This window comes from Crotalus tigris, unplaced genomic scaffold, assembly GCF_016545835.1.
Source record: "Crotalus tigris isolate CLP2741 ecotype Arizona unplaced genomic scaffold, ASM1654583v1 scf7180000024376.1991246, whole genome shotgun sequence".
Taxonomy (NCBI): Eukaryota; Metazoa; Chordata; class Lepidosauria; order Squamata; family Viperidae; genus Crotalus; species Crotalus tigris.
Window position 1 is genome coordinate 12,583 of NW_024100546.1, and position 72,089 is coordinate 84,671.

The 72,089-nt window shown below is 36.2% G+C and overlaps 2 protein-coding genes and 1 pseudogene across 2 annotated transcripts in view; all 3 read left to right on the forward strand.

Moving 5' to 3' along the window:
* The first annotated feature begins 5,983 nt into the window (after positions 1-5,983).
* Positions 5,984-13,578, forward strand: LOC120301314 (annotated as a pseudogene).
* Positions 13,579-27,683: 14,105 nt separating this feature from the next.
* On the forward strand, positions 27,684-35,952 carry LOC120301323 (vomeronasal type-2 receptor 26-like). Its single transcript, XM_039328432.1, has 4 exons — positions 27,684-28,526; positions 30,747-30,968; positions 31,413-31,539; positions 35,054-35,952. The coding sequence occupies exons 1-4, from the start codon at positions 27,684-27,686 to the stop codon at positions 35,950-35,952; spliced, it is 2,091 nt and encodes a 696-aa protein (XP_039184366.1).
* A 26,617-nt stretch (positions 35,953-62,569) lies between these two features.
* LOC120301324 (vomeronasal type-2 receptor 26-like) overlaps positions 62,570-72,089 on the forward strand; it is a 15,262-nt gene continuing 5,742 nt past the window's right edge. Inside the window, exons 1-4 of the mRNA XM_039328433.1 lie at positions 62,570-62,698; positions 64,701-65,526; positions 66,125-66,378; positions 72,084-72,089. The exon at positions 72,084-72,089 is cut by the window's right edge and continues 121 nt beyond it. Of these exons, the coding sequence (XP_039184367.1) occupies positions 64,725-65,526; positions 66,125-66,378; positions 72,084-72,089 (1,062 nt within the window). The 5' untranslated portion in view covers positions 62,570-62,698; positions 64,701-64,724. The remainder of the gene's footprint in view (positions 62,699-64,700; positions 65,527-66,124; positions 66,379-72,083) is intronic.

Consider the following 72,089-nt stretch of genomic DNA (forward strand, 5'->3'; position numbering starts at 1 on the left):
GTGACAAAAAGAAGAGCCCCACTGAGCAATAATCCATCCCAGAATGTATAACAATATTCTAAACTTTGAGGATTACATATAAATGCTCTATGGTTTTATAATTAGAGGGATTACCATTACATTGGGATAGAATGGAAAGGGCAAGTGCTACCTCCTGAGAAATGTCTCAAAAATTTCATTAAAAGAGAACACTGCATGCATGTCTGGAAGACTTTCCAAGAAATTAATTTAGGATAATCCAAATCTCACTTTCTTGATTTCTGCAAAGCATGTGTGAAATCAGAGAGCTCCTGTGATAAAATGCATTAATTTTCAGCTGCAAATCCAAATCTTAATATAGGTAGTCCTAGACATATGATCACAGATGAGCCCAACATTTATGTTGCTAAGTGAAACATTTGTTAAGTGAGTTTTACCTCATTTTACGACTTTTCTTGCCGCTGTTGTTAAATAAATCACTGCAATTGTTAAGTTAGTAACACGATTGTGAAGTGAATCTGGCTTCTCCATTGATTTTGTTTATCAGAAGGTCACAAAAGCTGATCACATGACCACGGGACCCTGCAACCATCATAAATATGAACCAGTTGCCAAGCATTTGATTTTTGATCACGTGACCATAGGGATGCTTCAACGGTTGTAAATGTGAAAAATGCTCATTAAGCGATTTTTTTCAGTGCTATTGTAACTTTGAACAGTCACTAAATGAACTGTTTTAAGTTGAGGACTACTTGTATTTTTATTTCTTTTGTTTATTTTTGGATCATTAATGGAAAAAATGGCTTCTTTCTCAAGAGGATATAATAAAAAAATTGTTCAGACATGACAAACATGTTTTCTTTAGCAATTCTATAAGGAATTCTGGCTTTGAAATGGTAGCAATTCCATTCTTCATATAATATGTTTGCAATTAACTGATCTGGCATTGCAGTGTATTATCAGTCATGAACAGCAATTAGTGGATTATTTCATCAGTAAATTATGGCATAAACACAATGTCTATTTTAGTATTTGAAAGAGGGATAAGGATAAAAGACAGGCATTCGTGTATTAATATGGTCCCTAATATTATAGTATTTAGAGATTTAAATTGATCAGAGGATTTTGGAAACATCTACAATAGTTCACAAAGTATTCCAGTGACCATGGCTAGATAGAGAAAGGAAAATTTGCATGAAGAAATTTTCCTAATTTAAGCTTAGAATGTCAGTAATAGGAATACTGCTGTTAACTTTTTTGTCATATATGCTGCATGGAGCTTCCACTGTGAAATGCAATGTCCAATATCCGGAGCACCCAGTTCACACATATCATCAGGCTGGGGACCTCATCATTGGCGGCATAGCCTCTCATGGGGTTTTTTTCTCTTATGCTAAAGATTTCAGAACAAAACCTCCACCCACAATGCGTGAAGAGTTTATGTAAGAAATCCATTTTCATGTGTTACTCTAACTAGGCTAGCCTTGAAGTGAACTCTGGTGTTCTATCTTATACTGCAGAAACAATGCTAGTGTAATAATGAAATTCAGGGGTCTTTATGTAGAATTGTTAACTTGTATACATAGCATTGACTGCAGCTTTTGCCTAGTGGAAACACTATATTTAATTTTTCTAAATATAATTTTAAGAAATGTTACTTCTCTAGCATTTTTTATTAGGCAAAAGGAGTCTGTAATTAGCTTGTGGTATCATTTATAGATATTTAAAATATATTCAAATAATATTTTACACAAAGTACTAATTTTATTAAAGAGGATTGCCCATTGTAGATAAGATTTTTGATTACTAGGAAATTCCCTTATGATACTTTTGCAGCTTCTTGTTTTATTCATTTTGCTATCATTTTCAGTTGCTCTTATTTCAAACAGATCTGTTGTTTTCCTACATAGATGGTAGAATATATTAGATTCAGTCAGTTTATTTCATTTTACTACTCTCCTCACTAAATCTATAACTGCATCCGAGAGATTTTCTTAAAGTGAAGAGTTTTTTCATTCTTTCATCTTTTTTCCATACTTAAATCTTATTTAAAATGTGTCTGCTAGAAAAGTAATTATAAATAATTATCTCCAGTAAAATTATAGGTATATGGTACTTTATGCTAAAGGTTGTACCTAAAAAAAAAGATGTAGTAAGTATTGTAAAATACTATAATATAAATATGATGTAGTAAATCATAATCTAAAATAAATATTGACAATGTATGAATTATTCCTTTGATGCACAATACAATATTCATTACAGAATGCTTCCGAAACATTATCAACATATCCTGGCTTTGGCCTTTGCAGTAAAGAAGATTAATGACAATCCTCAAATACTTCCCAATATCACTTTGGGATTCGAAATTTTTGACAATTACTATAGTGGAAAATGGACCTATCATTCCACCATGCTGCTTATATATACATTGGAGATTTTTTTTCCAAACTATAGTTGCAACATGGAGAAGAAGCTGATTGCAGTGATTGGTGGATTGGATTCCCTAACTTCTCTTGGTATGAGGATTCTCCTGGAGATCTACAAGATTCCCCAGGTAGGAAATGCTTCTGAGGGTTCACATTTCTTCACCTTTTCTCTATTCCGCTGGATACAACTTTGCAGTCTGAGTTCATTTATTAATATACTGTTTATGAGATTAGATAAAGTGATCTTTAAGATAAGGAAAGATTCTTTAGTTTCTCACTTGGAGTATATCAATAAGTGTTTGATTTACCAAAGGTTTTCTTTGCATTTTCATCTTCTCAGAATTCCCGCCTTCATGCTAAATATTCATTTTATGTGTGTGTGTGTGTGTGTGTGTGTGTGTGTGTGTGTATACCACACACATTTGTTTTCTGAGGTTTTCGCGGGTGTTTGTATGTAGGTCTTTGGTTGTTCGGGTTTTCTCCCGCGTAAAATTGGAAGTGTCTTGGCGACGTTTCGACGAAGTCCCATTCGTCATCTTCAGGCTGGTGTTTTCAGCTTCGTGCTTCGAGGAGCAATGTGTGGTCTTAGCTGTTTCTTCCTTTTAACTGCCAGTGGGGTATGAACTGATTGGGTGGGAGCTTGGCTGTGTTCTGATTGGGTGGAGGTATGTTCTGAATGGTTAGGGGCTTGGCTGTGCTCTGATTGGCTGGGGGAGTGTTCTGTTTGGTTGTGCTCAGGTTAGTCTGAGTTGCAGAGGGGTTTAAGATTTTGGGCTGCCTTGCTATTTTTTGGCTTCGCGTTCGTGGTTGTGCCTCCTCTTCATGGAGGGTGTCAGTTTGCTTCATGTATGGATTGGAGGGTTTAAAGTGGCTAATGATGCAGCTGTGGTCTGGCTTCTGGTTTGTGGTCATGCCTTGTCATCGGTGTGGCTTTGGGTTTGTTTTTTGCGTGGATGTGTGGTGGTGACATCCTGTGTGGTTTTTGTGAGTGTGGGTCTGGTATCATTTTTTGTGTTAGGGACTCGTTTGTCAATAAGGGCGGCTTTCCAAATGGCTGGTAGGCGGGAGGAATGAGTTTTTTACATGTGAGGTGATGGATTCTGCATAGGGCTGTACTTGTTTGGCGAGAAATTTGGCTAGGTTTTGTAGAGGTAGAAAAAACCACCAGATCCAAAATAAAAGCCTCCCCCATTAGCGAAGAGATCCAGCAAAGAATCATTCCTAGAGAGAAATCATCCAGATGCCCCAAACTCTATGGTCTCCCCAAGATACACAAAGAAGGAACCCCACTCTGACCTACAGTCAGCTCCATAGGCTCACCTCTACAAAACCTAGCCAAATTTCTCACCAAATAACTACAGCCCTATGCAGAATCCATCACCTCACACGTAAAAAACTCATTCCAGTTTATAGAGATCATAAAGAAACAAAACTTACAGCCCAGTGACCTACTAGTGAGCTTCGATGTCATATCCCTCTTCACCCAAGTGCCTATCAAAGAAGCCTTGACAGCTATTCAAAACAAATATAACCCCCCCCAAACACATCTTAGATCTGACCAACCACTGCCTATCCAACACATACTTCATCTATAATGGACAAAAATACAAACAAACAGAAGGAGCACCCATGGGATCACCCCTCTCACCTGTCATTGCCAACCTCTACATGGAACACTTTGAAACCCAAGCTCTAGAAAAATCAGATCACAAACCCAAACTCTGGCTCAGATACGTAGACGACACCTTCATAATCTGGCCACATGGGAAAGAAAAACTGGACAACTTCCTCACACACCTCAACAGCCTACACCCCAAAATACAGTTCACCATGGAAACAGAAACTAACAACCAACTTCCCTTCCTGGATGTCTTAGTCTACAAGAAATCCAATGGCTCCCTAGGACACACCATCTACCAGAAGAAAACACACACAAACCGCTATCTGCACGCTCTCTCACACCACCACCCAGCACAGATCAACTCTGTAGCCAAGACACTCATCTCCAGAACAAAACGCTTAGCTGACGAACAACACCTAAAACCCGAACTACACACTCTCACCAATGTACTAACATCCAATGGATTCCATAGAAATAAGATTACAAACCTAATCCAAAAAGAAACCCCCACTAAAATCCAAGACAAAGAACAAGAAAACGGCAAAGCCCTCCTCCCATACATAAAAGGCACCACAGACAGAATCAGTAAGATCCTCCATAAACACAACATCAAAACAGCATTCTGCACAAACAGAAAAATATCCACCATCCTTAGAAACCCCAAAGATAAAATTGAATTAGAAAATCAAGGAGTATACGAAATCCCATGCACCACTTGTCCCACCACATACATCGGACAAACCAACAGAAGAATAAGTGCACGCATTGAAGAACATAAGAACTCAGTCAAAAAAGAGGAACCAACATCTTCCCTGGTCCAACACCTTAAAGCCACAGGACATGAAATTGACTTTAAAAATACCAGAACCATTGCCAAAAGTGAACATTTTAATAACAGAATAATCAGAGAAGCCATCGAGATAGAAAAACGCCCACACAGCATGAACAAGCGAGATGATACCTCCCGCCTACCAGCCATTTGGAAACCCGCCCTTATTGACAAACGACTCCCTAACACAAAAAATGATACCAGACTCACACTCACAAAAACCACACAGGATGTCACCACCACACATCCACGCAAAAAACAAACCCAAAGCCACACCGATGACGAGGCACGACCACAAACCAGAAGCCAGACCACAGCTGCATCATTAGCCACTTTAAACCCCTCCAATCCATACATGAAGCAAACTGACACCCTCCATGAAGAGGAGGCACGACCACGAACGCAAAGCCAAAAAATAGCAAGGCAGCCCAAAATCTTAATCCCCTCTGCAACTCAGACTAACCTGAGCACAACCAAACAGAACACTCCCCCAGCCAATCAGAACACAGCCAAGCCCCTAACCATTCAGAACACACCTCCACCTAATCAGAACACAGCCAAGCTCCCACCCAATCAGTTCATACCCCCACTGGCAGTTAAAAGGAAGAAACAGCTAAGACCACACATTGCTGCTCAAAGCACGAAGCTGAAAACACCAGCCTGAATATGACGAATGGGACTTCGTCGAAACGTCGCCAAGACACTTCCAATTTTACGCGGGAGAAAACCCGAACAACCAAAGACCTACATATATATATATATATATATATATATATATATATATATATATATATATATATATATATATATATTCAAAATCCACCAAAGAAATTCAGAAATAGGCATCCAAATCTTTTAGTTTAGATTCAGCCTGAAGCTGACGATGACACCCTCACTAAATCTGCAGACTTTAAAAATTGAAGTGTGTTGCCAGTAACCAGATTATATTTAGTTTTCCCCTAAGCAGTAAAAATATTATCAACATATCCTGGCTTTGGCCTTTGCAGTAAAGAAGATTAATGATAATCCTCAAATACTTCCTAATATCACTTTGGGATTCCAAATTTTTGATAAAAAAATGCTGAAGAAGTTGGAGAATTTTTTTTTGTAAACTATAGTTGCAACATGGAGAAGAAGCTGATTGCAGTGATTGGTGGATTGGATTCCCTAACTTCTCTTGGTATGAGGATTCTCCTGGAGCTCTACAAGATTCCCCAGGTAGGAAATGCTTCTGAGGGTTCCTATTTCTTCACTTTTTCTCAGTTCTCTGTTCCTTTGGATACAACTTTAGAGTCTGAGTAACTGTTCACCAAATTAGATGAAGGTCATCTCCAAGATAAGGAAAAAAAATTTTGGCTTCTTTCTTGGAGTATATCAATAAATGATTCATTTATTGAAAGTTTTCCTTGCATTTTCATCATCTTGAAATTCCTACCATCATGCTAAATATTCATTCTTATTGATCAGTTTTTCTTATATGATGTATATATTTATTTAGTACAATCAGAATCCAACAAAAGAATTCTCAGCAATAGGAGTTCTTAAACTTGTATGTTAGTTCAGATATTGCAAAATTCCAGACATGTAAGAGGAAATGGAATTTTGAAAGTAGTGAGTAGTAAGTAGTACACCCATCTCTTGTAGTAAAGATTCAGCCTGACATTGGAGATTACACCCTCACAAAATCTATGGACTTTAAAATTGAAGTGTGTTGATTGTATTTAGTATCCTCCACAGTTGTGAAAGGTTTCTTTTCCTAAAAACATTAGAGTTATCAAATTTTGATTTTGACTTGGAAAAAACTAGTCAGGAGATAGACAGAAGATATTTTATATTAAATATTATTCTATTGGATAATTAAATTTGTGCATGAAAAACATCCCAAGTCAACATTTGGAAAATACTTTTGTTGGGACCTACAAAAATGATTCAAGTTACTGTTTAATTTTTTTATATTTTTCAAATCATTTAATTATTGCTAGTTTTTATATTTGGTCACCCATCATAATTGAGAGCCAGTTTGGTGAAATGGTTAAGGAATCAAATTAGAAATTGGGAGACCCTGAATTCTAGTCCTGGGCCCGTTACTCTCTCTCAGCTCTAGGAAAGACAATGGCAACCCACTTGAAATCTTGCTACAGAATCTTCAGGGATTTGTTTAACTTGTTTGTAACTGAATACAAAATTGCAAATCCTATAGGTTTCCTTTTCATGAGTTGACTCAAAGTAGTTATGTACATGGTACAGTGGTAAAAGGTAAACCCCTCACACAAGTCCATCATTTCTAATTTAAAAAAATCCCCCTTACTTTTCATTCTCCCAACATTGGTTTGATATTCCTTGAAACATTTAAGACAATTTAGCCAGTATCATATAGCATCAATATTTAATAAAAATATCTTTTAAATTATAACACAATGTAAACTTAATACTAGTTTGCTACATTTTCTCCTACATGCACATATTCATATCATTTGTATCTATTTCAAATTCAGCTTTCTTCTTCTCAATTCTAATGTCCGTTTGTCCATATTAAACCTGTATTTCATCTTATTAAAAGAAAACTATTGGAAGGAAAATCCTTCGGTTGCTAATTGCTCTCTTCATCTTCATTTCTCGCTTCTCTTGTATTAATAAGTCTTCATGTTTCTCTTTGATAAAACACTTCTTGTAAGAATATCAGTAATAATATCTTTGCACATAGCTTTGATTTATAAATATTCCATATTCTTAACAACATGTTTCTTAAAATCTACATTCATGTTCACTTTGTCATATCATAAGAAATCATGCCACCCAAAACTCAGACTGTGAACATTGAGATCTAAAATTTGATTATTTCTTAACAATATCCATTACTTCATCCATATAAAACAACATATAGCAAAGTACAATTTGTGATTAGATACCTCTAATCTACTTTTTTTTTTTTTGGTATCCTGTAAAATCTTATATTTGCCTTTTGGTTTTTTCTCCCCTCTTTTGATAAAACTTTTTGCCATTGTTTGATAGGTACATCATTTTTCATTATTGGCATAGTCTGGAGTAAAAATACTGGGGTTATTCTTTGATAAATTTCTACTTTATGGATCTCTTTAGCTCACCTATAGTCCCACTCCAATGATGAAAGATAAATCTCCTGGTTTTCCCTTCTATCAGATGGTTCCTAAAGAAGAGCTTCAATATAAGGGGATTCTGTCTCTGCTTCTCCACTTTGGATGGATATGGATTGGAGTGATGGTTATGGATAATGAGAGTGGAGAAAGATTTGTGGAAATTGTGTTTCCCATGTTTACTCAGAAGGGCGTCTGTCTTGCATTCATACAAAAAATTCCTGTTGTAACGTTTATTAGTGATTTGTTTGAGATGCTGCATAAAGGGGAGAAGATTTATGATATTGTGATCGGGAGTAGGGTTACAGTAATACTTGTCTACGGTGAATCTCATTCCCTGGGATTGTTTAGGTTTGCATCTTATTTATCAAATGAAGAAGTAGACAGTAAACCTAGGAAACCCCTAGGAAAGCTATGGATTGTCACAGCCCAAATGGAGATTGCTTCCTTTGGATTTCAAAAGTATTGGGATTTAGGAATTTTCCATGGAGCTTTAGGCTTTGCATTTCACTCCAATGATGTGTCTGGATTTCAGCAGTTTATTGAGAGTCGAAGCCCTTCCACCACAAAAGGAGATGGTTTTTTCAAAGGCTTTTGGGAGCAGGTCTTCAACTGCCGATTTTTAGGTATGTTTATCAATAAAGAAGAGGAGAATATTTGCACTGGGCAGGAGAAACTGGAGACAATCCCTGCCCTTTTCTTTGAAATGTCCATGTCTGGCTACAGCTACAGTATCTACAATGCTGTCTATATGGTTGCCCATGCTTTACATGCCATGTTTGTATCTGGACTCAAATATAGAGCAATGATGGATGGTGGATTACAGATTCATAACCAGACATTTTGGCAGGTAATGTAACATATAAGCCCTTGAGTCAACTGAAAAAATCTGACAGTTACCTGCTTTTATTTTCTATCTCATGAAATTATTTCAATTTAATGCAGTCTTGCAGTTCCCACTACTGGTCTCTGTGCTTCCTTTTTGTTCTTACTATAAAGAACTAGTAGTAGCAGCTCTATTAGCAAGTATTGGGAAACTATGAAATTAATTTAAGTAATAAATATATTTTGAATGATTAATTAAATACATCTACTTTAAAGAGCCCAGAAAACTTTGATTTACTGAAGCCTTTTTATATGCAGCATTTATAATATATTTCGCTTTTCATTCCATTGTAGCTTCCTAATTTTTTGAGACATTCAACATTTAATGACAGTATTGGAGAAAAGATGACATTTGATGAAGATGGGAATTTAGTAGCTGGATTTGATGTAATCAACATTATTTTTTCTGAAAACCAGACAATAATGAAAATAGGAAAGATAGATCCACATTCTTCTCCAGACAAAATGTTAATCATCAAGAGGGATGCCATAATATGGAATAGCTGGTTTAATCAGGTGGGTCCCAGGAACTGACTACTTGGGAAATCTTTGTTCCATATGTGATCACTGAATCTTAGCCATTATTTTAAATCTTGTTGAATTATGAAAGAGATGCAAGATATCTTGCTCTGGATCTTTGGTCTTATTCATTAATAAAATTTATTGTAACTGATCTCTAGTAAATGTATTAAGTTTATTATTAAGTAGAGTGATATAATTAAAAGTCACAGTAAGCTAAAAATCACATTTACCTAAACAATAAGCTGAAATGTACAAATATGGACAAAATAGGCATTATTTCAAAGCCAACAATATATAATTTTCTTGCAGAATATACAGGATTAACAATTAATAATATCAGGGGTGAACACTATCAGGAATATGAATGTATTATCCAAATCTTTAGAGAAAAAAAACTAGAGTAGTTTGGTTCCTCTGATTTACCTGATTAAGCAAGCAGGGAAAGAAAGAATTTATTTTATTCATTAGTTTCAAAATGTAAAAAAAAAACCCAGAACCAATAATAAATAGATAAAGAAATATTAAAGAAATAGAACTGGGAGGATTTTTTTTTTTTTTGCACAATGATTTTCATTTTTAGTTTTAAAAAGTTAAAATTCAAAGCTGAAAAAAGAAAGAAAAAAGAACATTGACAGGGAGAAACAAAAAAAAGAAACAAAATATTTAAAAAGTGCATTAAAAAAACTACAAACACACCTACACATATTATCCCTCCTAGCTGAGTACTGATAAATATATTACAGCAATATTAGTTTCCCACTCTTGCAAAACAGGCTCCAAAAGTTTTCAAACTTCTAATTCTGTTTACAAATTATTAATCTGTCATCTATCTACTATATTAATGACCAAATAGTTAACAGATAGAACAACAAAAAAGGCAAAAGTAAAATATCAAAGCCCTCTGTTATCAAACTATTCAATTAGCATTCAGCTGGTAGGAAGTTTACCATGGCTTCTTATCAATCTGATTTGCCTTGGATCAAATATCTTATCAATTATTGTCTAGTTAAATATAGTAGATCCAGTTTCCAAAGTCAATCTATCTTCCCCAAAAAGTCCAACTGAAGTTGTTTTCGAGTTGAGTATGATAAATTCATTCTCCAATCCCTTCATTTGACCAGTCAGTTTTCTGCTGTTATAAGAAAATGCAAACCTCAGCTTCAGAAGGCACATAAAACATCTATATCTTTTTCAATCTCCTTCATTGAATCTACCATTTTCAAATCCAATTCCTTTTGTGAATCTAATCTAACTTCAAGTACTTGCACTTGAATGTTTTTTTGCAAGCATTATTATTTTATCAAACTGTTCAAAAGTTTTCAACTTGGATTTACCAACCACAGTTTGTTGCTTGTAATCTGATACATTGTTGCTCTGGTGTAACTTGGCAATGGAGAAATAACCCTTCTCAGAGACAGGGAGGATATTTCTCAAAATAAAGAGGCAGCAAGAACATTTTTAGATGTTTCAATCCAGGATAAAAAATATTTTTGAAAACATAATCTCCAAAGTGTAGTGAAAGTCCAGTATAGATGTATATCAAGTCCAAACCCTTCCATTACTACAGGACATGCTTTTCTTTACAGGAAATAAATGATGTTCAAAAAAGCCAAAAAGATCAAAAGAAAAGAAAAAGAAAGAAAGAAAAAATCAGCATTCAACCAGCCAGTCAACATTTAGTGATAAAAAGCAAAGCAAAACAGAAGCTTTGGAAAAATGTAGTTAATACCGATGCATGCTTAGAAAATGTTCTGCCAAAAGGAAAAAGATGAATGACCAGGTTTTCTGACACGAGGAATTGTAATCTTCAAGATTCCTCATCCTGGGTGGGTCCACAGATATTCAAAAATGATCTTAGGTCATTCCTAAGTGGTCTCATTCAAAACCAGGGAGCAGGACTGCTAAGAACCATCTCTGGCAGCAAAAATTGGCAGTTTGTCAGCAGGAGAAAAAAAACTCCCTCCTATTCAGCAGCCAGCATGAAGAAGAGTCTCAGAACTGGGAGGGTTCTTGAATGTTGCCAGTTGTGCAACCTGTATTCTATTCATCTTCCTCTGCCCATTTGTTAATGTGCTTCTTAAAATGTCATTACTCAACCAATCACAGGATATAATCAAATCAGAATAAAATGGGAGGATTGTTTTCTGTTATCTGAATGTTGAGTATCTCTTGATGTAGGCAAGAGAAAAATAGTATTTCTGTTTTCTTTATGCAGACACAATTGTCCTGCTGACTCTGGGTCCACTTGTGAATACTATAGTAGCTTTACTATAACATGCCCTTAAAAAGAAATCTTTTCTTAAACATATTCACATATATTATTGAAGTTGAGATATCTATTTTTTGCTTTTTTAACTGTAATGTTTCCTGAAAATTTAAATTGAGCAATGAATATATGATATAGTTTGTTCTGGACTGGTATTACTGTATGTAACCTTATAAAATATTTGGAAATCTAATCCATGGAATTTAAGTGGCAGTTCAATATTTCAATAAGAAAATGTCATTATTATTGGAAATATATCCTGAAGACATGGATGTATTGCAGACATATTACACAGAAGGAAAAGCCCCAGGAAAAGCAATGCTTCTAAGGACATCAATTTTAAGACCATAATTTATATTATTGTTTTGTTTCTTTACAAGCTAGACACAGCCTGTTTCTCTCTGTACACCAAGCTGTTCTCCAGGTTCTAGTAAACAAGTCATAGAGGGTAAGCCATTCTGCTGCTACTCTTGTAACCTATGTCCAGAAGGGAAAATTACAGAAATAGAGGGTAAGGATAGAATATCATTTGTCATACTGTCGCTTCTAGAAAGATATATTACTTAAATATTATTTAGACATGAATGTATGTATGTATGCATGTAGATATACATAGATACATGTACTATATATATTCTGTTTATCAATTTGTAAAGCCTTCTTCTCCTCCTTCTCCTTTTATAAACTTTATTTGTTTAAGCATAAAGGCTAGACTGGAAAAAAAAATCTTGAGCCCTGCTATAATGCATTGGTAAAATATATAAAAGACATGATTCTATTCCCTAAAATAATTTATATAAGAAATGACCAATATTTTTATATGGTACTTTCAAATAGGAGTATAATGATGATGTTATTGTAATTGTTCATATAAGTGATGCAGATCTGATTTCATAGACCTGGTCACAACTAAGACATTTATTTCCTACTTGGAGTACAGTATAATGTAATATTTAAGCCTATATGATGTTATCAAGGTTATAAAGATTTACAAATCCATATCAGTTTGATGATACATCCTTTTCATTTCAGATATGAATGACTGTTATGATTGCACAGATGAAAAATATCCCAACAAAAGGCAGGATTCATGTATTCCCAAAGATATCAGTTTCTTGTCATATAAAGAACCTTTGGGGATCACTTTAGCCTGTTTTTCTTTTTTCTGTTCCACAATCACAGTTCTGGTACTAAGGACATTTTTAATGCATCACAACACTCCCATTGTCAAAGCCAGCAATCGGGATCTCACTTATATTCTCCTCATCACCCTCCTGCTTTGCTTCCTTTGTATATTACTATTCATCGGTCAGCCCAATAAGGTGTCATGTGTTCTCCGTCAAACCGGTTTCAGTATCATCTTCTCTGTGGCTATTTCTTGTGTGCTGGCCAAAACTCTGACTGTGGTCCTGGCTTTCATGGCAATTAAGCCAGGAAGCAGGATGAGCCAATGGGTGGGGAAAAGATTAGGCTATGCTTTTGTTTTATCTGGCTTCTTAATTCAGACTGGGATTTGCAGTCTATGGTTATCCATCTCTCCTCCTGTCCCAGATGCTGACCTGCACTCAGAACCTGGAAAAATTATCCTACAGTGTAAGGAAGGGTCGTTAATTTTGTTTTACTTTGCAAGGTGTTATATGGGCTTCTTGGCAATGACCAGTTTCATAGTTGCTTTCTTTGCCAGGAAATTACCAGATACTTTTAATGAAGCTAAGTTCATCACTTTCAGCATGTTGGTCTTCTGCAGTGTTTGGCTCTCCTTTGTTCCAACCTACCTGAGCACCAAGGGGAAATATATGGTGGCTGTGGAGATCTTCTCAATGTTAGCATCAAGTGCTGGGCTGCTGATCTGTATCTTTCTCCCCAAATGCTACATTATTTTTCTGAGACCAGCCCTGAACAAAAAGGAACTAAGAATAAAAAGAAATTGCTGAATGTATTCAAGCATTTTGCTTTGATCTGTGCTATTATACATATAGCAAAATTACCATAGAACAGGGATGTCAAACTGCTGGGGCACGTCATCCAGAAGCCACGCCCACCCCAGCAATGGTAAAACTGTCCCAATACGTCTCACAATGTCACATGATATCGCGAGTTTGACATGTCTGCCATAGAATATTGGACTACAATTTAAATGGAAAAAGTAGTTAGAAAGCTATTTTTTTCCATTGTTTACACTTTTACTTTTCCAAAGCTCAAGTGTATGAACATGCCCATTACTGTAACTTCTTATTTAGCTAATGACTTTGACAGATGGTGTTTATTTTCTTTAGAATATCTTGGCTTAAAATGTCTTTCACTACAGTAGTTTTCTTACCTTTTCTATGGATCAGGAACTAATCAAGAATAAGCATGTGGGAACACACGTAATTTCTGTTTCCAGTCTGTATTCTCCGGATATAAAATTTATGTTGACACCATATTATATCTCAGCATTTAAAATAAATTTAAAATATAGTCAACTAAAATGACATGTTTCTTTCTTTGACTCTTAATTTGTGATAGATGAACTTCTCAAGATGTAAACTTTAAAGGAAAGAACATTGGGTATGGTATAACTCATAAATCTCCAGATATTGTAATTTGAAAAGAATACTGATAAATTAAAAAAGATTCCCCCCAAAGTATGATAATTTAAAAAGTTGTACTATTTAAAAGTAAGTTATACTCCACTTTCCAAAATGATGTATACAATAATCCACATTTTACTTTAGGATCATTCTATGGTTGCTTTTTGGTTTTCTTGATGTTTTTATATTTCTCTTGTCTTTGGAAATGAACAGTGAATGAGTGGATACACAATATTATTTTCAGTATTTAGGAAAAGTTGGTGTCAATAGATGTAAGGCAAAATACAAATTACATATATTTAACAATGAATTACAATAGTCATATATTTATTACAATAGTCATCACCTAAAGGTGATTCAAAGATATAACAACACTGAACAAATAGTGGTTAATGCAGGACAAAGTGTCCCACAAAGTCATTACAGACTGCAGGCAGATACATAGGTGCTACGGTCAGATACTATATGTAGAACAGTAAATTCCAACTTCCTGTCAGCTTCTCCATTGATTTTGCTTGTGGGAAATCAGCCAGGAACATTGAACTTTCTGATCATATAACTGCAGTTCACTGCAGTTTTATAATTGTAAGCTGGGCAATGAATTAGGACTATGGAGATTCTACATTGACAGGAAGTCCAAAAACCATTGATAAGTCACCCTGGTTTAGAGCCATCATAACTTTGAACAATCACTGAATGACTGGACATAAACCAAAGACTACCTGTTATGAAAGAAGAAAATAAATGTTATTTAGACCACGATCATATTTATTGCTTGGTTCATTAGAAGAGGTGTGAAAATTAAAGCAATTGGGGATATTTATTTCTGTATAAGATTTATATGGCTTCCCATCTGAAGCAACTCAGAAGAGCTCACAGTAATCATAAAGGAATAAATAATCATAAAAACAATAAAACAAAAGAACCTGTTTTTTATATATATATAATTCTAGCCACTCAGTAAAACACCAGGTGTTAACAACCTTCCAAAAGGCTAGAAGGGTGAAGGCCTGCCAACTTGTCAAAGGGAATGTGTTCCAAAAAAGTATAGGTAGCTACAGGAAAAACATGTTTCCCAAATTACATTAAAGCATGACTGGCTGAGGAATTCTGGGAGTTGAAGTCCACAAGTCATAAAAAGGCCAAGTTTGAAGACCCTTGCACTAGATGGTGATATTTCAGGTAAAGAACCTGGAGGATGCTTGCCCCATCTGATCTAGTGGATATTCTGAGGCAAAGGTTGTCCCTCAAATAACCAGGTCTTATGTCGTGTAGGAATTTACAGATAATAATGAGCACCTTGAATTTTACCTGGAATAAAACTGAAAACTAGTACAGTTTGCACAATAAATATATAACATGGGTAAACCTATGGACATCTATTACTATGTGCTCTGCTATATTCTGGACCAGTTCCAATTCTGAGTGGTCTTCAAGGGAAACTTAATTTAAAGCACAGTATAACAATCTAGATGAAAAGTTACTAAGGCCACGAGGAAGGCACATTGGTCCAGGAAACAGCATAATTGTCACATAAGATGGATTTGTGCAAACCCTCTTCCCCCCAATCATGATTGCCACTTATTCTTCAAATAGGAGCTAGGAATCCAGGAGGACCCCCCCCCAAATTGTGCATCAGCTTAGTCCAGGGGAATGCAAATTTGTCCAGAGTGAAAGATGACAAATCCACAGATCCTGCTGGGACAAAAATCCAGAGTCATTCTACTTTCCAGGTTTATCCTCATCCAAACTTTTAGAATATCCAGGCACACAGGCAACACCACATGTCTGCCCCTGAATAGAGATGTGTAACTGGGTATCATTAGCATACTGATAAAATTGTATCCTGTGATATTAAATGATCTCACCCAGTAGTTTTGTGTAGATTTTAAGAAGATAGTGGAGAGATCCAATCTCTGAGGGATTGCAAACTGCAGGGACCTAGGGCTTGGCCTCTCGTTCCCCACAAACATCAAATTGAACTGATCATGGAGAAAGGATCATGCAAAACATGCCTCCCAATCCCAATCCTTGGAGTCGGTCCAGAGGAATTCCATGGGTGATGTATCAGAAGCCACTGAATGATCCAGAAGAGCCAAGAGGGGTACACTACCACAAACTTGGGTCCTCCGAAGATCATCCCCAAGTACAACTGATGCCATCTTAGCGCTAGATACTCCAACTTAAATCCAGACTAAAAGGGGCCATTTGGGTAGGAAGCATGTAGAACTGAGAGTATACTCAACAATATCTTCAAAGTAGGGAGGGCAAATGGGGGACAGTACCACAATTTTTTTTTATAAAGATTTTATTGGTTGTTTTTTTTTCATCAACATATGTTAATTTTTCCAATCAACAAATTGTCTGGAGTTTGCTATGCTAATACATGTTCAATTTCTAATCCTTCATTCTTTCCTCTAGCCAAGAATAAAATAGTTTCCAAATTTGATAGTAGTCTGCATCTTCTTTATCTTTCAACCTCATAGTTAATCTGTCCATCTCTGCACATTCCAATATTTTCCTGATTATTTCTTCTTCTGATGGCAATCCTTCATTCTTTCAGTATTATGCAAAAATTATTCTTGCTGCTATAGTGATGTGTAAATATAATTTCTGCTTATTAGTCTTTAATGTCTAGTGAAAAAAATTCAGATTTAAAATCCATTTATTCACCCAATATTTTTTCTAACCACATATGTATCTTTCTCCAATATGCCTTTGCCTTACTACATGTCCACCAAATGTGATAATATGTGCCTATGTTATGTTTATATTTCCAACATCTATCTGACGTATTTTTAAACATTTTTGCTAATCTTGCTGGCGGCAGGTGCCATCTATAAAACATTTTATACAGATTTTTTTTTGTATGAAGTTGACATTGTTAATTTGCAGTTTCTCTCCCATAACATTTGCCATTTTTCTAATTCTATATTATAGCCAAAAAAATTTGCCCATCTTGTCATTGTTTCTTTAACTTGTTCATTTTCCGTATCCAAAATTAACAAAAAATTATACATTTTCTTAATTTCTCATCTGAGGTTAACTAAATATTATCACAAAATGTTGAGGCATACAGCCACAGGGAAAAAAAAACAAAAAAAAACCAAAAACAATACCGAAGTCCCTCCAGTTTTATTAAGATAGAATAAAAAGGAAAATCTGGAATCTCTCTCTCTTTTTAAATGCTCCAGTTTCTGCAAAGAAACCTAGTGTTACTTACCTCTGTAATGAAAATTTTACAAAAATATGTCTGAAAGTGTTTTCAAGAGCTAATTTATTCCAAGTGCTGATACTCATTCCTTTTGTTTCTGCCAAATATGCTGAAAAGCTGATTATATCTATGATGAAGTGCACGAATATCATATCTAATGCAATCTTAACTTTTGTTATCTCTCTTCCCAATTCTCAATTTCTAACAAATGACAAATGTGTTTTCTGTAGAAATTCCAAACAAAACTTAATAATGTCTTACTCAAGCGGATGCATGAAAAAATATTTTTTCAAAAAGGACAAATGTGTTTTCTGTAGAAATTCTACAAATAATTCCAGTTCCGAATAAATAACAATTCCCTATTCACTGAATTGGTGAAGGAGCATAATTAAATTAGCAGGTGTGAAACTGCTGCTATTCCCACTAATCAGTACAGTAACATACTCAGTTTATTATGGCATAAATATGATCTCAAGCAGTTGGGAATGGAGGTAAGGAGCAGGTGTGTGTCAATATGGTCATCCATATTTAACACTTAGAACTCTAAGTCTGTCAGGGAATTGTCCTTGTATACAAGTGACTTTTATAAAAATAACAACTGTGATGACCATGAATAGATAGAAAAAGAATCTACAGAAGGAACTGTTTTATTTGTCTTCAACATGTTAATAGCAATCATAGTCCTGTTAACACTACTTCAATACATGGCATACAAACCACTTACTGTGAAATGCAGTGTCAAGTATCCAGGACAACCACTTCACAAATATCACCAGAATGGAGACTTCATCCTTGGAGGAATTGCATCTCATGGACTTTTCTTGTCATATGCTAAAGATTTCAGAAAAAACCCTCTACCATCCTTGCCAGAAGAGCTTATGTAAGCAATTTGTTTTTGCACATCATTCTAGTTTATGTTTTTCTAGTAGTGTTTTTTTCATCCTCAAACTATAGAAAAATATCAATGCAACTAAAAGAATTTTCAATAGATAAGCAGCTTTGACTTGGATATTTAAACATAACTTTGACTGTAGAGTTTGCTAAAGTGCAAAAGGAAAGTATTTAATTTTTCTAAATCTTATTTTAGAGAAATATTTGTTCACCACCATGTTTTTTTTTTTGAGTCAAAGAGACCTTTCCAGGTCCAATGGCTTAACTTTTAAGCTTTTGGAAAAAAATATTTTCAAATAATACTTTAAGAAAAATCTTGAAATATGAATTTGATAAAATTAAATCAATCCTCTTACAAACTCTTGTATCACAGCAAGTTCTTTTAGTCGTCTGACTTAGGTTTCAATGCATCTTTCTAGCCTATTCAAGTTATTTTCAGTTTAACTGTTCTGTGAGATACATATGTCAATTGTCTATATCAGTGATGGTGAACCTTTTAGAGACCGAGTGCCCAAACTGTAATTCAAAATCCACTTATGCATCGTTGGGGGCTGGATGGGTGTGGCCCATTGGCTGGGTATGGCCCACTGGCTGAGTGTGGCCCATTGGGTGGGCATAGCTGCATTGGTAACGGCAGACTGGGTGGGACTAAAAAGTTCAATCAATCAATTTCAACTTTGCAAGATTTTTTTTCCCGCGAGAAGTTGAAATTGATTGATAAATGGAAACTTTTTTTTTTGCACATGGCGGCAGAGGCTTAAAGCAAAAAGATTTTATAAAACTCAGCTGAAGGCCTAGGACTGGGACAATGTCGTGCATGTCCACAGAGGCGGCTCTGGCACCCATGCCATAGGTTCACCACTACTGGTCTATATATTTAACAGTTTTTCCCCAGTTAAATTTATTGTCCAGCTTCATAAGTCTTAACATTTGTTGAAAATATCTTTTTCATGAGGTTGATTAAAAACAGTGATTATGTACAATCAAATTTAGAAAAAAATATGTTATGCTAACATTCAATATGTTTAGTATTACACAGAAGAAAAAATAGTAAACAGTAATAAATATGACAATAATGCATTAACTTTTGGACATGTGGAGGATTTCACTGACATACAGCCCAATTCTTCTTTGTAGAATACTTCCTATGAATTACCAGCATATCCTGGCCTTGGCCTTTGCAGTAAAGGAAATCAATAAAAATCCTCAGATATTACCAAATATAACATTGGGATTCCATATTTATGACAATTACTACAATGCAAAAATGACATTTCATTCCACAATGCTACTTACATATACACTAGAAAGATTTTTCCCAAATTATGACTGTAATATGCAGAAGAAGCTCCTTGCAGTGATTGGTGGACTAGATTCTCTTACTTCTCTTGATATGGCAATAGTCCTGGAAATCTACAAGATTCCTCAGGTAGTACATATGAAAAAATGTGATGTTTCTTTTAGTTGTCCTCACTTAATGTATCTGAATCAGAATACATATATTTTATGTACAGTATAATAATATCTAATGTAAGAGTGTAGAACAATTGTTCAATTTTTAACTTGGACTTTATATATGATACTTGATTTAACATTTATTTGTCTTAAATTTGGGAAAATCTTAATTAAGAATCATATCATTAATCTTCCAATTTTTAATAAAATATATAGTTGAATCAAACTGTTAAAATGAATTTTCCAACTTCTGAGTTTTCCACAGTACAGTATATTCATCAATTCATCAATCTACATCTTTAAAAATCTCAGAGAACTGAATAGAATTAGGAATATATATTGTAGACACAGATTTTGCAGTAGTATAGAAAGAGGATGAAAATAGTGACTCAACTCCCCACACAAAAATACAGATAAAATGAAATAGATGTTGCAGAGAGTACATTTCTCTTAGCATCCACCGAAATATATGTTCTTAGGGAGAAACTGTTATCTTCTGGAACAATGATAAAATTACCAAATCCTGATTATGTCACAGATTATGAACCTTTTCCTGCAAAGTTACAACTAAAATGTTGGGATTTGATTTCGTAAATAGAATGCATAAAAAACTATGCATGCAACTAAAATAATAATAATAGTATTATTAAAGATGAATAAAGAGATCCAGAAATACAAAAATTAAAAGGCAGTGAACTGGTGTTTACAATTATGTTGTGCTATCTTAAGAAGACAGAAAGTAAATTGAAACAGAGACATAGGAAAATTCTAGAGAAGAGCAAGAAAAGACAAAGAGGCATATCTAAATGAGTAATACAAAGAAATTGTGTAAAAATAAATGGGAAGGAAAGAGATCTATTAAAAATGATGTACTTTTTCCCAAAATTTAATTTCAATATCAGTTTATAAACCTTAGCAATAATATGTTCACCATTACCACACAATAGAGTTTTCAATTATTTTTTGCAAAGTCCATAACTTTTTAAATCTAATTAAAATTTTTATTTCAATTGTAAATATGGAATCCAGTGATACATCCTTCTGATTCCAACTCTTTAGATTTGAGGATAGGTTTACCTTTTATTATTTGACCATAGGTCCACCAGTCTGGCCTTACCATTTTGATATTTATGCCTATTTTTTTCATCCTGTCTAATAGACCTATTCAAAATTTTCAACACTAATGTAAACAATAAAGGAGATAAGAGGTATTCTTGTCTCATGCCCTTTTGAATTTAACATACTTTAATTAAGTCTTCATTAAACTTTGTTTGCTGTGAGGTTGAAGGGATTTTTATTGTGCTTATGATTTTAATATGTTTAAGTTTGATATTAGCATTTATTTTATATATAGTAACCATTTTATATTGATACATATAGTGTTATCATGTAATCATTGTTTTGTTATTTTGTAATCATTATTTTGTAGTTAATTGCTTGATCAGATGCTTTATATATATATTGGAAAAGTAAGGGCTTTATGCTTTAGGCATAGGTGATTGCTTATATGAAAAGAGCACAGTAAGGGGAGGGGGAAAGGAGTTACGGATGGAGCCTGGGTTGCTGTGTATGAGTCATCATCCAGGAATTATTTTTTTGTGCCATCTTATGCCTAGTACCAAGACCTGATCTTTGTTCTGAAAAGGTATAAAAGGTGGAAGACATCTTTTCTGGTTGTTGCCTTCATCTCTCTACCAGCCACGAAGAGAGATGGGGTCACCCAACTCTGTTTTGATCAAAATAAAAGTTGTTTGCTTGCTGAAAAAAAAAAGGATGTAAGGTTTTCCACTTAACCTCACAATTGCCCCAGCATTACTCAGGAATTTAAAAGAGCCAAAGAAACTCCTGAGCCGAGGTTTCAGCAAGCAAACAACTTTTATTTTGATCGAAACAGAGTTGGGTGACCCCATCTCTCTGCGTGGCTGGTAGAGAGATGAAGGCAACAACCAGAAAAGATGTCTTCCACCTTTTATACCTTTTCAGAACAAAGATCAGGTCTTGGTACTAGGCATAAGATGGCACAAAAAAATAATTCCTGGATGATGACTCATACACAGCAACCCAGGTTCCATCCGTAACTCCTTTCCCCCTCCCCTTACTGTGCTCTTTTCATATAAGCAATCACCTATGCCTAAAGCATAAAGCCCTTACTTTTCCAATATATATATAAAGCATCTGATCAAGCAATTAACTACAAAATAATGATTACAAAATAACAAAACAATGATTACATGATAACACTATATGTATCAATATAAAATGGTTACTATATATAAAATAAATGCTAATATCAAACTTAAACATACTAAAATCATAAGCACAATAAAATCCCTTCAAGGTAGAAATCTCTTTAACCCTAGAATAAATTTCCCCCAAAGTCCATACCTTCCAGGACTTTGAACATAAAAACCCAATTTAAATTTCAATTGTTTTTCTATATCTAGGAATATTAAAGCTGCTTGTTTCTCATTGTGGTATTGAAAGAATTCAATAATATTCAAATCAGTTCTTATATCATCTCTTAACTAGGTTTTTTTGGGGGGGATAAAGTCTGATCTTCATGGATATATGACTCTATATATTTCTTCAATCTTTCTGCCAATATTGTAATAAAAAGTTTATATCACTGTTTAGTAATGAAATTGGTTTAATGTAATGAGATTTTTTAATCATCAGGGCATGTTGATCCTCCTGTGATAGTAGTGCAATGTTGGCTTCTTTCCATATTTGAGACATCTTTGCTCCCTGCAGTGCACCATTCATTATATCTTTTAATTACTGTAGTAGTTGGTTCTCAAAACATTTGTACTATCGTGTTTCCATGAAAATAAGACCCATCTTTTTTTTGCCTCCAAAAGAGGCACCAGATCTTTTTTTTGGAGGGTGGGGTGTCTTTTCCACTCACCTCATGGTGACATCACTGACAGCCCTGCCCAGTCGGCCTACTTCTTCTGCAGCCGAAGGAGCGCTTCATTCTGCCACTGAGAATGGAATTTGGGCCTGCATTTCACAGTGAGAGGCCTTTCCCGAAGGCCTGTGTAGCCGAGGACAAGCTGTGGATTGAATCCATAGCTCAGTTCTTGGTTGCACATGCCTTCTGGAAAGGCCTCTGATGGCAAAATGTAGGCCCAAGCTCCAGTTTCAGCTGCAGAATGAAGCTGCTCCTTTGGCTGCAGAAGAAGTGGGCCGGTGAGACAAGTGTCAACCCAGGGGAGACCTGGCTGCAGTGGTAAGCTCCAACCCCACCCTAGCTTGATTTTTAGGTATGTGCCTCACCCCAAAACTATGGCTTATTTTGGGAGTAGGAGTTATATTAAGCCCACCCCCAAAATCAAGCTAGGGCTTATTTTTGGGATAGGTCAGAGGTAGGCAACCTTGGCTCTTTTATGACTCTGGAATTCAATTCCCAGAATTCCTGAGCCAGCCATGCTGAGGGGAAAGGGAGAGGTTTCCAAGCTCAGCCATGCTGGCTCAGGAATTCTGGGAGTTGAGGGGAGTTCCAGTAGTGGGAGCGTGTCTGCAGACATTGGGGACAGTGCCAGTGGTCCAGCGCCTCAGTGGCTCAACAAGGGGAGTCCCTGTGGAGGTTTGAGAGGGAGGCTCCCCGCAGACGATGGTGCAGGACATGGAGAGTTGCAGTGCTGCAGGAGGTGGCAGAACAGGGGGAGAGGTTAACCTGCTTCCTAACTAGCCGGACTCTGGAAGCCTGCCTGTGAGCCAGCCAGGACGTGGAAAGGAGGCAACGTCCCGATTGGCTGCTTTTGACCTCCACATGCCGTATGGGGTGGGGGTAGGGCTTGCACACAAAGAGGCTATATAAAGCGCTGGGAGCTGTTCACTCCCAGCACTAACCTTTTCCTGCACGGATTAAACAGCCGTTTGTCAACCGAACTTGCTGGCTGGCTCTTTCCTGGGCACTGAGGAGGACGTCTTGAAACTTATATAAAGTAATCCCTCTGCTAGTCTTTTATTTATTAGATATTTCTTGTCTTGTGTCTTAATATGTTTCTTGCAAACAAATTATATAGACTGACATTCAGTGAAATATTTTTTCTGCTTGTATGGGACATTTGTCCCATGAATATTCCATGTTATATACTTTTTTTTTTTTTTTTTTTTTTTTGGCCAACCGGCATCCTTTATTTATTGAAAATTTTTACATTTTACAAAAACAAATCCCCTTCCCATACCCCCCCCTACCTCACCCCCCCCCTTCCCAACCTCCCAAACCCTCCCCTGGACTTCCCAGAGCTGAGTACAGGCTTAATTAAAAAAAAAAAAAAAACTTAAAACACTTTTAAAACCTAAACAAATTTAAATACAATCATCATTCTATATAAGCTCCCTCCAAAAACACAAATTTAAACATTACTTTCTTTGAATATCTATATCTATAATATAAAATCTAATTTCTCCCTCTTTCTTTATCCTAAAACGAAAAAATAAACATACAAATCTTTGTTATACCATTAAAGCTAAATACTCTTAAAGAACTTAAAGTAAGTACATATTTCCTTCAATCTTCATAATCTTCTCTCCTATCCAAAAAGAAAAAAAAAAAAACAAAAAACAAAAACTTAAAAAACCTATAAGTCCTAAACAAATCTAAGCACATTTAATTAAACAAATTATTTTGTCTTAAAAATATTAATAATAATATTTAAAAACTAAAAACACTTTTAAATCCTAAACAAATCTAAATACAATCATCACTCTATATAAACTCCCTCCAAAAAGAATCCACTCACTAAAATAAGCAAATTATAATCCCTTCAAAACACAAATTTAAACAATATTATCATTAAAGGTTCAAAACTTAAAACAACAAAGTTAATAAACACATTAAACATTTCAATCTTCACCAATAACTAATTCCATCCGTAAAAAACTACATCCTTATCAATCTCAATTATATTAGTATTATTAATTATTCACATTCCAGTTTTTTCCATTCTCCATTCTTCCATTCTTCCATTTCCCTTCTCCATTCTTGTATCAAACTCGTAAGAAATGCTGCAAGTTCTGCCTTAGGAGACTGCTCCAAAATTCCTGAATCTCCCATCGACTCCGAAGCCAATAAGGGTTCCTTAAATTCCTCCTTGTATTGATCTTTACAATTGTAAGTTGTACAAGTTATCCTCTGCCCGTTCCTCTCTTGTTGATGCCCCTCAGACTGAGATTTCCCAGTTTCCATTTCAGGCAACAATTCCACCCTTAAAGATTGCTCCAAAGACTTTGTAGGTCTAACATCTCCCAGAGATTCAGAAACCACTAAATATGAAACTTCCTTAACCTTCTTCTGTTGCTGCTTTTCTTTGGGATTATATACTGCACAAGTTGTCTTCTGCTCCTCAACCTGGACTTGTTGAGGCCTCTCACACAAAGATTCTCCAGTTTTCATAAATATAGGCTCTTCAAACTGTGATTCTACATTCTTTTCTTCCAAAGCTTTAAACTTAATTGATGGCGATGCACATACCCCCAGGACCGAAGTATAAAAATCTTTTGCTTGAGAAACAGTATTAAGTCTATAACATGTCCCCAGGTAATTCACCACCATTCCAATCGGAACATCCCATCTGAATGAAATTTTTCTCTTTTTAAGTTCATTTGCTAAAAAAGCAAACTCCTTTCTTCTTCTTAAAATTTTAGATGGGATCTCTTTAAAAATTATAACATCTTGTGAAGCAATTTGAAATCTCTTCTTATAATAGGCTTGCACAATTTCATTGCGTAAAGATCTTTTACCAAAGTAAATTACCACATCTCTTGGCAGATTCTTCTGTGCTGCCACCACAGAGTTAACCCTAAATAATTTTTCAATTTCATTAAGTATTCCCTCTTTTTCTTTATTCAAAATCAATGCAAAGTCCTTTGCAACCATCTCCTTCAGATCTCCTTGCAAAGACTCTCCCAGGCCTCTAATTCTTAAGGCATATTCCATTTGTCCATATTGAAGCATAAGAATCTCATTTTCCATTTCTTTTTCCATACTTTCAATTTTCCCCTCCATTATGTCCACTTTTTCAGCTACCTCTTCCACATGGGAGTTCACCTTTTCAAGAACAGAAGCAACACCTTCTAAAGCCAAAACAAAATCTTGTCTCAAGATCTTATTGTTTTCCTCTAAAATCTTTTTCATTTCTGCCCTAATTTGAATTATAACATCTCCCATCATGTCTTGCAAGTCCTTCATAGTTATTATATTATATATTATATTATATTACAGTCTTCACCTGTAGACAATGTAGCAAGTTCCTGTGCAATCTTCCTGTTTTTCGGTATTTGGTATTTCAGGTTGATCTGCCTCCCATTGTTATCTATATCCATTTCTTCTGCTGTCCCAAAATTTATGTTTAGTTTTTCTATAGAATTCAATCTGAACCTTTGTTTATGTTTAATTTTTCTATAGAATTCAATCTGAGCCTTTGTTCTCAATAAGTAAATATCACTCCTTCAATTTTGTTCAAGTTAAATGGTTTTCTTCTTTTTCAGAATGTCTGTTAAGAAGGTATAAGCTTTTTTCTTTCTCAAAATTCTCAGAGGAATTTCTTTCAAGACAATTATATCAACATTTCCTCCTTTTTAAATTTAGACTCAATGGGCAAAGAATTTTGGATATAATATAATGCTTGGAAAATGGGAAATATGTGGACAAAGGGCTTAAAAATTGCAGTAAATTATAATTTAAAAGATTTTTTTTTAAATAAAATGATGTACTGGTATTTAACACTGAATAAATTGTCAAAAATGTATAAAGGTATTTCAAATATATGTTGGAAATGTAAATGTAAAGAAGGAACTTTTTATCATCTATGGTGGACCTGTGGCAAAGCAAAGAAATATAGTTTGATTCCCACAAGCTAGCAGAGATGGCTAAATTAACTGCTTTAATAAAGAAAATAATACAGCTAACTTTATTTCCACTTGAAAACCACTACTGAACATTTTGCTTGAGGTGGGAAAAAAATGAAACTTTGACTTTGGATTTTGGTAATTAGATAGGTTGTTATAAAATGGCTAAAAAGTGGAGGCTGCATGTTATTATCAGATTCTACTGTGCTACAAAGAATGGGAGGTCAATGCTTTTTTTTCTGTCTCCTTAACCCTACATTTTTTTCTTCTTCCCTTTTCCCCCCTTTACTTTCTCATTATTTTCCTTTTTTGTATTTTATATTTTAATAAATTAAAAATTTTAAATGAAAGAAGGATATTGATGCAATGTGAATAAAATAAAGAAAGCAGAGATCTACAAGCGAAAGAAGATACAAAAAGAGATTATGCAAATGTAAAGAATTATATATTTGCTAAGGATTTGTTTTGGCATGTTTTAGCATGCATTTGTTTAGGAATTTAAATAGTCTCTGACAGATTGCATGACATATACAGGATCCTTCCTTCCTTCCTTCCTTCCTTCCTTCCTTCCTTCCTTCCTTCCTTCCTTCCTTCCTTCCTTCCTTCCTTCCTTCCCTCCCTCCCTCCCTCCTATTCAAAGCCAGATTGAATTATATGCCTTCAAAGTTATTTGAAGATGGAACATCTTTTCTGCCAGCATAATTTGATCAAAATGATGGTTAAAATCACATTGCTTTTATATATTAATTCAACTGCAGTTATCATTTCATAAGCTCAAACAAGAGCTGAATTAGATATGCCTAATGACCATATATTATTATAAGAAGTTTCTTCCTGGAAAACCACATTTCTCCTTAGATATCAGTATAAGTACTTTTTCCACGTTCTTCACTAATTAATGCAGCACATAATGAAAGGATAGAAATACTAAGTAGAAAGAAGTTATATTTCATGTTTGAAACAGTTTGGCATATTTATGGCTACTATACTTTTTCTTTTTCTATCCTTTATACATGGATCTCTTTAGCTCACCTATAGTCCCGCTCCAGTGATGAAGGATAAATTTCCTGGTCTTCCCTTCTACCAGATGGTTCCTAAGGAAGACCTTCAATATGAGGGGATTCTTTTTTTGCTTCTGTACTTCACATGGATATGGATTGGGATGGTGGTTATGGATACTGAGAATGGAGAAAGATTTGTTCAAACAGTGACACCCATGTTTTCTCAGAAGGGTGTTTGCTTTGCATTCATACAAAAGATCCCCATTCCAACCTTTATAATGAATATTGAATGGATGCTGAATCAGGGGAACATAATATATGACACACTGAGAGACAATAATAAGGTTAAGGTAATACTAGCCTACAGTGAATCACATTCTTTGGGATTTTTTAGATTTATATCATATTTTTCAGATGAAGAAACAGAATGTAAGCAGAAGAAACCTCTAGGCAAAGTATGGATCACCACTGCCCAAATGGAGCTGACTTCCTTTGGATTTCAAAGAGATTGGGATTTAGATGTTTTCCATGGAGCTATAGCCTTCACCTTTCATTCCAATCACGTACCTGGCTTTCATGAGTTTATGGAGAATCAAATACCATCTGGTGCAACAGGAGATGGTTTTATCAAAACCTTTTGGGAGAAAACTTTTGGTTGTATATTTCCAGGTAGAGGTGTAAATGAAATAAATGTGAAACATTGCACAGGGGCAGAGAAATTGAAGAGCCTCTCTCCCCCCAATTTTGAAATGGATATGACTGGTCACAGCTACAGCATCTACAATGCTGTTTATGCCATAGCCCATGCTTTCCAGGATATGATTACATCTGGATTCAAATATAAAGCAATGGTGGATAGTGGACTACAGCTTCACAAACAATCATTTTGGCAGGTAATGTTTTCATCATTCTCTTGAATCCTGATTCTCCAGCAGAGAAACACAATAACTCAATTTTTCTTTTCATCCTTAGAATCATCCTAATTGAAATGAGTCTTGCCTTGCCTCTTTTACAATTTTGGAATCACGTAAAAGAGATAAATCATCCTATTATCCTTTTTAGTTCAAAAACAATTTCAATTTGCTGATAGTATCAGTTTCAATCTGAGAAAGTGTTCCAGGCATTTTATCAGTTTTCCATAATAAAATAACAGAATAAAGACTGGGAAAGAACCTTGGAGATTTTCCAGTCCAACCCACTGCTCAAGTAGACAACCTTATACCATTCAGGACAAATGGCTGTCTAATCTCTTCTTAAAAACCTCCAGTGATGGTGCACCCACAACTTTTGAAAGCAATTCATTCCACTGTTTAATTGTTCTCATTGTCAGAAATTTCATCTTAGTTCTAGGTTGGATTTCTCCTTCTTTCCATTTCTTGTCTTCCCCACAAGTGCTTTGGCAAATAGGTTTGACCCTCTCTTCTCTGTGACAGCCCTCAAATATTGAAAAACTGAAATCATGTTACCCCTAGTCTAGGGGTAGGCAACCCAAAACACTCAAAGAGCCACTTGGACCCATTTCCCACCGAAAACAAAACACCGGGAGCCGCAAAACCCTTTTGATATCTAAAATGAAGATAACACTGCATATATCCTTTTTAACCTTTATTATAGGTGTGTGTGTGTGTGTGTAAAATATACATACACACACAGGTAAAAAAGGATATATGCAGTGTTATCTTAGATGTCAAAAGGGTCTCTCTCTGTCTCTCTCTCTCCCTCCCTCTCTCTCTACTTGCCCTTGGTCTGCCAGTCCTCTTCTCCCACTCTCTTTCTCTCTCTCTCTCTCCCTTTCCTCTCTCTTTCTCTCCCTCCCTCTCTCTCTCTCTCTTTCTCTCCCCCCCTCTCTCCCTCTCTCCTATCTGCTGCTCATCTGGCAAGCTGGCTTCAAGCTGTTCTCCAACAAGCTCAGGGGTAGGCAACCTCGGCTCTTCTATGACTCATGGACTTCAACTCCCAGAATTCCTGAGTCAGCATAGCTGGGTTAGCTAGCTCTCTCCTGCCCTTCCTGCTTCCTGCAGAGACACACAGAGAGAGGAGGGGGCTGGGAGCCACTGAGGAAGGCTCAAAGAGCCGCAGGTTGCCGACCTGTGCCCTAGTCCTTCTCTTCATTATACTAGATATACTCAGTTCTTGCAACCATTCATCATATATTTTAGCATCCAGCCCTTTAATTATCTTTGTTGGTTTTCTCTGCACTCTTTCTAGCATCTCAGTGTCTTTTTTGGATCATGGTGACTGAAACAGGATGCAATATTCCAAGTGTGGCCTTACTAAAGTAGTATATAGTGGTACTAATATTTTCATTTATTATTTATTTGTTAAATTTATTTTCTACCCATCTTGACTGGGGCTAGTCAAAGGACTACCCTGGGCAGCTTACAATAATAAAATGGAAAAAATGATAAAAAAATAAACATAGCAATAACAAAGGAATAAAACAATAAAAATGAACCAATCTAAAACTAAGGAGAAATTTCTTGACAGTTAGAACAATTAATCAGTGGAACGACCTGCCTTCAGAAATTGTGAGTGTTTTTAAGACACTGGAAGGTTTAAAGAAGTGATTGGTTGTAGAGGGTTTCCTTCTTGAACAGGGGGTTAGACTAGAAGACCTCCAACATCTCTTCCAACTCTGTTATTCTGTTAAATTATAAAATATAGCTGAAAGGGGAGCAAGCACAGGGGTGAGGTGGGGGTCAGATAATTAGTCCAGTAGCCACTTCCAATTACATACTCTCCTTGATCCTAATTCTTGTCGATGCAGCCTAAGACTTGATCTTGATAAATGGATACCATCACATGCATACCATCATCACATACAAAAGCTGTCATTTTATGTAATTAATGCTATCATAAAACAAATATTTTTGGGGCTATATTCAGAAGTGCTTTAAGAGACAGAATTTTACTGCCCTTCAAAATATTAACAAGAAAAGTAAAGAGAATGGGAAGAGAACCCCCAAAACTAATGAAAGTAAGAAATGCAAATTACCTTGAATGAATAAATAAATATTTAAATGAATGAAAGCAGAATGGAAGGGGAGTTCTAATTACATATAATTTTAGTCTACAACTTTTCTCTCAACATTTGTCCTTTCTTTGTAATTTAGCTCCATCACTTTTTGAGGCAGGTCACATTTAATAACAGTGTTGGGTACAAGATATCCTTTGACCAAGAAGTAAAGTTAATAGCTGGATTTGATATCATCAATTTTATTCTTTCTAAAAAGATGACAAAAGTGAAAATTGGAAGGATAGACCCTCTGTCTCCAACAGATCAATCATTTTTCATTGAGGAAGATGCCATAACATGGAACAGCTGGTTTAATCAGGTAAGTCACAGGAATAGGGAATCTGATATTAACACTGAATCTCAGTGATGCTCAGTAAAACTAACAATACCAGTTAAGGTTGTTCTGGGGATGCTTTTCAAGTTATAATACATTCTAATTTAATCTGAAAGTCTGTATTGTCTCTATAGGGTTTTTTTTAGGAAGTATTCTGAATTGGAAATATTAAATGGATTTTTAGGTATAGAAATAAAACCACAATTAGCCATGAAATTTTAAAACATTAAATTGATTGATCAATCTAAACTTTTAATTTTTATTGTTGTTTCTGTTATATCTAAGCATAAAAATGATGTTCAAGTTAGTATTGAACATTTTAATTTATTTAAAGTATTTTTTAAATTTATGACAGCCATGCTACAGATAATAAATAAAAGTTCAGTACTTACCACTGTTTTTTGTTGTTATTTTTGATTTATAAGTTAGACACGTCCTGTTTCCATATGTACACCAAGCTGTTATCCAGGGTCCAGGAAGCAAGTCATGGATGGGGAGCCATTTTGCTGTTACTCTTGCATGTCATGTCCAGAAGGAAAGATTTCAGAAAAGGAGGGTAAGAATATTTTATTAATTGTGTCTAACTCCTTATAAAGTGAAAGACATTATTTAATAGAGATTGTCTAATTGTTTTTTTGACTTCTTATACAGTTATATTATTATCAACAATGGTAGTATATAACTACCTTGAATTTTTTCAGCTATTTTTCTATTGTTTTCATTATTTTGAGAACTAGTTTAGTGTAATGATAAAAGCACAAGGCTAGAAACCAGAAATCCATGAGTTTTAGTCATAGAATGGAATTCATACTCTCTTCTTTTACTTTCAACAAGAAACAAGATTTTCATGTTAAATCAGCCTTTAAGAAAAGTGGCACCGATATATAATTACTTAAACAGAGAAAGATGGCACAGTGGTTTTCAAGAGATACTATGCAGTCTGGAAAAGTGTATGAGTGGTTGACAGGGTGTGTGGGAAGGGTCATGGGTGAATGATAGATACTATATGGGTCAAGAAGGGCGTTTGGGAGGGTGGGGTGTCATAGGTTGTGAAAAATGTCTGATGGTGCTTCAGAATGTGTGAGAAACTCCATGTGAATCATATACCTTAATGGGGGGATTGATATAGGCTGGGAACGATACATGAGAGTGGTTGGGAGTGCACGAGAGGGGCAGTGAGAATTACAGATGGCACAAGGGGAGTCGGCACAGGTAGGGAAGAGTGAATGGGGTTGTGCAATAGTTGTTGTAAGTGCACAAAAGGCACTTTCACTTTCTTTCCTTTCCTAGGGGGCAAATAAATGGCAGCTGCTGGTAAGGGAGGGAGGGATTGTGATCATGAATGAGAAACTGTCATAGACCTTTAAAAATAAGAATTTGTAAGGACCTAGATTAACTAGATCCCTCAAGAAAGCAGAACTCTTGAAACAGCCATTGTTTCAAGAGTAACTTTTATTAAGGGTTAGTGATAGCAGGAAGGCAAAGCAAGGTCTGAAGATTTCATGTGCAAAAGGTTACATCAAAAAGCCCATTCAGGTGTCCTTCCCCCAGTGTCCAACCATCCATTTGAAATCCAACCAATCCATAGGTACTAAATTGTTTTGAGAACCTAGTGATTTAATGCCTTCTCAAGGTCTCTCTCAGTTTCATTTCCCAATGGTCCCTGTTGTCTCAAGATAAGACAGATATTTTCAAGCCATATTCCTTTCATATGGAGAGCAGAGCAAGGGAATCAACCAACCAGCCCCCCTCCCAACAGAATGACAGACCTCAAAAATGAATACATGGGCATAAGCAATAAACTGTAGGCAAATAATAATAATAATAGTAGTAGTAGTAGTAGTAGTAGTAGTAGTAATAGCAAGAAGATTGCACAGACTGACTACAAGCAGCGGCATGACAAAGTAGCAACAATGGTGCATTGGAAGATCTGCAAAAAATATCATTTGCCTGTAAGCAAAAACTGGTGGGATCATAAAATAGAGAAAGTCATAGAAAATGATAAAATTAAACTGCTCTGGGACTTCAGAATTCAAACAGACAAGCACCTGCAACCTAACACCCCAGACTTAACAATTGTCGATAAGAACGACAAAAAAGTCTGGATAGTGGATGTGGCAGTGCTTGGACACAGCAGAATAGATGAGAAAGAACTGGAGAAGATAACAAAATACAAAGACCTACAAATAGAAATAGAAAGACTGTGGCAAAAGCAAACAAGGGTAGTACCAATAGTCATAGGCTCCTTGGGTGCAATCCCAAAACAACTGGAACACCACTTGAACACCATTGGCATTGACAAATTTGCTATTAGTCAATTGCAAAGGGCGGCCTTACTAGGAACTGCTTCCATCCTGCGACGATATCTGTAATACCATCAAACATCCACATCTGCCTATCCCAGGGTAAAGACTCGATAGGTAGAGAAAATGCCAAATCCAGTCTGAAAATCTGGCTGACTGTGCGATGATCAATAATAATAATAATAATAATAATAATAATAATAATAATAATAATAACAACAACAACAACAACAACAACAACAACAAATCATGCCCTTCATCCACGCAGTGACATTGACAGACTTTATCTACCAAGGCAAATAGGTGGGCGTGGAATGCTACAAGTACATCAGATGGTTGAAGAAGAAAAAATGGCTTTGGAAGAATATCTGAAGAACAATGATGAAGATGCTCTGAAATTAGTATATCAGGAAGGCTTACTGACTACTGGAGAGACCAAACTGGCCTACAAGAAAGACCAAATGAAGAACAGAATAGAGGCATGGGAAGACAAAGCACTACATGGCCAATACATTGAAAAAAATAGCTGGGAAAGCAGATAATAACAAGACCTGGCAATGGCTAAGAGCAGGAAAATTGAAGAAAGAGACCGAAGGACTAATTCTGGCTGCACAAGACCAAGCCTTAAGGACAAATGCATATAAAGTCAAAATTGAGAAGACAGCAACAGTCAGTAAGTGCCGCCTATGCAAAGAAGCTGAAGAAACAGTGGACCACCTGGTAAGCTGTTGCAAGAAGATTGCACAAACTGACTACAAGCAGCGGCATGATAAAGTAGCAACAATGGTGCATTGGAAAATCTGCAAAAAATATCATTTGCCTATAAACAAAAAGAACTGGAGAAGATAACAAAATACAAAGACCTACAAATAGAAATAGAAAGACTGTGGCAAAAGCAAACAAGGTTAGTCATAGGCGCCTTGGGTGCAATCCCAAAACAACTGGAGCACCACTTGAACACCACTGGCATTGACAAATTCACTATTAGTCAATTGCAAAAGGCGGCCTTACTAGGAACTGCTTCCATCTTGCGACAATATCTGTAATACCATCAAACATCCACATCTGCCTATCCCAGGTCCTGGGTAAGGACTTGATAGGTAGAGAAAATACCAAATCCAGTCTGAACATCTGGCTGACTGTGCGATGATCCATAATAATAATAATAATGTTGGAAGGGATCTTGGAGGTCATTGAGTCCAACCTCCTGCTCAGGTAGGAAACCCTACACCACTTTGGACAAATGGCTGTCCAGTCTCCTCTTAAAAACTTCCAGTGTTGGAGCATTCACCGCTTCTGGAGGCAGGTTGTTCCACTGGTTAATTGTTCTATCTAAATCTATTTGAGGGGTCCTGACAGAATCACATGACCATAGCAGCGGCTTGCAGCAATAGCTTGGGAGGTATAACTGCCATAACTTCCCCAAAGGTCATCCTCTTGGGAGGCATGGGTCCTGGATTTTGTAACCATTCTGTAGGATAGCCCATTTTAGGTACATTGGTTCAAACCTTTTGCTCTTTCATACACTGTTTCACCCAGATAAAGGATGTAAAACTGAGAATTTTTTAGTAGCATAGATACTTGCCTATTCACAGTTAAATGAACATTTTCTGTAATGTGTGAAATTTTCTTCAGTACATATTGTATCTAGTCCTTTCTATCAGCTTATTAATTTGAATTTCTTATTTATTCATGTGTATAGATATAAGAACACTCCTAAGGTTTATGCATTCATTTGAGACTTAGATAAGACCCTTTCAATTACAGATCTGAATCACTGCTATAGTTGTACAGAAGAAAAATATCCCAATGAAAACCAGGATTCATGTATTCCTAAGGACATAAGTTTCTTGTCTTATAAAGAACCTTTGGGAATCACTTTAGCCTGTTTTATTCTTTTTTGTTCCACAATCACAGTTCTCATACTAAGGATATTTCTGATGCATCACAACACTCCCATTGTCAAGGCCAGCAACCGGGATCTTACCTACATCCTCCTAGTCACACTCTTGCTCTGCTTCCTTTGTGCATTACTATTCATTGGTCAGCCAAATAAGGTGGCATGTGTCCTCCGTCATACTGGTTTCAACATCATCTTCTCTGTGACTATTTCCTGTGTGCTGGCCAAGACTGTGACTGTGGTCCTTGCTTTCATAGCAACCAAGCCAGGAAGTGGGATAAAGAAGTGGGTGGGGAAAAAACTGGGCTACACTTTTGTTTTATCTGGCTTCTTAATTCAGGTTGGGATTTGCATTATATGGTTGTCCATCTCTCCTCCTATTCCCAATACTGATCTGCACTCAGAGACTGGAAAAATTGTCCTACAATGTAAAGAAGGTTCCATGGTTATGTTTTACTGTGCAAAGTGTTATATGGGCTTCTTGGCCATGATTAGCTTCATAGTGGCTTTCTTTGCCAGGAAATTACCAGATACTTTTAATGAGGCCAAGTTTATCACTTTCAGCATGTTGGTCTTCTGCAGTGTTTGGCTCTCCTTTGTTCCAACCTACCTGAGCACCAAGGGGAAATACACAGTGGCTGTGGAGATCTTCTCAATGTTAGCCTCAAGTGCTGGGCTGCTGATCTGCATCTTTTTCCCCAAATGCTATATTATTGTTCTGAGACCAGCTCTGAACAACAGGGAGCTAAGAAGACAGAGGAAGTAGTGAATGTGCCCTAGAATGAGGTGGTAATCTGCATTGTAGATGGACTTTATGTGTGTTTTACAGTAGAGATTGAGCTGAATATTTTTCCTAGCATTTATATTGATTAAGTTGTTAAAGGACTGTATTTCATTAGGAAAGTATTCATTTTGAAGACACCTGGAAAAGTAATCAGCGTGTATCTTTCAAGTCATCTTTCCCCTTCCTCATTTTAAGTTAATAATATGAGTATAAAATTTGAGTAATAACAATGATCATCAAATTCACATAAAACATTTTATCCCAATTTATACTATGCAGAGCTTTCATTACAAGTGGTTCTCCATTTATGACAATTCATTTACCAATCATTCAATTGACCTACGATACTTAGGACTGATACAGTATCCCCATGATTAGATGATCAAAATTTGAGCATTTGGACACCACCCAGTATTTACAATAGTTGGAGCATCCTTGGTCACACGATTGCCATTTATGATCTTTCTATCTGTCTTCCAGGAAGGAAGGGCAGTAACCGAATTCACTTTATGACTACATGATTCAGCAAAAACATTGTAAAATAAGGCATGACTCAATTCATGACTGTTTCACTTAGCAACAGAAATTCCAATATGTCCCAATTGTGGTTAGACATCAAGAAGTACTTGTATTTGGATTTCTAATATTATCTAGTCCAGAAGGGGAAAAAAAGTCAAATGGATCTTATATACTGTATGTATGCATTATATATAGTATATTTTGCCAACTAAAAATATGAGATTTGTTTAGACGCTATTTCATTATACAGGAATTAAGTGAGCCATGCTTTATAAATATAAACAAAGATGTCTTAAATTGTTCTCATTTAAATTCTAATAATACATTATTATTATTTTTACCTGAATAAAATAACATGTTGGAAAGCTAGAATTTTACAAGGGAATAATTATTTCCCAAATGCATAGGAAGTTTATTTAAAACGCCGTTTTTATAACACTTTCTTTTTTGTATACTAAAATGTGAGGAAACTTAGAATAAAAATACTCTCTATTTAGGGATTCAAAGATTTCTTGAATACATTTTTTGTCATGAATATTGAAAGAAAATAGAGACTTGAAAGAAATCATTTGACTGATGGGATGATGCAGTGGGAATAAACAAGGGATTATCTGTGCATATTTCCCACAAAATGGAACAAATGGTAAAACTATCACTTCTGTCCCAAAGATTCTCAAATTTTCACCAAGACAATGCAATTAGATCAGGGATGTCAAACTCAATTTCATTGAGGGCCGCATCAGCATTGTGGTTGCCCTCGGTGTGTGTGTGTGTGGCCAGGGTGGGTGTGGCCTACTGGGTGAGCATGTTTTTGGCAGGCAGCGGAGTGCTCTTCTCACAGTGCCAAGAGGTTGAGCTGGGCGGGGTGAAGCTCACCAACTTTGCACCTTGTTGCCTGCTGAAATCGGGCAGACTGGGAGCTGGGCGGCCTCACATTTCTTTTGGGATTTGCACCACCTGGCTCAGCCTCTCAGCACTGTGAGGACAGCGCCCCGCTGCCTGCCAAAATCCCTCCCACAGAGCCCATCAAGCCAGATATGTGAAGTAGGTGAGGGCCATTTGCTGGCCACTTCCAGGCGATGGTGTATTTCTTCATTCCTCACAAAGGGTGACACCTCCCCAGCATGCACCCAGGGGGCGGGGTCAATGTGGCAGGGGCTGTTTCCTCGCTGTTTCCAGAGGGCCTTGTGGAGCTAGGACTGAATGCATTTCAGCGTAGGTGGCCACCACAAAATTGTACATTTTCTCCCGCTGGTCTGGGCCAGGGCCAAGGCAGCGGGGGCCATTCCCTCACTGTTTCCAGAATGGCTTTATGAGCCACATGAAACTACTTCTCAGGCCGCATCCAGCCCCCAGGCTTTGTGTTTGACATGTCTGAATTAGATGAACAAGGGTGATTTTCAGGGAAGCATATATTGTTTTGAATATAGATTAGTTAAAATATCCTTTTCTGGAGGGGTAAAATGAGATCTTTCTGTGGTGTCATGATTATAAGTCAATCCTATTCTATGTAGAAACCTTGTTTTACTTGTGCAATTGTGAATGGGTCACACAAGATGGTTTTTCATTTACTTCACACTGGAAAGTATGTTAGGAGAATAATTCCTTGATTTTTGATACATGTTCCCACAATATTTAGCCATGCTGACACCCTGTGAAATCTTAACAAATAACTAAATTACTGCAGCATTGATAGACCATATGGCTTCTGTTCGTTTGCGAGAGAAAGTATGTATATTTGAAATCCTGAGGCCACAATGAACTATTATTTCTGTGTCTTGACTTTCTTTTTATAATATAATATTATGTAATTATTAGAATATATAATACAAATGAACCTGGAAATAGTGACAAAATGAGAAAGGGGAAAGGGGGAAAGAGAGCAATGTAGAATAAAGGATAAAAAAAATTAACTTCTGTCTCTTTTCAGTTCAGATAAATGAATGTTGTAGTCTCAACTTTTTACTTTAAATACTCAATACATACTAGTCATTTCTGATTTACTTGTCTAATCAGTAAATCAAAGCTTCATTTTTTTTCTTCTGAGTCTTAACATTCAATGTAAGAATTATATATGGCACCAGCTATTTGTCTGTTTTAGTCTAACCCAGAATTTAAGGGGTTTTTTTTGCTGATTTCTTGAGGTTATAATAGAAAAATTCCTATTTCCTTTGTGCACATTGGTTTCACTAGAAAGATCTTCAAAGAAACATTTTTGTAGATATTTGTAATGCAGAATAAAGTAATGTGTGTGGAATGCCATTGTAGTGGGATGGCTGAGCCTATATACTTAAGGCATATATAATTTCCCTAAAGCTCCCAGTAGCAGCTTTGATGACAAAAGTGCACATGGTTTGGTGGATCTTGGAAAATCTGAGTCCGTGATAGTAAATTATGCTACTTCCATCAATACTTTCTTCTGGAAAGAAGACATTCTAAAAATATAAGTTTTCAGTTTACAAGAAAAGACCTGTTTTATTTCTAATTAGACTATGCAGGAATGAATGTTTCTTAGACTTTTTAGGTGTTGAAAATTTAGTCCTTCAGTTTCAGTAAATCATACTGGAAAGCAGGCTAGTTGTATGACAACATGTATGAAGTGTTAGTCTTCATATTTTGGGTTATCTCTCCTTTTACAGCCCAGTTCCAAGAAAAATAAAAAGAAAACATATTTCTTATTGAAGAATTAAATATTTCCTTCAGTGATGATATTTTTTAAGATATTCTACATGGAATTTCAGTTCTGTATAAGAAATAATTTCCATTCCTACAAGTAGCATAATATCTATAATTAAATTAGCTGACATAAAATTGCAGTTTGTTCCAAATATCAACTTTTGAACATAATCAGCGAAATATTGGATAAATATAACCTTTAGCATTAAAGGTAGGGATGGGGATATGTGTTTGTCAGTATGACCCCCAGTATTCAATTTCTGGAATTTTAGATCGGCCAGAGGACTCTCTATTCATTTAATATTGGAATAATAGTTATTAAAATTTATTTACTTGTATGCTGCTGAATCAGTAGAGATTCTAATGATTGCTTTGAAGATATAGGACCTGCAGAGAGAAGATTTTTCTGTAGACTTCAGGATGTTGGTAGGAGCAATGCTCTTGTTAACTCTGCTTCCATACACGGCATATGAAGTTCTCACAATGAAATGTAATGTCCAGTATCCAGAACACCCACTTCAAACTATCGTCAATATGGAGACCTCATCATTGGCGGCATCATATCTCATGAAATCTTCCTCTCCTATGCCAAAGATTTTATAAAGCAGCCTCCACCAGCCATGCCTGAGGAACTTACGTAAGGAATTCATTTTAGTTTGTATGTGCATTTATGTTAATTAGAATGCCAGATGATGTTATAGAAAATTGAAGAAACTTTCAATGCTAGGAAGACAATGCTCATTGTGCAGAAGGAATGTGTGTAATTTTTTAAAGACATTATTCTGTATGATGATTGGAGCTATCAGGTAACATTACAATATAAGATTCTGAGTGTATGAATGTTACATTGTGTTAAACATTATACCCTCCAAAGTAGTATATATCTTCTGTGGTCAACAATAATAAATGTGATAAATGCTGCAAAATGTTTCAGAACTGTAAAATATTATCTGATACAGATTGCAACACTCATTCTAAAATACTTCCAAAGAATTACCAACACATCCTGGCCTTGGCCTTTGCAATAAAGCAGATTAATGAAAATCCTCAGATTTTACTGAATATCACCTTGGGATTTCATATTTATGATAATTATTACAATTCAAAATGGACATATCAGTCCACAGTGCTGCTTATATGTACACTAGAACAAGTTTTCCCAAATTATAACTATAACATGCAGAATAAGCCTGCTGTGATTGGTGGACTGGATTCTCTTACTTCTCTTGATATGGCAATTGTTTTGGATACCAATACGATTCCTCAGGTAAGGTTTGCAAATGAAGTTAAACACTTCTTTTATCATTTCTTTGATTTGCTGGATATATATTTGTTCTTTCAGTGTATGGAGATTCTCAGTCATCCAGGTATGGTTGTCCCAAAAATGCTTTTTCAGGAGGCAACTGGACTGTCTTCTTTTTCTTTGAAGATGTTTCACTTATCATCCAAGAAGCTTCTTCAGCTCTGACTAGATGGTGGGGAGTGGAAGAATTTATATTGCTTGCAGGTCATGACTGAGGAAGCTGAGAAGCGAAATGTCTTAAAAAAAAAAACCAAAAACAAAACAAGAATGTCCAGTTGCCTCCTGAAAAAGCACCTTTGGGATTTGTTCTTTCAGGATCTTGGAATGAAAATTATTATGATGTCCAAGATTAGTTGCAGAGTGTTTTTAACTTGGAATAATGAAGAAGGTGTGATTCATCAATGATTTTTCTTACATATAAAATTAATATTTAAATCCCTATAACAACACCAGCTGGCAGTGATAAGACATGATGAAAACTCTTTAATTTCACAACATATAGACATTCTTAACCATAGTTTCAATTGGGAAATGTGATCATCCTAGACCAAACCAAGTCCAAAAATGCCAGCTAATTTCTAGAAACCTGGCACTCTGACAAATTGCCCATTAATAGACAAACAGACATTAACAATATCTATAGACTATGCAAAAGAGACAATCAACCAGCCAAAAAGGGAACAAAAAGATCCAAAAGACCCACCAGCAATCAGCACCAAAATCAACATAGGTTAACTCTAACATTAGCATCAGACCAACAATCAAGTAAACTATACCCCAATAAAGAAACTACTAAAGGAGCCAACAGCAAATAGCGCAACCAAAGAATCCCGAAGTTCACCTCCCACCAACAGTGACAGGGCCAGACACTAAAATATAAACTGAGAGCAAACCCCACTCTTTACCAGCAATGATGATGTTACCTAATTAGAGTAATGAAACATCTGCAAGAAAACAAGCAAGCTCAAAGAGCACCAATGATCCCACATTTCAACCCTGAGCTACAAATATTCTCCTTTGTTGTTACTGAAAACTATCATCTGTATGCACCAATAATAACAATGCAACTTAATGAGGGATGTGATATAGATGCGATTGTAATTGTTCTTTTTCACCTTCATGGATGTCTTTAGCTCTCTTATAGTCCCATTCCAGTGATGAAGGACAAAGCTCCAGGTCTTCCTTTCTACCAAATGGTTCCTAAGGAAGACCTTCAATATGAAGGGATTATGTCTCTACTTTTACACTACAAATGGATATGGATTGGAGTGGTGGTTATGGATACTGACAATGGAGAAAGATTTGTGCAAACAGTGATGCCCATGTTTTCTCAAAAGGGCATTTGTTTTGCATTCATACAAACAATCCCTGTTATAACTTTTATTACTAATATATCAGAAATATTGCATAAAGGGAAGAAGATTTATGATATATTAACACATAGTAAGGCTACAGTGATACGTGTTTATGGTGAATCTAATTCCTTTGGATTTTTTTAGATTGCTTTCGTATCAATCAGATGAAGATATAGACAGTAAGTATAGGAAATCCTTAGGAAAATTATGGATCACCGCAGCCCAGATGGAGATTGCATCCTTTGTATTTCAAAGAGATTGGGATTTAGACATGTTCCATGGATCTCTAGCTTTCACGTTTCACTCCAGGGATATATCTGGATTTCAGCAGTTTATAGAGAGTATAAACTGCTGAAGGAGATATATTTTCAAAAACATCTGGGAGCAGGTATTTGCCTGTGTATTTCCAGGTACCGTACACTTATGGATGAAATGGAGGAACCTCCTTGCACTGGAGATGAACAACTGGAGAACCTCTCTTACACCTATTTTGAAATGAGCATGTCTAGCCATACCTACAATGTCCACAACACTGTTTTTGCTATATCCCATGCTTTACATGCTATGCATATAGCTGGATTCAAACACAGGGCAAAGATAGAGGGTCAACTGATGCTACATAATCAACCATTTTGGCAGGTAATGTGCTTATAATATTCTACAGTCCTGATTCCAGGTTCTCTTAACACAATTGTATTGTTTCCTTTATACCACATAATTCAGTTGAAATTTCTCTTCTACAATATATATAATTCATGAAAAATAATTATATTTCCAATCACCTTCAAAATACTCTGAAGATCTGATATAGAACCATACACCATTTTGGCTGCAGGTGTATTGAAATGTTTGCCATCTATAAATTCTTAGCCTAGTGTTTAACACAATTGGCTTTTAGTGGCCTTGTATAAAATTAAAATTGAAATGCAGGGAAACCAGGTTTAGTTTTCAGTGGTCAGAGAACAAGAGTGGGGTCACAATAAAAATGAGTCAGCATTTCAAGTATAGATTTTCCCCTCCTGATTTATGAGGAGGGGTCCTTACATATAGTTTTACCTGATGCCAATGGTATATGATGGTGTCTGATTTGATTTTAAAAGGAGAAAAAATATTTTGCAAGATTCTCACAAACTGGGATTGTCAAGAGGGATGAATTAAGACAATTAACAATATTAACAAGAATAACAAAAATTAAAATAAGTGAATTAAACCAGCCCTGGAATATTTTATCTGTACATTTATTTTAATTCATAGGATTTTCTACATTAATTGGTTTTTTTTCTTTTTAATTTTAGCTCCATCCATTTTTTGACAGGTCTCATTCAATAATAGTATTGGGGACAAGATCACCTTTGACCAAGATGGAAAGTTAGTGGATGGGTTTGATATAATCAATTTTATTCTTTCTGAAAACCAGTCAAAAGTGAAAATTGGAAAGATAAACCCTCAGTCTCCTGCACATCAAACATTCATAACTGAAAAAGATGCCATAAAATGGAACGGCTGGTTTAATCAGGTAGGTTTCAGGAGCAATCTGGAAATTTCTAATTTGTACATGAGTATTGAAATTGGTTGTTAAGTTGTTAAATTGGTTGTTAACCTGCTGAACCATCTCATCCTGGTAGTTCAGACCTGCCCCCCTCAAACTGGCAAAGAGGGCATACTGTAGATCCCATTAGTTAAAGAAGTCTGGCTGCTGGGATTCAGAGAAAGAGCCTTCTCTGCCAAGCATCTACCCTCTGGAACATCAAGGGTGAGATCAAGGGTGAGATCTGCCCCATCTTTTTATCTTTCAGCAAGAGCCAGAAGACCTGGCTCTGCCACCTGACTTGGGGACCAAATGGGGGAGTACCACACTGAAGGTGGCTACTAGACTGAAAGCAAACTTCACTTCCCACTGCATTCCCTGCTTTCCTCCATCTTTTAATATCATATTACTATATTTTGACTGTTTATTTCATTGTGTATTTCATGGTTTCATTTTTTTGCTACTGTTAATAGTTACACTTCTTTTCATTTCTGTTTTTACTGTTGTAAGCCACCTAGTGTAGCCCCATGACAAAAGAGGCAGCAAATAAAATTAACAAATAAATAGTAGGGCATTTTCATATCTTAAGTTTTCCACCTGAACATTTTGATTTTTGTTATTATTCTTGAACACAAGAAATAATGTTTGAACTATTCTTATATTATGCATTGTGTTTCACGCACAAGTTAAATGGGTACTAAATTTTGAAATACTATAAAAGATTCAGAAGGAATTATGGAATTATTAAAAGATTAATAATATTGATTTAAACAACTCATTACTCAACAAACAAAGTCATGTGTCATGGTTCTGACAGATGAAACTCTTTAAAAGAACTTCGAGGCATTGTTTACCTTAAATAATCTTTTATTCGAAAAACACAGTATTGGCATTACATAGTTAAACCAAAAACTGAATTCTCCTCCCCTGGGCACAAAGTAGCAAAGCACAATTCCCCTCTCCAATTAACAGTCAAAAGTCACATTCCCCAATTAGCATGAAGCCTGGGCTCTCTCCTCAGCTCTCCAGCCTGCCAAATCTTTATCAGCTCTGGGCACAATAACCTGGATTCCCACGGCTGAGTTATTGTTGTAATGACTAACTGGACTCTCATCCACATTCCTCCCTCCCAGCATCATCTAATTCTAAAAGCAAAAGAGAAAAGATGGCTACATTTCCATCTGTTGTCAAAGCAAGAACATCCAATGTTAGCAGCGTTGACAGCATGTTATTCTGGTGTAGCCTTTAATGACCAGTTTCTATTGGGCTTCAGGTTTTGATGACTGAGATCTAGAAAACAGATTTCCTGATGACAACTATGACTTCAGCCACTAGATTGATAGCATACCCCACCTCCTCCTCCCCCACATAAAGTCAAATTAGTTAACATGGTGCAAGTTAGTGAGGGTTGGTTTCTGACTGGGTTTTTGTATCTGATGTTGATTAGGGTTTCCTTCCTGAGCAGGGGGTTGGACTGGATGACCTCCAAGGTCCCTTCCAACATTATTATTATTATTATTATTATTATTATTATTATTATTATTATTATTATTATTATTATTATCGATCATCGCACAGTCAGCCAGATGTTCAGACTGGATTTGGCATTTTGTCTACCTATCGAGTCCTTACCCAGGACCTGGGATAGGCAGATGTGGATGTTTGATGGTATTACAGATATCGTCGCAGGATGGAAGCAGTTCCTAATAAGGCTGCCTTTTGCAATTGACTAATAGCGAATTTGTCAATGCCAATGGTGTTCAAGTGGTGCTCCAGTTGTTTTGGGATTGCACCCAAGGAGCCTATGACTATTGGTACTACCCTTGCTTGCTTTTGCCACAGTCTTTCTATTTCTATTTGTAGGTCTTTGTATTTTGTTATCTTCTCCAGTTCTTTCTCTTCTATTCTGCTATCTCCAGGCACTGCCACGTCCACTATCCAGACTTTTTTGTCTTTCTTATCGACAATTGTTAAGTCTGGGGTGTTATGTTGCAGGTGCTTGTCTGTTTGAATTCTGAAGTCCCAGAGCAGTTTAATTTTATCATTTTCTATGACTTTCTCTATTTTATGATCCCACCAGTTTTTGCTTACAGGCAAATGATATTTTTTGCAGATCTTCCAATGCACCATTGTTGCTACTTTGTCATGCCGCTGCTTGTAATCAGTTTGTGCAATCTTCTTGCAACAGCTTACCAAGTGGTCCACTGTTTCTTCAGCTTCTTTGCATAGGCGGCACTTACTGTCTGTTGCTGTCTTCTCAATTTTGACTTTGTATGCATTTGTCCTTAAGGCTTGGTCTTGTGCAGCCAGAATTAGTCCCTCGGTCTCTTTCTTCAATTTTCCTGCTCTTAGCCATTGCCAGGTTTTATTATTATCTGCTTTCCCAGCTATTTTTTTATGTATTGGCCATGTAGTGCTTTGTCTTCCCATGCCTCTATTCTGTTCTTCATTTGGTCTTTCTTGTAGGCCAGTTTGGTCTCTCCAGTAGTTAGTAAGCCTTCCTGATATACTAATTTCAGGGCATCTTCATCATTGTTCTTCAGATATTCTTCCAAAGCCATTTTTTCTTCTTCAACCATCTGATGTACTTGTAGCATTCCACGCCCACCTATTTGCCTTGGTAGATAAAGTCTATCAATGTCACTGCGTGGATGAAGGGCATGATTCATTGTCATTATTTTTCTGGTCTGCCTATCCATTGCTTTTAGTTCTGCTTGAGTCCAGTCCACTATTCCAGCTGTGTACCTAATGACTGGGATTGCCCAGGTGTTGATTGCCTTTATGGTATTTCCTCCATTGAGTTTGGATTTTAAGATCTTCTTCACTCTCTTGATGTATTCACCTCTAATCTTTTTCTTGACTTCAGTGTGCTTGATGTTGTCAGCTTGAAGGATACCCAAGTATTTGTAGTACTCTTCCTCATCCAGACTCTTAATGTTATTTTCGTGGGGCATCTTGATTCCTTCAGTTTTCATTATTTTTCCTTGTTTGATAGTAAGTGTGGCACATTTGTCCAAGCCAAACTCCATTACAATATTACAATATCTCGGCTATATATTATTATTATTATTATTATTATTATTATTATTATTATTATTATTATCAATCATCGCACAGTCAGCCAGATGTTCAGACTGGATTTGGCATTTTGTCTACCTATCGAGTCCTTCCCAAGAACCTGGGATAGGCAGATGTGGATGTTTGATGTTATTACAGATATCGTTGCAGGATGGAAGCAGTTCCTAGTAAGGCCGCCTTTTGCAATTGACTAATGGCAAATTTGTCAATGCCAATGGTGTTCAAGTGGTGCTCCAGTTGTTTTGGAATTGCACCCAAAGCGCCTATTACTATTGGTACTACCCTTGCTTGTTTTTGCTGCAGTCTTTCTATTTCTATTTGTAGGTCTTTGTATTTTGTTATCTTCTCCAGTTCTTTCTCGTCTATTCTGCTGTCTCCAGGCACTGCCACGTCTACTAGCCAGACTTTTTTGTCTTTCTTATTGACCATTTTTAAGTCTGGGGTGTTATGTTGCAGATGCTTTTTGTTTGAATTCTGAGGTCCCAGAGCAGTTTAATTTTATCATTTTCTATGACAGTGTTGGTTCCAGATTGGTCTTTGATTTGTCTTGGCTTCTGGTTGATTAGTCTGAGCAATTTCGTTCCTTGGCCAAGCAGGTTTCTGATTTGCCTACTTTGGGGAACTGATTCCTGGTTGGGCAACATCTTGGGTAGGATGTGGATATTGTTCAAGGAAAGTAACTTGGCTCTGCTAACCTTCAAACTTTCTTCTTTCTTGTTAAAGTTATTGGGATGTATAGCAGACCACTTTGCCTGTAAAAATGCCAGCCACATTTGTTGATATAATGTGATCCCCAGACTATGGTTACTAAACCTTGAAGGCCAACATTTCCCAAAGCTTGTTACTTTGTTACAAAATAATGTTGGAATAAAAATCAGGTCTGTTCTAAATCAGGAGAAAGGTGCTGAAATAAAATGGAGGAGACTGCAGGAAATAAGGTCTCTGTTTATTTTGATAGCCAGAAACTTCAGTGACAGCAGCATGCTTCTGCCTGTTCCTGTGTAAGAATGTGTCCTTTAATATTTTAATGGCTGTTGCCAGATTCCTATGGGGTCATTTGGGGTCATGGCTAGCTCTACAAGCAAGAGGGAAAATGCACATCCTAGGTGTTTTGTTTGAGCTAATTTTGTCAGTTTGGGCTCCTTGCCTTTTGTGTTGCTTATTTGGAGTTTATGGCTGCTTTTTGTTTATGAATAGTGCTCCAGTCTTTCTGAATGGATTACAAAACCTCCATTCCTAAAGATTAGCCTCTTCAGGTGTCTCCTTGAGGCTGTTTTTCTATAGCAGGAAGACTGTGGTTGCTTTCTGCCTTTAAGAAGATGTCGCTACTCTTATCCTTCAGGGAAAATATTCTATTTTGCCTCTTTTTAATATTAGGAATAAAGAATATTTTATTCTGGGGAGGGGAGTTTCCTACAATAACAAAGCTTTTTATTTTGTTACTATGACAGCATGCTGGAAAACTATACAATTATGGTAACCATGCTAAAGAGAACAACCACAGCTCGGAATCACAGTACTGAAAAATGATTGCTCTCTTTTATGTTGGTTTTGGTCCATGAATTAGACTGCTCCTGTTTCTATTGGAATAGTCTTCTGGCCTGAGTTGCATATATGAAAAGTGTGAAATCTCAAGAGAAGCTAAACCACTTGCCCCTAAAGATTCTGCCAAGTTTGAAAAATAATGCTCTATATCTTGAAGATAATCCTGTTATATTCCAGATAATTAATCTATATGTATAATGATATTTCCCATATCAGTCCTCTATAGGAATATAGATATATTTATATAGATATATGTCTCTGACCTTTTACTCTAATTTGCTGTACATGATTATTTTAATTTGGGACATTTCTGCTTCCTCTGATCTAGACAAAGCATTTGACTGAGACTGTGCTGAATGCAGATTATAATGGAAATCATGCATAGTAATGTGCCAACAGAAGGTTCCTATCAAAGACATCCTACATATATTCCACCTCCTCTAATAATCAATAAATCACAAGTTCATGTTTTCTGTTTCAGCAAAAAGTCTATAAAGGATTTCCAGTCATTAACAGACTAGTTATTCTCTAGACCTTCTTGGTCAAGAAAGAAACGTTTAAAACACAAGCCTTTGCAGATGATTTAGTTTTTATAATTGAAGAACCATTACAATCAGGGATAAGATTGATGGACATACTGAGTAAATATGGGAAAATAGGTCTGAAGATAAATAAAGAAAAAACTGAAATGCTCGTCAAAAATATGACTAAAATACAGAAAAATGAATTGGTTGACAGAATAGGTATTCAAATCACGAACAAAATAAGATATCTAGGGATACAACTAACTGCTAGATGTGTTACACTCAAAAGAGATAACTATGATAAGTTAATTGAACAGATTAAAAATAATGGACCAAATATTTGGACCAACCTGCAGCTCTCCCTTATTGGCAGAATTGCGGTAATTAAAATGAATGTGTTACTGAAAATTTTATTTTTGTTCCAATGTATACCAATAAAATTGGACAAGGAATTTTTTCAAAACCTTAACAAAATTATACTCAAATTCATTTGGCAAGAAAAAAGAGCAAGGATTAAATTAAAATTACTGCAGGATTCAAAGGAAAGGGGAGATTTGGCTTCCCTGACCTGGAAAAATATTATTAGGCCATAGTATTATTATGGGTAAGGGATTGGATATTACTAAAGAACAGGAGATTATTAAGTCTGGAAGGTCATGACTTACAAATAGAATAGCATGCTATGTTATGGAATCATAAATATAAGACACACAAATATTTTCAAAGGCAGGACAAGAAGCAACGGGTGGAAACTAATCAAGGAGAGAAGCAACCTAGAACTAAGGAGAAACTTCCTGACAATGAGAACAATTAATCAGTGGAACAGCCTGCCTCCAGAAGTAGTAAATGCTCCAACACTGGAAGTTTTTAAGAAGAGACTGGACAGCCATTTGTCCGAAATGGTGTAGGGTTTCCTGCCTGAGCAGGGGGTTGGACTAGATAACCTCCAAGTCCCTTCCAACTTTACTACTATTACTATTACTATTATATCAGACAAGCTCTAATTGATGTATGGGTTAAAATCTGGCAACCAAATTATACTCAAGTCCCTAGTTGGATCTCATTGTTGGAAATGCATGTACATCCAAAGTTTATCCAACTAGGAAAGATTATAACATATAAAAATGTTCTAGACGAGAGAGGGGAATTGAAACCCAGGAAAATTCTTCAAGACAAAGGGATAGAATTAGAATGGTGTGCATACCTTCAATTACAGGCAAGATATTGGAAAGATAAAAAAGAGTTAGGCATAAAATTAGAACTGATAGGGCTGGATAAAATATTATTAGGTATGGAGGATAAAATAATTAAAAAACTATATCATTATTTGTTAATCAGGCAATGTATAAGGAACAGGTAAAAGAGACCATGTTAAAGTGGAGTAGGGATTTTGATCTCAGCTTTGATTTGCACATCTGGCAAGAACTATGGGTAAGAAACAGGAAGCTCACTCTGGCCACCTCCTATAAAGAAAATCTCTACAAAATGTTCTATAGATGGCATCTCCCACCCATAAAATTAGCTAAAATGGGTTTAAATGCTTCTTCCAAATGTTGGAAATGTAAATTGGCAACTGGGACATACTATCATATGTGGTGGGAGTGCCCATGAGCCTGTGACTTTTGGAATAAGGTTAAAAAATGGCTGGAAATTTTTTTAATGCTAATGGTAGGGTTAAAACCAGAACTCTTTCTATTAGGCATAACCACGCAAAAATACGACAAAGGGGTATTCTATTTGATGTTACAAATTTTCATGGCTGCTAGATTGGTATATGCTCAAAACTGGAGGAATAAAAGAATTCCAACAGAAGAAGAGATTTTATATAAAATTTTATCGTGTGCTGAAATGAATAGGCTCACAATGGAAATGAAGGATAAGACAGAATCAGACTACATTGAAATCTGGGACAAATATTATTACTGGTATGAATTAAGGAGAACTGCTCGGGCTTCAAACTAGTGTTAAGACAGACATATATATAACTGTATATATAATTGTACTGTATAGAAGAATAAGCTTATTTAGAGATTAAGAATGATGTATTAATTATATGTATTAAGAGGAACAAATTGTTAGGAATATTTATTCTGGAATGTCACGTTATGTCCATTTTTGTATTATAAATATTTTTTTTAAAAAAAAAACTAGTTATTGTCTTTTCTCTAATCAAAACAAGTGAATTTTCTGTTTCTACAAATTCAGCAAACATTCCTCCATTATGGATATTTCAGAACTCTGGAAATAAGAGTTAAGGAGCAAAATGAAAAAAAAAAAAATGGGACTAAAATTAAATATAAAGAAGACCATATTAATGACAACAGGTACAGTAGCCAGCCTTAGAATTGGCAGTGAAGAAATACAAGTAGCAGACAGTTTCCTCTTTTTAGAATTAACCATCAACAGTAAAAGAAAAAAGCAATCAAGAAATGCATCTCAGACAAGAAGAGCAGCAGCAGAATTCCTTGGAAAAGATATTTGAATAGTGTGATATATTTTGACCTACAAAGATCAGAAACATGCCAGCCATGATATTCCCTGTGGCATTCTACGGAAGCCAAAGCTGGATTTTGAAAAAGAAGGGTAGGAAAAGTATTGACAATTCTGAATTTTGGTATTGGAAAAAAACTCCTAAGAATACTGTGGACAGTCAAGAAAACAAACAAACAGATCATCAAACAAATCAAGCCAGCGTTCTCATTTGAGCACAAATGACCAGGCTCAAATTATCCTATTTTGGATATCTCATGTGAAGACCTATCTCTCTGGAAAAGGTTCTAATGCTGGAAAAGGTGGAAGGAAAGAAAAGAGAATGGCAGGGTTCATGGACTCAGTTAAATGATGATGATCGCATCTTTAGAAGATTTGAAAGGTTAGGGACAAATTGTCACAGAGAAAATCTATCTGTGGTTGCTGGAAGTCCAAAATAACTTGATAGCATTCAATCAGAATGCAGAATAATAGAGGTGAAGGGGACATGGGAGGTTTTCTAATCCCAACCCCCTGCTCAAGCAGGAGATCCTGTACCATTCCAGACAAGTGGCTGTCCAGTCTCTTTTTCTTCTTTTTATATGTTTTATTATTTTTTAAAAAGTTACAGACTTTAGAGCTTAGTAAACAACATGTTGTCTGGATTCATATATTTAACATTAACTTCTTCAATATAAATGTATTCAGTATTGCACAATCCAATATTTTTTTCCTTGATCCTCCTTTCTTCCCCATATTTTTTTTTTCATTTTCCCCTCATTAGACAATTACAATTCTTGGTACTATTGGTGTATACAAAATTAGATATAGACATCTTCATCATATTTTATTAGTATTATACAAATAACAATAATATCAATTCATGTCAATATCCTGTTTTTGTGCTCTTATTAAAATTTGATTTCCCATCAATATTTAAAGTATCCTTCTCATTTATGAATTTATATAGCTAAAAAAATATTCATACCAATCCTCTTATTTTCAACTTTCCTATATCAAAAGAAGAAAAAACATGCTATTTTAATTCTAAATCGTATCTTCCATTATAAAAATCTAGTTATATCTAAGGCCCATCCATTCTTTTAATCATATTCAAACAGGTATAATAAACAGATAATGCCCCTCTGATAAATCAAATCCTCTGTTTTTTTAAAAAAAATCTAACCCTTTCTTTCTTTCTTTCTTTCTTTGCCAAGTAGCTTTCTAGGCCAAAGCAATTAAATCGCCCAAAAATTTTCTTTCTATTTTTCTGAAAGCTGCTTGGCATGAGGAAGACAATTTAGGTAGAGTATTTTTTTTTGGGGGGGGGGAATTCTGCCCATCCACATTCTCTAAACATTTCCCCTGCCCACTTTATGTTCCATTTTCTAGAATTTTCTTCCTTGTCATCAGGTGTATTTTGGAGAAAGGAGTAAGGGGTTTTTTGTATGTTCATCATTATAGGTAGGTCTTACAGTATTTTATTTGTATATGGCAGTCTATATTTCCCTTCTCCTATCTCCCCCATCTCTAGGTGCATCTCTTCTGCTTCATCCTCTGGTTTCTGGTTTATTTGTTCATACTTTGTAGTCATTATCTAGGAACTTTTCAACTGTAGCTTCAATTTGGAGATTTGGTCATTTATATCATCTAGCTTATTTTTAGTCTCATTATGGTTTCTTTTTATGTCTTCTTTGTGTGCAACAATTGTTTGATGAATTAGCTGTAGCATGGAGAATATTTCCTTCTGAAAGATATTTGTTTTTTCTTGAGACATCATTCCTAGAAATTCTCTAATGTCACCAGTCTCAGTAAGAGTGGAACAAAGTTGCCTCTAGTTTTCTAGTCTTTATATGTAGCCTTTATAATCCAGTCCTAATGGCAAAATTTTATAGTAATCCTTTGTTTCAAGTATCCTGAAAGTTATCAGTCGGGCAAGGTTGTAATCCACAATGTTCCAAGTGTTCAAAATGTTCAATCTCCCTGCAGCCAGACACATTCAAAAGTCATTTTTTTTTCTTTTTCTCCCACTAGCTCTTGAGATTAAAAATCCAAGCTCAGTAGGTATTTATAGTCCAAGAAGGCCAAAATATTTTCCTTTATTGCCAGCTGTTCTCCCTTCAGCTGAAAGTCACTAAGCAGCCAAGGGGCTAGTTATAGTGCTGTACTCAAATCCACCACTAGATGTCATTCAAAGTCCATTTTCCACTTTTAAAACAAAGGGTTGATTTCTTATATTTGTTTATATTTCATCTCAATGTTTTTTTCCAAAGAAAAAAATCTTAAAAATTATCTCAGTTCTCAAATTTATCAAAATTGTAGCTTTGTATTACTTTCATTTCAGTATTGTGTATTTCTATCCCCCATAAAAAATTTAAAACACCACTTCTGTTCACCCCTGGAGGTTGTTAGTTTCCTTTCCCAGGAAGTTCAGTTGTAAAATAGTAAAGAAAGGATCAATATTCTCACCCAGTTCCAACATGCTGTTTACGATGTGCTAATTAAAGCTTTTGTTCTTCGGTTGTCAAGCTAATGGCCAGCCACAGAGGTATAGCTGGTCTTTCCCCTGCTGGTTTAGAGGGCTTTCCATGGATCAAACAGAAAGACCTCCATCTCTCTGTGATCAAACAAGGCACCTGTCCTTCTTCATCATCTCTTTGGGGTGACTTTAGGCCCTTTTTAGGGCCCCCAGCAGGGCAAAATCGGGTGCAGAAGGCAGAGACCTGCTGTCCTGTGTCTGTTTCACTGCAATGCAAAATTGGAAGTTTGCTGTCCAGTCTCTTCTTAAAAGCCTCCAGTGATGAAGTACCCACAATTTCTGAAGGCAAGCCATTCAACTGGATAATTGCTTTTACTGTTAGGAAATTTATTTATTTATTTATGAGACTTATATACCGCTTTAAGTGCAATCCCTCTCTAAGCGTTGTACACCAGTAAGCAATGTATATATATATTTACATTGCCCCCAACAATCTGGGTCCTCATTTTACCTACCTCAGAAGGATGGAAGGCTGAGTCAACCTTGAGCCGGTGAGATTTCTCCTTAGTTCTAGGTTGCTTTTTTCCTTGATTAGTTTCCATCCATTGTTTCAATCAATGAATCAATTCTGATTATTTTATCTTTATGGATCTCTTGAAAAAGAGGATGTAGAACATGTTTATTTCATTGTAATTTCTGTATGGATTTAGGATACATTTTTATTTCATTTTTTAAAGATTTCCCAACAGAAAAGATAATATGTGTATCATACTACTCTGAAACTTCCAGACGAAATTTTGTACTTATGAAGAATACATGCTCAGGCACAGCAAAATATCTGTCAAACAATTAAAATTGTTCAATGACCCAAATTATTCTCTTTTAATTTTTTCATGCTATTTAACAGGTTAATATAAATTTCTTTTGCTTTTTTGGTCTGCTGTCATTTTTGATTTCTCAATTATTGTAAATTTTCTGCATTATTTTTATTATATCTATGTGTGCCATTTTCTAACTGTTCAATGATAATTAAAAAAGAACTTTCTACTTCCAAGAAAGATTTTGGACCAAATTATGGGGTAGGACATCTGCAAAGCTCCATAAGAATAAGCAATCTCAAATATAATTAAGGGAAGAAAAAAGCATTTCTGGATCTCCCATTAATAAAGTTACTATTTGGGGACTAAAAAAGTTCATATATACAATGTGAAGGAGGAGGATTCTTGGAGAATCAGACTTTGTTCCTATAAGATATGTGTACCAAACAACAAAGTTTTGTCTTTATGCCAGGTTATCTTTGAAAAACTCTCCTATTTTTTTTAAAAAATGTATATTTTCAGTATATTACCATTTGTTTCTGTTTTGCTGAAGAGAATGGTGAAATGGTGAAATTATTATTAGCCAGTTTTAGGCTTCCAAGTGCAATTCAAATCCCTGTTTTTTAAAGCTCCATTTATTCCCCTTAAAAAACAGGGATTTGGAGAAAATAATCCAGTTGCTTAAGTACATTATTTTATTTTTATTTGTTATTAAATTTATATGCCCCTATTTCACCACCAAGCAACCAAAGGCAGATTACAACAAAATAAATATAACAATACAAAACATTAAAATATTAAAATTACAAATGTTAACATTAAAATTAACAAAGATATAGTAATACAAGAAAGGAAGCAATATATAACAAGGTTGAAGTTGAATCTTCTTTTACTCCACTAACCACTTTCAGTATGAAAACCCCGACAGGTGCCCCAAGGCAATTAGCAAAGCAAGGTTTTTAGGCCCTTCTGGATGGCCAAGAAGGTGGGAGGTGGATCTTGCTCCAGAAGATGGGAACCAAACTTGACTATAGGTTAATCTCATACTGGCTATGTCTGCTCACTGATTTGTTTAATAATATGATAAAAAATATGATTAAAGCCATAAGCATATCAACTCTTCTGTGATACTGTTTTTGTCAGTTCCCTCTAGAAAGTCCTTTTCAATTTAAATGTATCTTATATAGCTATATCTACTTCTTGCTACTTCAGGTCTGAAATAATTACATTCCAAATTGTTTCTTTTTGTACAAGTAGTGAAAGCATTACAGTCCACCAAACATGTTGAGTCTGTAAAGCAAGATTCAATTCCCAGCATGACCTCCTTCTTTAATTACAGCCTTGGTTGACAAGGTTTCTTCTTGAAATCCTTATAGATTATAGAGACCATATCAGCTTTAGAAAATTCATGGTGATATTTATTCTTGAAATAAAAGGGATAAGTCAATGTACGGTAATCACAGACATTGTTTCCAGAGAAATAAAAGCAGTCGCTCCTTTACTTTAATATGTATGGATTGCTAGCTCCACTGCTTCAAATACTACTTTTCCAAATATTGAGTGTGACTGATACTAAGATCTGCAAGGATAAGGAGCCACATTCTCCACTTCATGTGTACCATCAACTGGGAGATATCATTGTTGGTTTCATTACATCTCAGGTGTTCATACTTGATGATAAAAAAAACTTTAATATAAAACCTCAGCTAACAAAGTTGGACGAAATTGTGTATGAAATTGGCATTCTATTTTGTTTCCTAAATTCCAAGACATTTTTGATCAGCTACAAATTTAATCTTTCCCTGCATCTCATTTTGTCACTTTGGAAAAATTTACTCATGAGAAATTTCCAAGAAGATGGTTTCAAGTTAAGATTCTGTCTGTCTGCCCCCCTTCTCTCTCTCTCTCTCTCTCTCTCTCTCTATCTCTCTCTCTCTCTCTCTCTCTCTCTCTCTCTCTCTCTCTCTCTCTCTCTCTCTCTCTCTCTCTCTCTCTCTCTCTCTCTCTCTCTCTCTCTCTTGTGGCTGGATTAGGCACAACCCATCTCTCTGTGCAGTCAGAGTTGAATTCTAGGTTTGAGGAAGAAAATGAGGGAGGGGCATTGTGTTGCTATGATTGCATTGTTTCAAAGAGGGTCTTTTATTGAGAGATAGTGATTGCAGAGTAAAAAGGCAGAATCTGAAGTTCCCATGCAAAAACATTAAGCTAAAAATCCTATTTCATCAGTGTCACCCCAATGTCCCAGTCTATTAGAAGTCAATCCGCTGGCGTGAAGGTGCTATGAGAACTTTGAGCCAAAAAGATGATATCCAGCTGTTTCCCAGGAGCCTTGTTTCTTCCAGGTTGGAGGAGTGAAAACAGATGACCCCAAGGATATTCCCCTCTCCCTAATTCCCATGTAGATACATGAAAGCAAGAGTAGAAATAAATGCTAGTAATACAGAAACATCCTCAATCCACACCAATATGTGCTCTCCTTCCCCTTCATTATGACAGCGTTCTGAAGGGACCTGACATTCTGCCCCCTTAAAAGAAGATCCACCTGGAAAAAGAAAAATAACAGACATGAGAAATGAAATAATGGTTAAGTTTTCATTTAGGTTTATCGGGGTAATGGTCATGAAAGTGTTTGATTAGTCTGGCAGCTTTTACATGATTCTTCTGCACCCATTCCTAGGCTGAGCCCCAGGAAGATTTTTCTATGTTTGTAGGTACTGGGTGGCTCTCCAGGGTGTGAGTCTAGGATTTCTTTAATATTAAAATGCTGTTCTCCCTCCACCATAAGAGGCTCAGGGTCTGGAGGGGGTACTGGCCTTAAGGCAATACCACTTCTGGTTTAAGGAATAGTGCAGTGGAACACTGGATGGACTTTTGTCAATGATTTTGGTAGTTCTAATTCCATTGTGAATGGGTTAATAATTCATTTTATAGGGAAAGGCCCTATATATTTTGGTCCTAGCTTCTTTGAATGTTGTTGTCAACTCTGCAACAAACCTGAATGAAGCATTTGGCTCATTTTTGGTTGCCACCAGAATGGGAGGGTGGTGGTGGAATTTTTCTGCTAGCTTAAACAATTCTCTGTCCTGGGAGAAACAAAGTCATTTCTGTTTGTTAGATTGGGAGGTTGAGCTTTCTGTTAGAAAAACCTGCCAGACTAATCTATTGGGAAATGTAATTGATTGCATGGGGTGGGAAGTTTAACTTTGTATACTGTAACTTTTTGGAGGAAACTTTAGCCTTGGTTTCACTTTTGACAGTACTGATACTTTGTAGCCAATAAACATGTTCTTAAAAGAAACCTCAAGCCTAGGAGCTCTGTTTTAGTTGGTCTCATCTATCGGAACCATGACATTTGTAGGGACTGAAGGAACTGGGAGGACAATATACACGGTCCCCAATGAGGAATGGTTTAGGTTTCACTCTCTTTTTGTCAGCTTGGGCTTTATAAATTGCCTGGGCATCTACCAAGGCTTTGCTTACAATGGGCCACATATTTTTCAATTGATTGATCCACTCTTTTAAAAAGGGGATCAGGGTTTCCTGGGCTGGTAGTTCAAACATTGGATTAAATTCTTGCCCAGTCACCAGTTAAAATGTACTGGTGTGAACAGCATTATTATAAGCTACTTCAGCAAATGACAAGAGGCCCATCTAGTCATCTTGTTGATAATTAATAAAACAAGCCAGGTATTTCTCCAGCACTGAGTTTGATCATTCTGTCCTATCATTTGTCTGGATGATGACATGGATGGGGAATTAAAATTGAAAAATGTGAAAATAGGATATAGACTGAAAAATGAATATTGGGTGCAAATACAATTAAGATATCCTTTGGTTAGAAAAGATATTCTAAACTGATATTATTAACACTATTAGAAAAATGTAAGAAATGTTGATAGGCAATTGTATATTTACTCATAACAATAAGAATTGTATTTGCTTAGTGTGGAAAAATGTCTACTACCAGAAGAAGAGAGGATGTACTGGAGGGTGTAATATTGGATTTAGTTTGAAGAATCTTACAATGTACCACACTAATGAACGTAGTGACCATGTTGTCTATTAGGCACTTGATTGAAAAAATAGAAAATTAATAAAATATTTATAAAAAAATTATATCAATCCTTCCCCAACCTGGACACTTTTCAATGATTAGAATGATAACAGTCAAAACTATTGACTCAGCATTTCAGACATTAACATCTGAAAACATTTAAGAATGCCAAACTAAAAGACTTTTATGTGTCAACATGTCTTCTGTAGCCCCAAATAATACTCCTATCATTTATGTATCTGTTTCTTGAGACAAATCATTTTAGACCCAATTGTCCCTTGATAGGCCTGGAAAGGTTCTGTTCATTTGTGATAAACAAATTAAGTACCAGGATTTCCCAAATGTAAAGTGATTATTATTAGTTAATCACTAATTAATCCTGCTGTTTGTCAAATTCTCTTGTGCAGTTTCATTATACCTTAACAAAAGGACTATGACATTTAGCACAGCTAAAGATTTGAGACAAAAAATATATTCTTTTGTGGTCTCAGATTTCCTACTTTATATATTCCAGTTAAATAACTTGAAAAACTTGAGATGCCTATTCATCCAAATTATTTTAATCATGATTGTAATTAAAACATTGTAGTTTTAAAAAAGAGGTCCGATTTAGATTATTTGTATTTGTACTCAAAATGATGATAATATTGATGCTGCTACTTTCTCAAATAGCTTGCCATGCTCATGTACTCAGATATTATGTCTATGATCCACAACCTCCAGTTCATAAGTATTATAAGCTTGGAGATCTCATCATTGGTGCTGTTGTTTCTCTGTCTTTTATTGTTTCTGATCCCCTGACTTTTAATGTAGAACCTCCACCAGTGGTATACCAAGATCTTAGGTAAGGAATTTCTCCTTTTTCCCACTTAAATCTACAGCTTAAGATGGATACAGCAGTCTGCTGCCTGCTTACTAAGAAGTAAGTTGCTATATAAAATATTGAGTTAGCAATAAATTAGTTGCTTAATTTTAAATATCTTTAAATGTTTGTTCCTTAGCAAATTTTCTGTCATTCCACTCCCTCTTCTCCTATGCACTGACCTATTCTATTTTCATTGCCATCAAATCACTTGTATATTTGTCCTAGAGATAATTAGTTTCATTGTGTATCCCATCAAATGCTGTAGATTTTCATTATATGTGATCAGAAATAGAGATCTTTCTAAGTCATCCAGTTATTTTGCTATCATAATTTTGATCTCACCCTATTTATATAACTTTTTCCCCTTCCATTCAATTGTGTCCAATCTTCAGAAACTGTCTGGACATGTTCCTGCAGTTTTCTTGGTATTTTTTTTCCAGAAGTGGTTTGCCAATGCCTCCTTCCTGGGGATGAGCGGGTGTGACTACTCCAAGGTCACCCAGTTGGCTTTTTGCCCAAGGCAGGACTAAAATTCACAGACTAGAATTCATGGTTATGGTTTCTAGCTTGGTTAATCACTGTAACAAACTGGCATTCCATTTAGAATTGACATGTTCTGGTTTTTCCACCTTTGAATAATACATATCAGCACTTTAACCTTCTGGAAAGAAAGACTTTCTTTGAAATGAACACATAGATACAACGTGGGTGTTATGAAACTTCCTTTTTTAACAGTAACATGCATTGCTGTTTGCCCAAAATTTGATAAGATAGCCATGCAGTATTTGGAGCCCCTCCTTTCAATTTCTATTGAATGAACCTTGTATTTTTGACCCTAATATCTTTGGCTGATATTATTATTATATAGGTATGTAATTCTCAATATGCATTTGAATTGGATAATTAAATTGTTTTATAAATAACCATCTAGAATAAAAGACAGTAAGAATTCATAGGAAATACTCTACTTATAATTAAAACTTACATTGATAAAGTTTATCTGTTATCATTACATAACTCCCAGAATAAGTTTTGTTTCAATAATAATAATAATAATGATGATGATGATGATGATGATAATGTAAATTAAATGTGAAATATTTAGAAATAAGTGGGTTATAATCTATCCTGCTGATCATAATGCAACTCTTGTTCTAGCATCCTGACTAAGCATTATCAGCATATCCTGGCTTTGGCATTTGCAGTAAAGGAAATAAATGAAAATTTCCAGTTGCTACCTAATTTTTCCTTGGGTTTCCACATCTATGACAGCTATTTCAATGCAAAGAGAACATATCATACCACAATACAGCTAATGTCTACAGCAGATAGATTTATTCCCAATTATAAATGTGGTATCCAAAATAACTTAATAGTAGTCATTGGAGGACTTGATGCCGAAACTTCCTTTCATATAGCAAATATTTTGGATATCTATAAAATTCCGCAGGTAAGATAATGATTTTTCTCTTACACTGTAATATTGGAATTGGGTTTCATTTTGTTCTTAATTTATTTATATTAAGATTACTTTTTATAGAATAAAAGATATAGAACAAATCAAAAGGAAGAAAGGAAGAAAGGAAGGAAAGAAGGAAGGAAGGAAGGAAGGAAGGGAATGATAATCTTATAGTCTCTCATCCCTCTTAGATATTATACAATATCTTTAGCCTTTCATATGTTTCATTTCATTCTTATCTTTTCTTATTGGAATTTTCTATTCATAGAGACTGAAATAAATGGATCAGGGATAATCAGGCAGGTCTTAACTTTTATGTAGATGAAACACACATGAATAAGTAAAGTTATGTATTCATTTATTTATAAATAAACATTTTAAAATAAAACTACTTACAGAACTATTCTAGCTTGAAAAATAATTGGTTGAAGGAAACTAGTATCAGATAGAAAATATTTAATGCTCTGGAAATCTACATGTCATACTCAATTACTAGAAGAATTATAATATCTCTTCCAGATCAAGCTCATTTCCTGATGACCATATGAATTTACCTGTGTAATTTTCATGTAAATTCAAATAAAGAAATGGTTTGTTTTCTCTCTATATAATGGCTGCTCATTTCTCAGTTCTAGTACACAACCCTGGGAATCCTAATAGCTTTCATCATTGTATTAACTAAACTGATCCCTACTTTTGTTTTCGAGCAGAGGTCCCTAACCTTTTGGGCACCAGAGAAAGGTTTTTCCATGGACTGGAGAATGCATGGTTTTGTGTGCTGCCTGCATCACAAAGATGGGGCTTTGTGGGGACCAGTTTCTGGCATACTGCAGCCTGGTACTGGTCCATGGACTGGGGTTGGGGACCCCTATTTCAGAGAATAGCAAACATTGATTAGATGATCCATCCTACCTAGGCATTTGAGCTAATATATTGTTAAAAGTTTAGATATGGCAGGATAACTAAGATTTTATACTGCCAAATTTCTATCAGAATTCCTCCATTTTTTTTTAAAAAAAAATCAGAATGGAAGAGAAAGAAATGTGAATTATGTGTTGCTCTGAATATATTCCAGTAAAGGAAATAAAACAATATATTAGGTTCACTTATCTTCCTTTTCTTTAGAATCAAAAGAAAGGGAAACATTTTACAGTCTTCCCTCTTATAAATATGGGTTTTTAGGCAATAGCATAACTCAATGTGTAAACACAAGATCGTAAAATCTAGAATTCATTGTCTGACAGGCAATTTAATATTCATCTATCCCTTTCATCATGTAGAAGTATTTTCAGCAAGGCATACTGTATAGATCCCATGGGGAATAATTGCTAGTTGGGAGAATATGGACAGTTGGTTGCATCTACTAAACTTCATTTTTTCATGCCTTGATCCAAGGTATTACATTTTGTTTTCTTTAAAAATGCTTGAAATGTCTTTTTCCTCTTAGGATCATTTATAACCTAGAAATTATCCATTAAACATTATTTTCGTTGGCAGATATAAAGGTTTCCATAATCAATTTGATGGTGGTTCAGACTGACATTATGAAATGGGAGTTCTTTAGTTGAAGAAATGGGTTCAAGAAAATTTATTCATGTTTTAGACTAGGATGAGGAACAGAAGAACAGAGTTGGAAAGGACCTTGGAGATCTAGTCTCACCTGCTGCTCAAGCAGGAGACCTTTACTATTTCAGATAACTGGTTGTTGAATCTCTTCTTAAAAATCTCCAACTTCTCAAGGCAAGCTGTTCCACTGATTAATAGTGGAAAATTTCTCCTTATTTTTCTCAGGAAATTCTTATTCTCAGGAAATTTGTCCTGAGTTCTAGCTTGGTTCTCTCCTTGATTAGTTTCCATCCATTGCTTCTTATTCTTTCTTCAGGTGCTTTGGAGAATAGGTTGACCCTTTTGTTGTTTGTGGCAGCCCCTTAGATATTGGAACACTGCTATGCTTATGATGGAAATTTTCACAAAATCTTAGAATGAGGTTGGGGCTTCTGATGGAATTGAAGAGGCAAACAGGATGAAGATGACAGAGTGAATTCTACATATTAAGGTGATGCACTGGAAAACAGTCTTCCCTATCTCACTCCTTATATATGAAATCAAAATTCTCAGAATTGTATTTATAAACATTGGAGATGGTTGCTGTCCAAACAGTTCAGATTGATGTCAGATTGGGATTGACTGCTACCATATACAAGTATATATGCATTTTGTGTTTGTGCATGAACATGTGAAGCAGTATGCCTGAGATGTGGTCAAGTAGAGCAAATCATTTTGTATTATTTTCTTTTTGATTGATTTAAATATATTTAGACAAGAGTGCGAGCAATGTTTTATAGAATGTTCTTTTACATATAATCCTTCTGAATTTATTGCTGTTGTTAGTTGCGAAGTCATGTCCGATCCATCATGACCCCATGGACAATGTTCCTCCAGGCTTTCCTGTCCTTCACCATCTTCTGGAGTCCATTTAAGTTCATGCCTACTGCTTCAGTGACTCCATCCATCCACCTCATTCTCTGTCATCCTCTTCTTCTATTGCCCTCAATCTTTCTCTGAATTTATATCATAACTTATTTCCTGAAGCCAGCAATACTATTACATACTTTGTGCTCCTGTTTTAATGGGATCTACATGATAGAGACAAATACCTAAGATTTTGTAATGCTTACAAAGGTTATGGGTTTAAATACTAGCTTCCTCTCTGCTGTCCATAACTTTCTGTGAGCCATTTTTAGCAGAGAAGGTAAGAAGGACATTTTCAATTTTACATAAAGTATTGACCCATAATTCTTTACTGTGACTATGGCTATTGAAATGCTAGTGCAGCTATTATGTTATGCTCTGATATGGAACATTGAGAAGTATTTTAAGCAATGTTTTATATAGACTACATTTATTTACAACCATGGTTTCCAGAAAAATTAATATGAAATTACAACATTCTGCATGATTTCAGTTCATTCCTTTATAATTGATATCATTATCTGTCAATGTCTGCATTCATATTCTCCTTGTGGCCATTGCAAACAATGCAACTTGTTTTGTTACTTGTTTATGTACATCAGTTAGTAGGAAATTGATTTTTACTTCTCTGCTGGGATGATTCAGTTGGGAATACAAAAACACAATAAATCTAACTTTTGGTTTGTGATATATTTGTGATGTAATAGTGGATCAGATCTTCCATTTATGAATTATCACCAATGTGTAAAAACGTGTAATTTGTATCATCCATCCAAATAGTCTCTTAGCATTATCTGAAAATGAAGTTCTGTGAAAGTTAGGTTCAGGGGCTGGGATGTGGGAGCCTGAAAATAAGATAACTTCCATTTTCTATCTTTATGAAATCAATACCACTTTGCTAACTTAAGCCTGTTTTAGACAATATTTTATCTTGTCTAAAATCTTTTAATAAATAGTCGTTCAGTAGTTTATGATTATTTATGCTGTTCAACAATTCCTGAACTAGTAAAAATTTTGAGAATAATTTTAAATATAAAATGTATCCACTCACTACTGTTAAATTTTGGTTGGAAACAGTATTTTGTCAAATAAATGTCTGCCATCTTATATTATTGTCTCCAAAAATATAAATTTACTGCTTTTTTACCATTAAGTAAATTGATGGAAGAAACAGTTTGGTATAGTGATTATGGTAGCCAGCTAGAAACTGGGAGACTGTGAATTCTAATCCTACCTTAGGCACAAAACCTTGGGCTAGTCATTTTCTTTGAGGCCTAGGAAGAAGGCAATGGCAAACTACTTCTTAAACTGCAGGGATTTGTCCAGTCGATCTCTGAATCAGACACAATAGAACAGAAGATAAAATGGAAGCAACATTTTTTTAACATATCAGTATTTGGGATGATACTGGATCAATGCCAATGATGACAAGAAGTGTTCTAAACTTTATTTTAAAATTGTCTTAAACTATCATACATAGTATTCTGTAAAAATGTATAAATTGTAGAAGATTTAAAAGTATAGCAATCCAGAATTTGCTATGCAAATCTATTAGTAATCTGTTTCCTTTAATGAATTATATTCAGATCATTTATGGATCAGCTCCAGAGATGAATGATAAAACTTCAGGCCAGTCTTTCTACCAAATGGCCCCTAAAGATGATCTTCAGCATGTTGGAATCCTCTCTCTGCTTCTCTATTTCTCATGGACATGGATTGGGATCCTTGCTATGGACGATGAGAGAGGAGAAAGATTTGTACGTGCTGTTATTCCAGCGTTTTCTAATCAAGGCATCTGCTTTGCCTTCATAGAAATTATCCCTAGAATAAATTACTCTGCAGAACATGAAAACATGTTAATTCAAGGAGCAAAAATTTACGAAGTTGTCATGTCCAGCAAAGCCAATATAGTGGTGTACTATGGAGTATCTTATTCCATTTTGTTTTTGATATGGTTTCCCTACATTTCTGAATTTGGAGTACAAAAATCGTATATAAATCAATTAAAAGGTAAAGTATGGGTAATGATTACTCAGATGGAGCTCAGTGTTTTGAACTATCAAAGGACCTGGAGTTTAAAATTATTACATGGTGCTCTGTCCTTTACAATTCACACCAAAGAACTTCATGGGTTTCAAGATTTCATTCAGAGTCAGAAGCCATTAAATAACAAAGAGGATGGCTTTCTGCTGGACTTCTGGCAACATGTCTTTAACTGTGCATTTCCAAATAGAATTCAGGATAAAGTTGTAGGACTCATTTGCACAGGCAAGGAGAACCTGCAGAATGTTCCTGGCTCTTTTTTTGAAATGAATACGATTGGCCATAGCTACAGTATATATAATGCTGTCTATAGTGTGGCCTATGCCTTGCATTCCATGACTGCATCAAGGCTCAGACAAAAAGCAAGAATGGATCAATCCAAAATGATGCGCTCTTTGCAGGTAAAAGGCTTCAAATTTGCAGTATGGAAACTTGATAGAAATTTTATCCCTAGTTTCTCCATCTGTTCTCCATAAAATTGCAGATACTTTGAACATGAACTTGAATTTTAGAGAAATTTCATGCTTAACACTAATATTTATTGCACATAATGATATAGAATAAAATAAAAGATATTGGAAAATTCAGCAGTATAAATGCAGTGATGGTGGTGGTGCCTTCCTTTGAATATAGTCAATTTTATATTACAGATGTAATGGAGAGCAAGAATTTGAACTCTGTTGAACTAAACCTAACACTTGACCTAGACAGAAATGATTTTGTTTTTTTAAAAATATTCTGTTTAATCTGTAAGCAGAGAAACCAAGTGGTCAACTTTTGCAAATCTCTATAAAGCAATGAAAAATTCTTCAATAGGATCCCCCCCCCCCAATTAAGTAACACAAATGAAAAAGGCTGATAGAAATTTTCCCCTCATTATGGCTTTCCTTATGCTAGAAAATTAGGGAAAGAAAAGAAGTGAAAAGGAAGGGAAATCCTTCAGGGAAAAGGAAGAAAAATCTCATTTGAATTGAATTTTCCTTTTCAATCCAACTTCATCACTTTCTCAGAAGTGTCTCATTCAACAACAGTGCTGGAGATGATATCTCCTTTGATGAGAATAGGAGGTTATTAGTTGGAATGGACCTTATCAACTGGATTATTTCCTCAAATCTATCCTTTCATAGAAAGAAAATTGGCAAAATGGCTCAAGAAACTACTATAGAAGAAACATTGATCATCAGTAAAGATGCCATAGTATGGCACAGCTGGTTTAACCAAGTAAGTTTCACTGTGCTTCAGTTTAATGATTAATTCAAATAACAGTTGATTGAAAAACTGAAAAAGTGCTATAAACAAAATGGTATAACAAATGTAGGTCTACTGAAACAATACCTGGAACATGTCTTTAAATTGACTGAAACTGTGTTATGGCAATGTAAAGCAGAGTATACATTGAATTATATATGAGAACAAAGTTCTCCAATTTTCAACCAAGCCACTAAGCATAATAAGCATAATATTTACTGTTCATACGATCTTTCCAGCTCTGCTACTTGCCGGGTGTGTGGCCAGCAAGGCCACATAGCCACCATCTGTTTCGGTCACAAGAAAGACTGTCCATTGGAAGAATTGCCTCGGAAAGGTATCAGGGTCCCCAGCCAGAATAGGGTGGGTTTCTGCATGACCCACAGGAACATTTTGAGAACAGGGGCCCACCGGCCATTGAAGAAGAAGCTGAATATTGATGTCAAATTGCAGGGGGTCCCCTTAATGAGGGAGCTGGGCACGGGTTCAGCTCTGCCAATCATTTCCCAGAGATCTGCTGTAGAAGTGGCCAGAGAGTTAAACTCAGGCCGTCAAATCTTATCTTAATAGACTTCCAGAATTCCCGAGTCAGTGTGAAAGGGGAAGCCACACTCAGAGTGCAGCATAGGAATTTCGAAGAGTTTCTGGACATTGTTGTGGTTGAGGGTGACCGCACGAGTCTAATCGGACTTGATTGGTTCGAGGCACTTGGGATTCAAGCCCACAAGCCACTACTGGGGTTGTTCACAATGAACAAGCAAACCTCACACATAATTTCTCCTTGAATGTTGAGGTGGTCAATTTTCCTTTCTGCGTATGACTACTCCCTGGTTCACAAATAGGCAAAGAAATGGGCCATGCTGATGGCCTTAGTAGGTTCCCTCTACAGGTTGTAGAATCAGATCCTGGTCCAGTTAAGCACATCCTGGCTATCCAGGATTTGCCTGAGTCTCCTCTCAATGCAAGGGATGTGGCTACAGAAATAGCCACTGAACACACGCTAATGCATATATTGACATGAGTGCTGTCAGGTTGGTCTGACACGTGTCCTGGCACTAATTTCCAGATTTTCTGGAAAAAGAAGCATGAACTATCCACCTTTAAAGGTTGTGTCCTGTGGGGTAGCAGGATAGTGATCCCAACCTCATTGAAGACTAGAGTCTTGCAGTCTCTGCATGAGGGATATCTGGGAATAGTCTGGATGAAGGCACTTGCACACAGCTATCTCTGATAGCCTGGGGTTGATAAGGAGATTGAGATCCAGGTCCAGGGGTGCCACATTTTCCAATAGTCCAGTCCTGAAATGCCACAGGCTCCTGTGCATAGGTGGGAGGACAGACATGCTTCTTGGTCAAGTGTTCATATAGACCACACTGGCCCCTTTCAGGACCAATTTTTCCTCATTGTTGTGGACAGTCACTCTAAATGGCTAGAGATCATTCCAGTGTCCACCACGACTACTGCCAGGACCATCCAGGTGCTGAGGGAGATTTTCACCTCTCACGGGCTGCCAGATGTTCTTATCTCTGACAACGGACCTCAATTCACCTCTTTGGAATTCCAGGCTTTCCTGCAAGCCAACATGATTTGTCATGCTACTTCAGCACCCTTTCATTCAGCTTCCAATGGCCAAGCTGTGCACATGGTGCACACAACCAAAGATGCCTTGAAGAGGCTCACTCATGGGAGCTGGCACCACAGGTTAGCTGATTTTTTCTTTTGCCACTGCACCACACCTTGCATAGCTACAGGCAAACGCCCAGCTGAACTCCACTGAGGTCGCTGTCTCATTACCAAACTGGACAGATTGCAACCAGACCAGGTGGCTTCACAGATTTCACAGCCGCCGGCACCGAGGAGACTACAGGTGGGCGATCCAGTTTGGCAAGGAACTATGGACCTGGACATCTCTGGGTGACAGCAGTGGCCCAAGATCACTGGGCCACTGTCATAGGAAGTGGCCTTGGAAGATGGTCACATGCTGCATTGGCACATTGACCAGCTGCGATGGAGGCTACTCACCCTTCCACTCCTGACTCTGCTCTCGGTGGGGAGGAGGACCACGATCACGATCATGGATCTCAGTCTCTCTGCAAAAGCGGGGGTTTGTACTCTTCAAATAGGGGTTTTGCCAACGAGGCGGCTCCTGACTTGGCATGGGGTCCATGGGACATTGCACACAACCGGCTTTTCATGCAACATTTACTACAGGCCTTGTGCCTACGGGACAGTGCTCCCTACCAGGGTCTCTCACTGACCTGGGGAATTCCACCCCACCAAGGAACTCTGGTCTGGGCTTACCGAAAAGAGCCATCCAAAGTCAAATGGACAAAGGGTTGGGCTTACAGGACCAGTCAGCAAGATGCGAGTTCACCTGTATCAATTGGGCCTCAAAGTCCCAGTCTGTTTAGCCTGGCAGGCGAGCTTGCAGATCGGGCACTTGCAGCAGCTCTGAGATGCATGGAGAGGGTCAGAGGCCCTCCAAAGTTCTTACAAGATTATGTAATTTTCCTGTCAGTAAGCTGGCAGGCCTAAGGGTTTCCTAGAAATAAGAACACGCTGAAAAGAGTAACCTTGTAGTAGTTAAAAATAGTAGTGTCTATTTTTTTGAACCAAGAGGGGAGAGGTGTTATGTCCTGGGCCTGTGATTGACAGGGCAGGTGCAGGGAGCTGTAGGGAGACCCAGGCAGACCATGTGGCTGCCTGGGCCAAACAGGCTGTCTCCAGCCTATTGTGCACATGCAAAGTAGGAAAATACATTGCATTTATTGGCTGACGCTGTTCCCTGCAAAAGGGTATAAAAAGGATCCACGCCATTTTGTGTTGTTCTGTTGAAGCTTGAATAAAGAAGCAACTGTTGTTACTCCTGCCTTATATCAATGCCTTACCAATGTACAGAACATAACAATTACTGTAACAACTGATTTCACCCAAGTATTGCTGACTTGGATCTGCTCTGATTTTCTTAAAGATTAACTGCATTCACCGAACTAGATCAAATTGTTGTTGTTAATTGCGAAGTCGTGTCCGACCCATCGCGACCCCATGGACAACATTCCTCCAAGTCTTCCTGTCCTCTACCATCTTCTGGAGTCCATTTAAGTTCACACCTACTGCTTCAGTGACTCCATCCAGCCATCTCATTCTCTGTCGTCCCCTTCTTCTATTGCCCTCAATCTTTCCCAGCATTAGGCCCTTTTCCAGTGAGTCCTTCCTTCTCATTAGGTGGCCAAAGTATTTGAGTTTCAACTTCAGGATCTGGCCTTCTAAAGAGAAGTCAGGGTTGATCTCTTCTAGGACTGACCGGTTTGAACGCCTTGCAGTCCAAGGGACTCGCAGGAGTCTTCTCCAGCACCATAGTTCAAAGGCCTCAATTCTTTTGCGCTCTGCCTTTCTTATGGTCCAACTTTCACAGCCATACATTGCAACTGGGAAAACCATGGCCTGGACTTTACGCACTTTTGTTGGCAGGGTGATGTCTCTGCTTTTTAGAATGCTGTCTAGATTTGCCATAGCTTTCCTCCCCAGGAGCAAGCGTCTTTTAATTTCTTGGCTGCAGTCCCCATCTGAGGTGATCTTGGAGCCCAGAAAAATAAAATCTGTCACTACCTCCATTTCTTCCCCATCTATTTGCAGGAATTGAGAGGGCCGGATGCCATGATTTTGGTTTTCTTAATGTTGAGTTTCAAGCCAACTTTTGCACTCTCCTTCTTCACCCGCATCAAGAGGCTCTTTAGTTCCTCTTCACTTTCTGCCATTAGAGTGGTATCATCTGCATATCTTAGGTTGTTGATATTTCTCCCGGCAATCTTAATTCCAACTTTTGATTAATCTAGCCCTGCCTTTCTCATGATGTGCTCTGCATATAAGTTAAATAGGCAGGGCGACAGTATACAGTCTTGCCGGACTCCTTTTCCAATTTTGAACCAATCAGTGGTTCCATGTCCAGTTCTCACTGTTGCTTCTTGACCCGCATATAAGTTTCTGAAGAGACAAATAAGATGGTCTGGTACTCCCATCTCTTTAAGAACTTGCCACAATTTGTTGTGATCCACAAATCAAAGGCTTTTGCATAGTCAATGAAGCAGAAGTATATGTTTTTCTGGAACTCCCTAGCTTTCTCCATGATCCAGCGTATGTTGGCAATTTGATCTCTAGTTCCTCTGCCTTTTCGAAATCCTGCCTGTACTTCTGGTAGTTCTCGATCCACATACTGCTGGAGTGTAGCTTGTAGGATTTTAAGCATAACTTTACTAGCATGTGAAATGAGTGTAATGGTGCGATAGTTTGAACATTCTTTGGCATTGCCTTTCTTTGGAATTGGAATGTAAACTGACCTTTTCCAATCCTGTGGCCAATGTTGAGTTTTCCAAATTTGCTGGCAAATTGAGTGTAGCACTTTTACTGCATCGTCTTTTAAGATTTTGAATAGCTCAGCTGGAATACTGTCACCTCCACTAGCTTTGTTGTTGCTCAGATTTTCTAAGGCCCATTTCACTTCACATTTTAGGATGTCTGGTTCGAGGTCAGTGACCATCTCATTGTGGTTATCTGGGATGTTAAGCTCATTCTTGTATAGTTCTTCTGTGTAGTTTTGCCATCTCTTCTTAATCTCTTCTGCCTCTGTTAGGTCTCTGCCATTTTGGTCCTTTATCCTGCCCATCTTTGCATGAAACGTTCCCTTCATATCTCCAATTTTCTTGAAGAGATCTCTGGTCCTCCCTATTCTGTTGTTTTCTTCTATTTCTTTGCACTGTTCATTTAAGAAGGCATTCTTATCTCTGCTAGCTACTCTCTGGAATTCTGCATTCAATTGGGTGTATCTTTCTCTTTCTCCTTTGATTAGCGATTACAATGTACTTGGTGGGTTTAGTGGAGCTGGTTTCTGGCTGTGCCTCCTTATTGGAGACTTCCTTTTGGCAATTTTCGTTATTTAAATAATGCTTGTAAGACTGGTTCATGGTGACCAAACATATACAGATATAGACAGTGGATGCATTACACAGATAGCAATAGCAATAGCACTTAAACTTATATAGTACTTCACAATGCTTTACAGCCCTCTCTAAGGGGTTTACAGACTCAGCATATTGCTCCCAACAATCTGGGTCATCATTTTACCAATCTCAGTAAGACTCGAACTGCCACACTGCTGGCAGTCAGGAGTCAGCAGAAGTAGCCTGTAGTACTGCATTCTAAGCTCTGCACCACCAGATGTCACACACTCATAGCACAGTTCCTTCAAAGCAAGAATCTTGATTCTCATGCCTCTTCCAATGATCCTGCATTCATATGCAATGGTATAATGTACCAAGTTTACAAATATATGTGCATATTTAGTAATGTCATTATTTTACCATTTATCCAAACATTTGGTAGATTTTTTCAAAAAAGAATGAAAATGCAAAGTCTGGCCAGAATAAACATGATCTGATAGATTGGAAGTCAGTGAAAAATCTTTGCAAACAAAAATTCATGTACTTATTTATCTTTATATAACAATCAGATAATAAGCAGTAGATCCCACCTACAGGATAGCATTTTGACAAAGAAATGGGATTTTTTTTTAAATCTGATTCTTCTGCAACTCTAATAACAAAAGGAAATGAACAAGAATCAACAGGATTTTGAATCTATGATTATTCTCCAATTTACTCTCTTCTTACATTTCTAATTAGATCCAG

What these genes read in the sequence shown, in the direction of transcription:
- LOC120301323 (XM_039328432.1), top strand. Translation starts at nt 27,684, where the DNA reads ATGAAGGATAAATTTCCTGGTCTTCCCTTCTACCAGATGGTTCCTAAG. An exon ending in ACAAACAATCATTTTGGCAG is followed by an intron (nt 28,527 to 30,746) that starts GTAATGTTTTCA and finishes TTTGTAATTTAG; the next exon opens with CTCCATCACTTTTTGAGGCA. An exon ending in AAAGATTTCAGAAAAGGAGG is followed by an intron (nt 31,540 to 35,053) that starts GTAAGAATATTT and finishes TTTCAATTACAG; the next exon opens with ATCTGAATCACTGCTATAGT.